This window comes from Drosophila miranda, chromosome XR (assembly GCF_003369915.1).
Source record: "Drosophila miranda strain MSH22 chromosome XR, D.miranda_PacBio2.1, whole genome shotgun sequence".
Classification (NCBI taxonomy): Eukaryota; Metazoa; Arthropoda; class Insecta; order Diptera; family Drosophilidae; genus Drosophila; species Drosophila miranda.
In genome coordinates this window covers 26,405,481-26,464,474 of record NC_046674.1, presented here as the reverse complement: position 1 = coordinate 26,464,474, position 58,994 = coordinate 26,405,481, and the positions used below count along the sequence as shown (strand labels likewise).

The following is a 58,994-nucleotide window of genomic DNA, read 5'->3' as shown; positions in this document are numbered from 1 at the left end:
AGCATCAAGAATTCTTGCTACTAAGAAAAGTTGAGCTTTTGTTGCCCTTCGTTTGCGGCTGCGCGCAGGGCGAGGGCAAAAGCTTGCCCGCTGTACGACAGCTTACTTCGCTTACTGTTCTTTGTTGTTCTCGTGTTACCGACACCGCTACGCAGTGTCTAAAAATAGATTCTCGTGCGAGATAAGCACACAGAATGCTCTTTGCGATTATTTAGAAACTTCAATGCGCGACACGTCCGTCTTCGACGAATGTATGGAAAGAACTCCGATTAAATTATCAATGGTCAAAATATATACGTTTGTGTGTGTATGTGTGTGCGAGTGTCAGTGTGGTGTGTGTGTGTCTGTGTGTATATCTGTATGTGTGAGCGGGTTGGTTTCATAAATTATTAACATTAATCGCATATAAAATATCTGGTATGTATATTTATGTGAAAATAAATTATGTGTGTCTAATAAATCAGCATTTCCGTTCGTCTCACAAAAATTGATCAATAAGATATCATGAGCAAGAACCGAACCGAATCGAATCGAATCAAATCGAATCGAGTCGAATATCGAGTAGTGCTCGTTCGATATCGATAGTCTTTTGATGAACAATTGACAAAAATCTGTTTTGTTCTTCTTTGTCTTTTGTTTGAATTGTGATTGGGTCTTTTTCTTTTCTTTTTGTTTCGTTTTTGTTTTGTTGCATTGCAGAGGACTGCAAGAGGTATATCATCGTTAATAGCGTTCGCCAGTGGATTGGCATTGGCGCTACTGTTACTGTTATCGTTATCGTTATCGTTATCATTATCATTATCGTAGTCTCGTAATCATAAGTATGTATAATTTATATAAAAGTTTATCAAAAAATATCAATTCATATCGCAATATGTACACAACGTTGCTACTACATAATTTAGCAGGATAATAAATTAAAGAACCTACTCGGCTCTCGGCGATCCGTTTTGGATTGGATTGGAAGACAACGTTACGGTCCAACGTTATATATAAAATATATATGTATACATATATATATGTATTCATGTACATATATTTTGTATATATATGTATATGTTTTGGATTGGATTTTGATACATTGATCGGATCGATTGATAATCGATTCTCAATACGACCGATCGCATGTAATAACTAGTAAAATTTTTGCATAGATATTAAACAAGAGCAAAAGTGCCTGGGTTCTAATGGGTGTGCGGGTCCGCGAATAGGTCCTATAAATGCAAGACCGAAGATCTGTATACAGTCGCGTGCGTGTATACAAGTATTATTTGTTTTGTTTTCAAGATCAGATTTCGTTTCAATTGTTTTTGTGTGTTCGAGCAACACTCTGTTCCTCATTCAGTTGCGTTACGGTGCTGTTCCGTTTCCGTTGTGGAAGAAGAGTGCTGTTTGTTGGTCAAGATCATCGTTGTTGTTTGCTGGTTTGTGTTTGGGTTTGGATTTGGATAAGGATTTGTATAAGGATAAGGGAATTGCGGACCCCGGTGGATAAGTGAATACGAAGTTATCCCGGGGAAGCAGGGAGCAGCCAGGGGATCAAGTCTACAATGGTTCGGAGTAGTCGTTGTTGAGATTTTGTCAATGTTGCTGTTGCTGTGGCTGATTGCATGACTGAATGACTGAATGACTGAATGATTGGAGGATGCTGGGTGAATGGGCGAGGGCGAGGGCGAAGGCGAAGGCGAAGGCGAAGGTGAGGTGTGGCTTGACTGTGTTGATGTTCGTGTTGATGCTGATGCTGGAGCTGCTTAGGGCAGTAGGCTGGACTGAAGCTTCTGCTGGTAGTCCTCCACGGCAGAGCTCAGGCGGTTGAAGACGGGCAAGCGCGGCATCTCCTCCTGCTGCATCGGCGTGCTCATGCTGTTCTGCAGCATCTGCTTGGCCTGTCCTCCCAATCCGCTTCCGCCTGGGCTGCGGCCTGCTGCTGAGCGCGGGCCTCGTCCGCGTTGTGCACAAAGTGGCAGCGCAGCCCGTAGGGGCAGAAGCCGACGCTGTGGAAGGTGCGGCAGTACTCTGTCTTGTACTTGGGATTGCGCTGCAGGTTGCGCAGCTCGTGGAAGCCGTGCGCGAACTGGCACTTCTTTCCGTACTTGCACTCGCCGGCCTCCTCGAACGGGCGGCACAGCTCCGTCTTGTAGCTGCAACACACAAACGGAGGGAAAGAGTAAGTCACATGTAAGGCACGTCTGGCGCATAATGAAAGATCTCACAGATCTGGGGGGGGGGGTTTGGGGCACTCACCGAGATATGTTCATGGGCTGTTGGAGCAGCGGCTCCAACTGTGTGCGCCCGAGCTTACGGTGCAGATTCATGTTCCCCAGATTCTCAATGATGGTCACCAAGGAGGCAACACCCTGCTGCTGCTGTTGCTGCTGTTGTTGGATCTGCTGCTGGTGCAGAGGGTGGCGCTGTTGAGCCGGCTGTGAGATGGTGCGTGTGAGGGCGCCATGGAGGCGGTGCTGCTGCGACTGTGACTGCTCCATGCTGATATCCAGGATGAGTTGATCCGCTGTCTGCTGCTGATGGTGCTGGTGCTGCTGTTGCTGCTGCGGCTGGTGATGATCGCTGGCCACCTGCGAATGGGAGAGATACGTTGAAATCAATTTCCATTGCTGCTTGGGGATACGTAACGCGAATGTTTCGCAAAAACTCAAAAGACTCAAAAGGGATCGGATGATAAAGAGAGAGAGGGCGAACGAACAAGGGCGAAAGAGGGCGACGAGTAGCAAAGACACGGCTCAAATGGTGTTGGATACTTTTACTTTTAACTTGACCTATAAGCAAAAAAAAACCCCCACACACACACACACAGAGACACAGATGGGAAGGGGGGGTGAACCCTTGTTTTTGGCGCCTTCCACTTCCACTTTCCACATTGTTGGTGGAGGGAAAAAAGGAATTTTCACTCAACTTTTCTTCTTTCTTCTTCTTCTCGTCCGGAGCTTCACACACAGCAGCTGATCGCGCCGCCAGACAGGTGATCGCGTAGAGTTGCCACACGGACGGTGTTGCCAGACAGCCCCGATCGACCGAGGGCTGCCAGAGTGTTGGAGAGAGCTGGAGTTGCAGCAGCAGCGATTGGGCCACGGACCTTACTGGCAAAGCGGCCCTGTGGCTCTGTGGCGTCGACGCGCCACAATTGTGCGACACCAAGTCGGCAGACGGGTTCGTCCGAGGGTATGTAGGCGGCATATGGCTCTACAGCTGCTACCTGGCACCCAGCCTCTCACTGGAGACTTTCAGCCGCATTATGGATGAGCTGAGCTGCGATCTGCGAGGACGGAACAACGTCGTAGTCGGAGGCGACTTCAACGCCTGGGCCCTGGAATGGGGGTCCTCCCGTACAAACGCCAGAGGCCGCACGGTGTTGGAGGCTTTTGCCTCTCTGGACGTCGTCCTTCTGAACGAAGGGTCCCAACAAACTTTCAGCAGGGCAGGTGTAGGGTCGATCATCGATCTCACCTATGCCAGCAGCACGCTGGCCCGGCACGCCCGATGGAGGATCAGCGACGTATATACTGCCAGCGACCACGAGGCCATACTATGCACCCTGGGCACCCTTGCCCGATCGAGAGGTACCCCGTTCCGGCATGGGAAGGCGTACCGCCAGGACACGCTGAGGGCCCAAGCCTTCGCAAGCGCCCTTGAGAGCTACTCTGCAAACGATGCAGACGGAGCCAACGATATGGCGACCAAATTGGCGGACGCACTTGAAGGCGCCTAAGACCAGAGCATGCTACCGAGAGGGACGTTCCGGAAGCACAAGGATCCAGTTTTCTGGTGGAGCGAAGCGATTGCGGTTCTCCGTAGAACCTGCCACCGGGCCAGAAGGCTGCTCCAGCGAGCCAGAGGCACACCGCGCTTGGCCCGATGCAGCGAGACCTACAAAGCGGCGAGGAAGGATCTGAAGACCGCCATAAGGAACAGCAAGAGGGAATGCTTCCTTAAGCTGTGTGATGCCGCCGAAGAGGACCCCTGGGGAGGCGCGTACAGGATGGTGGTGAAGAGGCTGAACGCGGGCAGTAAAGCTCCAACAGATCCAGAGGCACTGGAGGGTATAGTCAGGGCACTGTTTCCTCGAGGACGGCAGATCCCTAGCTCCCTGCGGTTCGAGCATAGCCCGAGCGACATTTGCGAGGTTACGGAAGCCGAGGTGTTGCAGGCAGGCAGAAACCTGATACCTAGGAAGGCTCCGGGTCCGGATGCGATCCCCAACAGCGCGTTGAAGCTGGCACTTCTTCTACTCCCGAGGGAAGTTGCGGGCCTTTTCAACAAATGCCTCCAGGAGGGGACGTTCCCCGACAGGTGGAAAAGGCAACGGCTGCTACTATTAACCAAGCCGGGCAAGCCGCCAGGGGTGGCCTCTTCCTACAGGCCCATCTGCCTTCTGGACTCCATGGGAAAAGTCTTCGAAAGGGTGATCGGTGCGAGGCTGAGCGCAGCCATCGAAGCAGCAGGCGGTCTCTCCCAGAACCAATACGGGTTCAGGAAAGGGAGGTCGACGCTGGACGCCATCTTGAGGGTCGTACAAACGGCGGAGGGAGCCATTGCTGGGACTAGGTGGAGAGGCGGAACCAAGTCCTATTGTCTGGTGGTGACACTGGACATAAGGAACGCCTTCAACTCGGCCGACTGGACCCGGACGCTGGAGGCACTGAGGTCCTTCAACATCCCGGGCTACCTACTGAATATAGCGCGCAGCTATTTCAGCAATAGGGTGCTGACAATGGACACATGTCAGGGCTCTAGGGCATACGAAGTCTCAGCCGGAGTCCCGCAGGGCTCCGTTTTGGGACCTCTGCTCTGGAACGCCATGTACGACGGGGTCCTACGGCTCCCGTTGCCAGCCAACACTAACCTGGTGGGTTTCGCTGACGACGTCGCAATAGTGGCGGTAGCGAAGGAACTTGCCGCAGTGGAGGAGCTTGCCAACGTCGCTGTTCGGAGCAGAACCCAGCCGATTAGCTGCTTGCCAAATAGCACCTAATTCTTGGCCCTCAGCCGCTTATTTTGTTTGTTACTTATGTCTATGTCACTCATTTGTTTGTTAAAGCTTTGCGCTTGCTTGCCCTGCTAAACGCTCTCTGCCAGCTCGCTCTTCGCTATCTCCGCTTTGCGTCTGCCTACCGACGTCGGCCGAGCGAAGCTGCGCTTAGCGATCGGAGCGGCAATGTAAAGGGCAGGCAAGCCACACTTGCAATTTGGATGTCACGCATTAAAGAACATATCGTAATTTTATTTCTGCGCCGAGTTTTATTTAATTCGAAATAATTAGTCGGCCGATTGGGGATAAAAAACATTATCTCCACATAAAATTTGGTGACCCCGACGTGATTTCGGATGGGTTGCTGATCTTCATCATAGGCACGAAACTGGACCACAAAACAAAGGAGAAATGGGAAGAGAACTTGCCGACGTCAGGATTGCCTCGGTGGTCAAGCATGGCCTCATTTTTGGAAGCGAGATGTCGGATGCTGGAGAATTTGGGATCAGCCATGGCAACAAGTCCTAGTCAACAGGTGGGAGAAGACAATCCTGTCACCCTTATCACCTCCAGTAACGACCATCCTAACCCCATATGTAACCATTGCAATTCCTCCGAGCATTACATATCTAGATGTCAGGCATTCCTGAATCTCTCTGCGTTTGAACGATACAAAGAAGCAAAGAAGAGCCGCTTGTGTTTGAACTGCCTCAACAAAGGCCATGAATTGCAGAGGTGCAGGTCAGGACTTTGCAGGCATTGCCAGGCCAAACATCACACGCTACTCCACATTCCATCGGGAACTGGTGCTTCATCTTCCTCTTCACCGGCCGAGGAATCGATCCAGCAAGAGGCCGCGACTGTGCTTCTAGCAAGCGGGTGTTCTAGCCCTCCCCCCTCGATCCAGAAATCTCAGCCTAGCCAGAACGTGTTGCTACCTACTGCCCTCGTCCATGTAACAGATCGTTATGGAGCACTTATCCCATGTCGTGCCATTTTGGATTCTGCATCACAGGCAAACTTTGTAACATCTAGACTTGCTGATCAGTTGCAGTTGGATCATTGCTCGTCTTATGTTCACATCTCTGGAATCGGAGATTCCATTCTACCTTCGAGCAAGTCTGTACATATAGTTGTACAATCCCAAGACGCAAGCTATCGAGCTTCCTTCGCTGCAATTGTCACCAACTCAATTACGGAAATGCAGCCTAACTTCGGCGTAGACGCAAAGGATTGGCCAATGCCGAATAATCTAAAACTAGCTGATCCTAATTTCTCCAAGCCCCAACGTATCGATCTGTTGATAGGTTCTGGTTTGTTCTTCGATTTAATGTGCGTCGGACAGATTCGACTATCAGCCCAATTGCCAACATTGCAGGAGACAAAACTTGGTTGGATAGTATCAGGAAGCATTGATAGCTCGGAGAATAAGCGTGCAGCTTTAACCGCTTTTGAAAATTCCTCGTGCATCTCTATTGACGATTTTCGACCCACAACGCTGGAGTACCAAAACTTAGAGCAGCAATGCAGGAAGCAGCTGCTCGAGTGCCAGGTGCAAGTGGAAAAACTGCGATCGGAGAATCAGGAACTGCAGCGCGAACTTTTCCATATATTAAAAACCTACATATCCACGCCAAATGAAATTCAACTTTCAACAGTTTCTACATTGCCAAATTTCCTGCCATTCTATGCAATTACAGAGGTTCCCGATGATCAAGACGTAGTCACGACAAGCCGCCTTCGTAAAGAAGCGCCGATTGCTGCGTTCGACGATCATCCCAGCGTAGCCGCCAGCTGCGCCCAAGCAAGCATCTTCAAGAGGGCCGTTGGAAAAATAGCGGTTCTGCCCCTTCAGGATGGATCTGTTGAAAGCCTTTGCCTTCCAACGGGGGGTGAATGTTCGGAGCAGAACCCAGCCGATTAGCTGCTTGCCAAATAGCACCTAATTCTTGGCCCTCAGCCGCTTATTTTGTTTGTTACTTATGTCTATGTCACTCATTTGTTTGTTAAAGCTTTGCGCTTGCTTGCCCTGCTAAACGCTCTCTGCCAGCTCGCTCTTCGCTATTTCCGCTTTGCGTCTGCCTACCGACGTCGGCCGAGCGAAGCTGCGCTTAGCGATCGGAGCGGCAATGTAAAGGGCAGGCAAGCCACACTTGCAATTTGGATGTCACGCATTAAAGAACATATCGTAATTTTATTTCTGCGCCGAGTTTTATTTAATTCGAAATAATTAGTCGGCCGATTGGGGATAAAAAACATTATCTCCACATAAAATTTGGTGACCCCGACGTGATTACAATGGTTACATATGGGGTTAGGATGGTCGTTACTGGAGGTGATAAGGGTGACAGGATTGTCTTCTCCCACCTGTTGACTAGGACTTGTTGCCATGGCTGATCCCAAATTCTCCAGCATCCGACATCTCGCTTCCAAAAATGAGGCCATGCTTGACCACCGAGGCAATCCTGACGTCGGCAAGTTCTCTTCCCATTTCTCCTTTGTTTTGTGGTCCAGTTTCGTGCCTATGATGAAAATCAGCAACCCATCCGAAATTTCCTGCGGGGTCGCCAAGGTCTGAAGCGCACGCAAGTGCGAATTGATTTTGTCGCTGTGCGCGCGCAAGCCGATAGCTGAGCCCTTCTCCACCCCTTGCAGCCCGAAAATAGCCTTGACGTGTGCCTGAAAATGTAACAGTTTATTATCGAATCGCAACATTAGCAAAGTCAACGCCTTGTCGTAATTCTCCTCAGAAAGTTCCAAGGAATGAATCGTATCCAGCGCAGCACCATCTAGACATCCACGAAGATATTGGAATTTTTCGATGATTGGTATACGATGGTCTTTGTGCACCATTGTCGAGAACATCGAGTGGAATTCTGGCCAATCCATGTAGTTCCCCCCGAATCGCGGAAGCTGCAACTCGGGCATTCGAGAACGGCCTATACTATTATAGGCGAACAACGACGAATTCCCCTCGAGAGTATGCCGAGCCGTTGAATTGGCAACATTTACCGTGCGAGCAGCCATCAACTCCCGCGACAGCCTGGACCTAACCTTGACATAAACATTCGAAAAGTCCAGCCGGGCATCATGGGCTAACTGCAGGAAATCCAGCCTTTCAAGGCTCGTTTGAGCGGCATCGAAATCCGCATTCATTCGCTCGATTTGCTCTAAGCGAGCTTGAAGTTCTGCCTCATCTAACTCGGCAAGCTCTTCCTTGGTGAGAAAGCGATCCATGGCCCTTAGTTGGCGCGCGATGGACTCGGCCTTGTGCTTGTAGAAATCTACATCACTCGGCATTGCTGCGTTCGCGACATTGGTAGGCTCAGGTGCTGCCATGTTGAGGTTTTAAAAGAGTCACTCAGCACGACCGAAAAAGACACCCTGTATACGTATAAACGTGGGAACCGAAAGCAAAGGGATTACAGCTAATGCCTTTAGCTGTGCGGCTGTGCGAGCTGTCCGATTCCGCTTTGTACTCCGCTTGTGTGTATTAGTGAGTTCGCTGCACTGCCTACCGCACTGCACTGACCGAATTGTCGCGACAGAGAAATTAATAGCCAGCAATGCGTGTATGTAGGTGTATGTAAGTGTGTTTTAGCACCGAATTGTGCTTAACCGCCGAAAATTTGCTAGGGCTAACGATTGTCGATCGCGAATGATTTTTAATTGACACTGCAACTCAGAGATCACGTCGGGGTCACCAAATTTTATGTGGAGATAATGTTTTTTATCCCCAATCGGCCGACTAATTATTTCGAATTAAATAAAACTCGGCGCAGAAATAAAATTACGATATGTTCTTTAATGCGTGACATCCAAATTGCAAGTGTGGCTTGCCTGCCCTTTACATTGCCGCTCCGATCGCTAAGCGCAGCTTCGCTCGGCCGACGTCGGTAGGCAGACGCAAAGCGGAGATAGCGAAGAGCGAGCTGGCAGAGAGCGTTAAGCAGGGCAAGCAAGCGCAAAGCTTTAACAAACAAATGAGTGACATAGACATAAGTAACAAACAAAATAAGCGGCTGAGGGCCAAGAATTAGGTGCTATTTGGCAAGCAGCTAATCGGCTGGGTTCTGCTCCGAACAGTCGCCATACAAGCCGTCGAGGCGTGGCTAGCCGCCGCGGGGCTGGAGCTGACGGCCCAAAAAACGGAGGCGGTCCTGATATCCAGCCGTAAAGTGGTCGAGACCGCCAGATTCCAGATTCCAGTGCAGGTTGGTGGGACCGCGATCGAATCGCAAAGGTCCATCAAGTACCTTGGAGTCCTCATCGACACGCGCCTGTCCTTCAAAGAGCATCTGGAATACGTCCACACGAAGGCCGGTGGGACCGCGGGAGCGCTATCCAGGATGCTGCTAAACACCAGAGGGCCAAAGCAGGCAACGAGGAAACTGCTGACGAGCGTCGTGACGTCGCAGATGCTCTACGCCGCACCGGTGTGGGCAGAAGCCGCGAAGGTGAGGAGCTACATGCGAGGAGTGGAGGCAACGTACAGACTGTGCGCCATGGCTGCGGACATGGCTGCTTCCGCGGCTACCTCAAGCGCTTCGGCCACGAGACAGAGGACTGGTGCCCCGAGTGTGGCACAGGCATAGAGGAGGACGCTCGCCACGTCCTCTTCGACTGCCACAGGTTTGACCTCGAGCGTCAGACATTGGAGACAGCAGCAGGGTCTAGGGTCAGCACCGAGACTCTGGTGCCGCTGATGCTGGCAGACCCGAAGGTGTGGGAAGCGGCCGCGGAGTTCGCCTCTAGCGTGATGCGAACGCTTAGGTCCTTGGAGAGAAGGCGGAAGGAGCAGACGGAGTAGGTGTCCACGCCACTGCGAAGCAATGCTTTGCGGCAGTACCGCAGTCCGCGGGGCCCCTAGTCCCAACATACTCTTGTCCGTTAAATTAAGTTAAATATAAATTGTATAGTATATAAAAAAAAAAAAAAAAAAAAAAAAAAACGAGGGGGAACGTTGTGAGTTGCTGCGGACACCGCAACTCAACGGTTATACCCGATACTAAGTCAGTATGGCTCTCCTCCGGCAGACGCCGCTAATATTAAACGACACGACAAAGAGTGCGTGCGAGAGAGACAGAAAATCAGTCAATATGGTCATTATCTATGATTCTGCGTTTTTAGTTTTCTCGAATGTGCAATATTGTGGATGAAACAGATTTTCGTCCTTTGTGTGGGCGGAAGGGGGTGGGGCGAAATTTTGAGATACACGTTTTATAGTGAGATCTAACAGGAGTGCGGATACCAAATTTGGTTACTCTAGCCTTAATAGTCTTTGAGATTTTTGAATATCCCCAGATTTTCGTCCTTTGCGGGGGCGGAAGGGGGTGTGGCGAAATTTTGAAACAAACTCGTCTCGGTCCGATATATAAGGAGTGTGGATACCAAATTTGGTTGCTCTAGCTTTTGTAGTCTCTGAGATCTAGGCGCTAATGTTTTACTCTAAGCAAAGCCGCCTATGCTACGTGTGTGTTAGAGAAAGACAGGGCGAGAAAAAATGAAATTGTTTTCTTGATGCTGGCTATAATAATAATACGATCCAATTCATTCCAATTCAATACGCAGTCTTAAAGATATGGTCATTCTCTACAACTCTACGTTTTTGGTTTTCTCATATCTTTAAAATTGTGGATGCCACAGATTTTCGTCTTTTGTGGGGGCGGAAGTGGGCGGGGCGAAGTTTTGAAATATTTTTGTAGCAGTGACATATCACAGAAGTCTGGATCCAAAACATCGTTGCTCTAGCTCTTATAGTCTTTGAGCACTAGGCGCTGAAGGGGACGGACAGACGGACGGACGGACGGACGGACAGACAGACAGGGCTTAATCGACTCGGCTATTGATGCTGATCAAGAATATATATACTTTATGGGGTCGGAAACGATTCCTTCTGGACGTTACACACATCCACTTTTACCACAAATCTAATATACCCCAATACTCATTTTGAGTATCGGGTATAAAAACATTGGTCAAGCGGCAGCGACTGCAGCAACAGCGCTATTTCGGTAAGCAGCGACTGAGGCAGAGGCAGCGACAGCGCACCACTTGCAGCGTGGGGATATTGCAAGAGTCACCAATGCTTATAATTTTCCACACATTAACCAACGACACACGGACACAGGAACACACGAATACACTCCCATACCGCTGCTGGACAAAGGGCTGTGGGGGGCCACCATTGGCCACCAATGGGAGGGTGGGGGGTACCTACTTGTTCCTTTGTTGTTCCGTTTTGCTTATCCTTTATCCTGAACTATTTTCTGTTGGACTTGACTTTATTTTTGTTATCGGAATCGAATTTGAATGTGGAATATCTACATATTTTAGAGTTGTGATCACTGAATGTCACAGGTCACTGTGATAGATAAATATAGATACAATATAGTATGTGAATTTGTACGTGGAGCAGGACCCTTTGATTCCGACATCAAATCGAATATTTTAGACTGGTGTTTTCCAGTGCAGACCCGATCCTAATGTTCTGCATGTTCCTAATGTGGGTGCTGTTATACATCTACACGCATCCAATTGTCTACAACGCCTGGTCAGACTTCACTCTGAAACACTAGTCATATTCTGGTCGGCAAACAATGAAACTACTAAAAAAGAATAGACGCAATCAAAGAACAATGATATTTACTGTTTTATAATCAGGACGAACCAAGTTACCAACTAGACAGGTCCAGAATTTTTTGGTAAGCTCGACGGAAGAATGCTAAAACCGTAAACATAACAAATATTTAAGGTTATCTTCAAAATTATTATGTCAAAGAAAAACCTTTAAAAAAAAACACAACATTTTTCATTTATGTAACTCTGAAAAATCTGGTCTGATGAGCTCGTGAGGTGGCTCAAAGGGGGCCTAGCTGAGGCCACCGGACGGGTCGCAGGTTGCGGATAGCGAACGACCTACCTATATACAGGTCATATAGGTAGGTCAGCTGCGAATAATCGGACATCCCTAGGGAGAGTACCGAAAATAAGCAGCCCCGGACAGCCAGCGGGTGTTCGCGAAGTAGCAACACTGACGATGCGCTTGTGGTGCCGCCTCGTATAAGTAGCTCACACACTCCCCTATCCCTACACACTACCTACCCACATCCCAACCCCCCACATTCAGCTCACACCGGGCCGGACTAAGAGTGTTATTCGACCCGTGCCGAGAGTCAGCCTGGCTGGGGGCCCGGTATATAAAACTAGCCCAGTCGTTAACGGAGAGCTCAGGGACTTGGCAGCCCCCTGTTCTAAGTATGCCTTATCCGGGCAACGTGGATCTCTGCCCGGACGGACCGTACCCCTTCTCTGCAGCTCGTGGGAAAAGAATGGAAGAATTTAAAAACAAAAAAAATGAGTCTGGCACTCCCCAAATGCCAACAGGGAGCAATCCCAAACAGGGGAAGGCAGCGGCCCAAAGGCCTGGCCCGACCCGCAAATCAGCAGGGAAAACCTGCGCGGCGGAAGATGCTAGGGAGAGCCCAAAGGGGTCCCATCCCGGTGTCGGGGTGGGTGGTGAATTGGCTCCCAAAACCGATACCTTGGCAGAGTGGCTATGCAATCCTGCGACTGCTCTGCCTGCTGGTAAAGTGGCGGGTGATGAGTCACCATCTACTAGTGTCCAAGCCAAATCTTTTACATATGCCGATAGAAGGAGTGCTGGCAATATACTCCGTCGGCAGAACGCAAGCCAGATGTCCAGCCCGACGGACAAATGGATAAAGAAGGTTGAGTGGGCCTCGAAGGTGCTGCCGAACTTTGGCAAGGAAGCACCGAAGAAGGAAGCCCCTCAGTCAAAAAGGCAGCGCTCACAAGAGACTCCGGGGCCGACACCGAAGCGCTCCAGAGTGCTGCCTAACACATCATTCGCGCAGATTGCCAGAGAAAGGACGCTGATTGGCGTCCTGGACAAAGGCAGCGCGGACTCCCGGATACCTAGAAACCAGTGGAAGTGGGTGGAAGCGGCACTGGCCGACCGCTGCTTCGAGCTGCTGGAAAAGCAGCCTCCATGAAGGAGCCGGAGCGCATCCTAAAAATGTTGCAAATATGCAACCCCCACCTCCCAACAGCGGATTGGAAGGTGGTCAAAGTTGAGACGACACAGGGCCCCAAAAACCAGGCGGTGGTCGTCCTCAACAAAGAGTCGCTGGCCCCGATTGAGGCTGCCAAAGGCGAGCTCAATTTTGGGTTCAGCTCTGTGACCGTAAAGGTCTACAAGTCGGATGCGGCGGCCGAGGCACGTCCTGTCGACAAGCCAGTCGAGCAGGACGCTGCCTCGGAGATCGAAGCACCCGACGATCACACAGAGATAGACCCAGAGGGCTACTCCACCGATGGCACGCTGTGATGCGACTTCGATGCGATGTGTTGCCACGAGGAAGTCGAGGACGATCCGGATGCCGACATTACAGTGGTGGAGAGCACTAAGGATGTCCTTGAGGCTCCTTCAGATCAATCTCCACCACTGTAAAGCAGCATCCGCTGCTCTTATACTCCGCCTCGAAGAGAGCGGAGCAGACGTAGCCCTGATCCAGGAACCTTGGATAGTGGGAGACAAGGTTTGTGGACTAGGGAAGGAGTACAAGATAATTGTAGCTCAACATGAAGGTAAAACCCGCACCTGCATTCTCGCCAGAAAGCACCTTAATATCTTTCTGCTCCATAATTATAGCGATAGCGACAACACGGCGGCAAGCCTAGAGCTGAAAGGGACACATCTAAGGCTGATGTCGTCCTACATGGCCCATGAGGGAAACGATCCTCCCAACGACCTTGTTCGCAAACTAGCCAGCGACAGCGAGAGGTCGGACATAGACCTATTAATAGGTTGCGATGCCAACGCTCACCACACTCAATGGGGGAGCTCGAACACAAATGTAAGGGATGAGTCACTTTTCAGCTTCATCCTTAACTCAAATCTATTTATTTGTAATCGGGGCAACGACCCCACTTTTATAATTAAAAATCGACAGGAGGTTATTGACATCACCCTAGTGTCTTCCAACCTGTTAGACATAGTCAAGAGTTGGCAAGTCCTTGATGACCACTCTTTCTCTGACCACAGATACATCGAGACCACACTATCCCTCGAGTGTCCGAAACCTAAGGACTATATTAATCCCAGGAAAGCCAACTGGGAAAAATATAGCTCAGCCCTGGAGGACTTACTCCCCGCCAAAGCACCATCATGCCCTGACACAAAAGACGACCTAGATCGCCTAGTGAACAGGTTCACAGAGGGGGAAAAAGAAACCCCCCTGGTGGTCAAAACAAATAGACATCCTACGTAAAAGCTGCAGGACCCTCTTCAACAGGGCCAAAATCGCGAACGAGGAGAGCCACTGGGCAGACTACAAAATCAGTCTGTCACTATATAAAAAGGAAACAAGGAAAGCAAAAAGGGCCTCTTGGCAAAAATTTTGCTCGGAAATTGAGGAAACGTCAGAGGCCGCAAGGCTTCGCAAGATTCTCTCAAAAACTAACCCCTCGGTAGGGTATCTTAAAAGGAATGACGGCACGTGGACTAACTCCAGTGAGGAGTCCCTGCACATTCTACTAGACACACATTTTCCAGGGAGCACAACCATCGAGACGGCACATCTTCCAGGAGAGGGACCGGTAACCTCGATGGATCACATCCTCACAAAACGTAACATAAGCTGGGCAATAAACAGCTTCAACCCGTTTAAATCGCCAGGCCCAGACCAGGTAATCCCGGCCCAACTTTAGAAGGCCGGGGATACGGCCATCAACTGGCTACAAGGTATCTTCAGGAAGATACTGGCTGTGGGTACGAACATGGCTTAAAGCAAAGATAGTCTTCATTCCCAAAGCTGGGAAAGCCTCGCACTCAGCTGCAATAGACTTTAGACCAATCAGCCTATCGTCCTTCCTCCTCAAAACCTTTGAGAGACTCGTCGGGCTGCAACTGAGGACAACTATACACCCTCAGTTGCTGTCAGGCGCACAGCATGCCTACCGGAAAGGAAAATCCACGGAAACGGCTCTTCATGAAGTGATCTCAGCGGTAGAGAAATCTCTGCATCACAAAGAGTACTCACTCATAGCCTTTCTCGATATTGAGGGAGCTTTCAACAACGTTGTACCGGGCGCCATTACAGAAGCCCTGACTGACCTGGGGGTGGACCGTCACTTGGTGATGCTCATTGATCAATTGCTCACATGCAGGACGGTGACATCATCGATGGGATCGTCCGCCCAGTCAAGGTATGTCAACAGAGGCACCCCGCAAGGTGGTGTCCTGTCTCCTCTTCTGTGGAACATAGCAGTCAACAAGATTCTATGTGACCTAGAAGGGGGGGCTGCAAAGTCGTGGCCTATGCGGACGACGTTGCGATTATCTTCTCGGGGAAATACCCCCAAACACTGTGCGACTTAATGTCCACAAAGCTAGCGCAACTGTCGGATTGGACAGAATCGCGCGGTCTGGGAGTAAATCCCTCAAAAACGGAGCTCGTACTATTCACAAATAAATACAAGGTCCCGCCCCTCAACCCTCCAATACTACAAGGATGCAGGCTCTCCTTTAGCGACAGTGCCAGTTACTTAGGGTTGGTAATTGACAAGAAGCTTAGCTGGAACCTGAATGTCAAAGACAGAGTGAAGAAGGCAATGACTGCACTCTACACATGCAAAAAAGCTATTGGGCTAAGATGGGGTATGAGCAAGCATAGTCCAATGGATATATCAAGCTATAGTTAGACCAATACTACTCTACGGAGTTACGGTGTGGTGGCCGGCCCTATCAAAAAGGGCGATCACCAAGCAACTGGGCAAAGTCCAGCGGACTGCCGCCCTATGCATCAGCGGAGCTCTTCGCACCACCTCAAATGATGCGCTAAATGCCATCCTATGCCTACAGAGCCTTGACCTCGCAGGAAAGGAACGGGCAGAAGCAGCAGCAATACGTCTAAGAGACTCAGATCAATGGGTGACACAGTGCATAGGTCACTCAGCCATACTAAATAATAGCAGTACCGTCCCCTCAAAAACAGACTACCAAGTTCCAAGAGAGTACACAGACACTCCCTTCGACACAATCATTCCTCACAGAGACGAATGGCTCGAGGGACTCCCAGGCCCAGATGGGGCCATAAACATCTTCACAGATGGATCAAAGCTGGACGACAGAGTCGGAGGGGGAATCTACTCTGAACAGCTAAGCATAAGGCATTCCTTCAGACTCCCAGATCATTGCAGTGTCTTTCAAGCGGAAGTCATAGCAATCAGGGAGGCTCTAGACTGCCTACAAGCGGCTGCCGTCACGGCAACCAAGCTAAACATTTATAGCGACAGCCAGGCTGCGATCAAATCGCTAAGCGCGATTTCCTCGAACTCGGCCACCGTGGCAGACTGCCGCAAATCTCTGCACGAGATGGCTCAGCAATTGTAGCGTGCAGGTGTGGGATAGCTGTCGTTTACCCATACTAGTATGAAGAGATTTCGTGTGCACCTCTAGCTATGCTCTGACTAAGCTCGCCGGATTGTCGGGGTTCGTTCTACTCTCTCCTTTCACATACTGACACACACTCGCATAATGTTTTAGGTGCACATTTAAAAATTAAAAATAAAAGAAGAACCAAACATAAAACTAACAACAGAATCCAGGTTTAACCGGAGCAAGGAATTGGTTATGGGACTAACAAGTTGGTTGTGGAAAGTGTGGACATACTTATCAATTACTCTACTCAAATGATGAGAAACTCCGGTGTTAGTGAGAATCTCTATCTTCTCTACCCTCCCAACCTATGCTATACAGGTAACCTGACCGTATAGACTTTTGAATAACGTTAAACAGTTATCATCCCACCACCTTGATCATGCCTTTCTGAGGACGGACTCCTGAATTTAGAACATATTATGATTGTACTTCAAAATCAATATCATTATATATATATTTCAATAAATCCCTAATCATATAATTAAATTCTTGAAGGGGGGTTTTCTTAACTTATAATTAAATTCATTTTTTTGCTGTGTCTCGATAGCTTAATATATATGTAAAGAATTGAGAAGAAATATTAGGAAAAATAAAGATTTAAAAATGACCATCATATATGGGTAACAGATTCTAAAGGGGTGAGAGGTACCAATACATTATGGTTACGGATATATAAAGGATATATCAATAGAAAAATATATGTAACACGCAGGTTACTTCCCAGCTCAGTGCATATATGTACTTGTTCTTATTTACAAACTCACAGCGCTTTTGGTAGGCTAGTACCGTTTATTCCATCCGTGATCGTTGAGCTCAATGATGACGTTGGTGTATACTTCTAAGGAAAAGAAAAGATATTTAATACGAGTATATATGCACGTGAGCGTACTAGAGTGTACTGCTGTAATCTCAAGAAAAATTAATGTTGCTCTCATACCCATTAGTTTCCAAAAACCATTATGTTGGCTGGTTTACATAACTAACTATAAAACTGTATACATCGTGTGACGAAAGAGAATGGTTTTAGCCTGGCACATGAAATCTAGAGGAAAAAGGGGCGTGTGTTACATCAACGAGTAACTACGATCCTCTATTGACGTGGTCAAGAGACATGTCAGCCAGGCTGAGTAGGACTGCGCCTCCGGAAGAATCCAACAATAATGCAATCAATTCGAGTTCATTATTGGGTGTCGCTGGCGCAGCTAAATCAGCTGACGATGGGGTACATTAGCTCCTTAGCTTGACTTCAGGTTGCCGATCCGATTCGACGTCGGTCTGCGGACTACACTTTCATTGGAGGCTCGATAACGGGTGGCATCAATAACGCCAAAAATAAAGTTCCAGAGGCGCCTCTTGGTTTTCGCCGTGCATCCACACGGTTGTTGAGGCTTTCGACAGACAACGCCAAGCTGCAGGTCTCGCTGCTCGGTGTTTTCCCGCGGGTTCACTACTTGTCTTTTCGATCCGCCCCACCACTCTCGTAGACCACACCGTATATGCCCTCTTATGCAACGGATGATCGCACGAGCAGTACCGTGGCTAAGGGCCGCCGTCCTATAACACAAATTCTTATATATATGACATATCCATAATTCCCCACATCCCATACACATTATGTTTATGTACAATTCATCCACCCCATCCACACAAGTAACAGGACCCCACTCAAGAATCAATAACTGTTTCTTCCCATACTCCAAGCTAGGGCCCCCCATAATATAAACAATGGACCACATTGTTTCATCAACATTAGAATCACGCCACTCTCGAGAAATCGATTCTTTAGAATCACGCCACTCATGAGGACCAATCAAAGCTAGATTGCAACACCGATCGCCAGCAGTGGATGCCTTTCATCAAAGCCGACGCATCCCCAAATATCGATCCAGGCACGTACGCCACCGACACGAAGATGCAGCCGAGGAAAGCAACGCCCGAAGCCAGAGTCGGGAGTTCCAAGAGAAGGGCTCATGGAAACTAGCCAGCAGCAGAGAGATCAGTTCCGTTTGAGACAAGCAGACGTAAAGTTAAGTCGGGGAATTCAACCAATCTTGTGACATAAAGCTATCAAGTACTAACGAGGGGGAACGTTGTGAGTTGCTGCGTACACCGCAACTCTACAGTTATACCCGATACTAAGTCAGTATGGCTCTCCTGCGGCAGACGCCGCTAATATTGAACCACACGACAAAGAGTGCGTGCGAGAGAGACAGAAAATCAGTCTGAGCGTGACGTCGGGCGCTGCGTGGCCACTGCAAATTGATTTCTTGCTTTTGGCTACAAAAATGATCCGATCTGATCCAGATTCAGCAATCTGATAGATATAGTCATTATCTATGATTCTGCGTTTTTAGTTTTCTCGAATCTGCAATATTGTGGATGCAACAGATTTTCGTCCTTTGTGGGGGCGGAAGGGGGTGGGGCGAAATTCTGAGATATACGTTTTATAGTGAGATCTAACAGAAGTGCGGATACCAAATTTGGTTACTCTAGCCTTAATAGCCTCTGAGATTTGTGGATGCCCCAGATTTTCGTCCTTTGCGGGGGCGGAAGGGGGTGTGGCGAAATTTGGACACGAAACGGTCAAGGTCCGATATCACAGGAGTGTGGATACCAAATTTGGTTGCTCTGGATCTTATAGGTTCTGAGATCCTTGAACTCATATTTTGCAATTGGCAAAGCCGACCATGAAACCTGTGTGTTAGAGAGAGACAGAGCGAGAAAGAATGAAATTGTTTTCTTGATTCTGGCTATAATAATTATACGATCTGGTTGAGATTTTACACTCTAGAACATATACGATACGATCATCCTCTACGATTCTGCGTTTTTGGTTTTATCGTATCTTTAAAAATGTGGATGCCACAGATTTTCGTCCTTTGTGGGGGCGGAAGTGGGCGGGGCAAAGTTTTGAAATATTTTTGTAGCAGTGACATATCACAGATGTCTGGATCCAAAACATCGTTGCTCTAGCGCTTATAGTCTTTGAGCACTAGGCGCTGAAGGGGACGGACGGACGGACGGACGGACGGACGGACGGACGGACAGACGGACAGACAGACAGAGCTCAATCGACTCGGCTATTGATGCTGATCAAGAATATATATACTTTATGGGGTCGGAAACGATTCCTTCTGGACGTTACACACATCCACTTTTACCACAAATCTAATATACCCCAATACTCATTTTGAGTATCGGGTATAAAAATAAAATCTTTTTTAAAAACTAAATTTCGAGTTGCGGATATTTAACTGGCGCAGTCGGTAGGATTTCGTTTAAAATTAACTCCTATATTTCGGTAATGGTCAGCTTGTGTAATTTCTAATTACTGTGATCACGTAATCCCGGAATCGTTAATAAAATTGTGAAATCCGCCAAAGAACCTATGTGTTACGAGCACATACGATTTGCAAAACTAAAATTAAGTGAACTGAAGTAAGCGGAGATAGTGATCCACCAAGAACAGTGAAACACTAAATACAAAATCAAAAAACTTACAAGTGAACCAAAATAAAGTTAAAAACTACTGAAAACAAAACAAAACCCAATCAACACCAACAACATGGCGTTACCACCACTATCATTGAGCGAAATCCACTTGAACCAGGCACTGCTGTCGATCAGACAAATACCTGCCTATGACGGTTCATCTGGACAGCTAAGCTCATTTATCAAACGAATCGAATATGTATGCGGATTATATCCAACTGAAGATCTTCGCCAACAAAGAATCCTATTTGGAGCGACCGAGATCCAACTGTCAGGAGAGGCACAACGCATATCGCAAGTGATACAACCCAACACGTGGCTCGAACTGAAGACGGCGCTGATCAACGAGTTCAAAAATCACACACCATATGAAGAACTCTTACGACAACTATACACCACCAGATTCAAAGGCAGTCTTCGTAAGTTTATAGAAGAATTAGAGATAAAAGCATTATTAATAAACAATAAGCTAAACTTAGAAAACATACCAGAAAATAATTTCATTTATAAAAACGCTTTGAACAACACAATTAAAGATGTCATTACTCGAAAACTTCCTGACAGAATGTTCATGACCTTAGCAAGAAAAGATATTACCACATTGTCTAATCTTAAGAAGGCAGCACAAGAAGAAGGATTGTACGAAGCTAGTACAACAGATTCAGGTACAAATAAAGATCAATCGAAATCGTCTCAATCAAATCGAAAGAATGTTGGAAACTATTATCCAAATTATAATACTACTAACTATCACAATCAAACTCAGAGTTCATCTGGAACAGGTTAGACTAATCGAACAAATCAAAATCAAAATTCCCAAAATCCTGGATTATACAATGAGTTCAAAAATTCCTTGAATCAAGGTAGGGCTCAGAATCCATTCAATCAGCAAATATCTCAAAACCAAGCTAGTGGGAGTGGACCCAACCAACCTACTAAAAGAGGGAGGGAGAGCCAGAGTGGCCAAACGAAGATGGACGTAAATTTTCATCAAGCCGCCTCGGAAGAAACCGAGGAGGACCCTATATAAACATTACCAATAATAAAAGAATATTAAGGTGTATCGCTGACTCGGGATCATCGATCAACATCATGAAAGAAAATTATACAGATTCCGAGATAAAAGACGATAAGCACAGAAGTGCACTGATCCCTCTACAAAAGAAGAGAAGATCGCACCTAAGTGCCTTGACCCATCTCCAGAGGGAGATCAATACTTCGCTTCCGCTCTAGACAGTGAATTAAGGGAATGTAATCAATTAAGATTGGAACACTTAAACGACGAAGAGAGGGAAGAGTTAAAGAAGGTCTTATATGAGTTTAAGGATGTGCAGTACAAAGAAGGTGACAATTTGACTTTCACAAGTACAATTAAGCACGAGATCAAAACTCAACATGAAGACCCGGTCTACAGACGACCATACAAATATGCCCAGATACATGATCAGGAGGTAAACCAGCAAATCAAAGATATGATCAGGCAGGGAATAATTCGAAAGTCGAATTCTCCTTACTGCTCGCCCATATCTATGATTCCGAAGAAGATAGATGCTTCAGGAAAGCAAAAATATCGAATGGTAGTAGACTATAGAAGTCTAAATGAAATAACAGTTAAGGACAAATTCCCAACTCCACGAATGGATGAAATCCTAGACAAACTAGGTAAATGTCAGTATTTTACGACAATCGATTTAGCAAAAGGTTTCCATCAAATACCCATGGAACCTAGCTCAATCCCCAAAACTGCGTTCTCCACTAAGCATGGACATTACGAGTTCACTCGTATGCCCTTTGGGCTAACCACTGCCCCAGCTACCTTCCAAAGATGTATGAACAATCTGCTAGAAGAGTTAATCTTCAAAGATTGCTTTGTATACTTAGATGACATCATTATATTTTCCACTTCATTGGAAGAACACTTGTTGTCACTAAGGAGAGTATTTGGAAAGTTGAGAGACGCCAACTTGAAGCTACAAATGGATAAATGTGAATTCATGAAAAAGGAAACTGAATTCCTAGGTCATGTAGTCACTACTGAAGGAATAGTACCAAATCCAGGCAAAATCTCTGCCATTGTCAAATTTCCAATACCAGAAACGACTAAACAAATAAAGTCATTCTTAGGTCTGTGCGGGTTCTACAGGAAATTCATTCCTAATTTTGCAAACATAGCAAAACCCATGACACTCAAACTAAAGAAAGGAGCTGTCATAGACCCCAAGGAAGAAAAGTACGTCGAGGCATTTGAGAGACTAAAAGTACTCATCACCTCAGACCCTATCCTTGCGTTCCCAGACTTTGACAAAATGTTCACGGTAACAACCGACGCTAGTAACATAGCATTGGGAGTGGTTTTGTCACAAGAACACAAACCGATCTGCTACGCTAGCAGAACCCTAAATGAACATGAAATAAACTATTCAGCCATCGAAAAGGAATTATTAGCGATCGTATGGGCAACCAAGTATTTCCGTTCATACCTGTTCGGTAGAACATTCGAGATACAAAGCGATCATAAACCCTTGATTTGGTTGAACAACCTCAAGGAGCCAAATATGAAATTACAAAGGTGGAAAATAAAACTGAATGAGTTTGATTTTAAAATGAAATATCTACCAGGCAAAGAAAATCATGTAGCTGATGCCTTATCAAGGGTAAAGATTAATGAAAATCTCCTTGGAGAAGCTTCCAATAGCGTTGGTGCAACTGTACATAGCGCACAGGAAGACAATCTAAATCACATTGCTATCACGGAAAGACCAATTAACTATTACAATCGGCAAATTGAGCTAATAAAAGGCAATGAAGATAAGGTAGAAACAATTCGTTATTTTCACAAGCTAATCATCAAGATCACGTATAAGGAAATGACTAACACCTTAGCGAAGGATATAATAAAGGAATATCTATGCACCAAAAAGAGCGCATTTCCATAACGAAATAGATTTTCCTCCATTCCAAAAAGCCTATTTAGAAATCATTAATTCTAACAATATAACCAAAGCTATTAAATCAAGCACGAAACTCCTAGATATTCAGAATTACGCTGAATTTAAAGAAACCATATTAAAGAATCATAAAGGCTTACTCCATCCAGGGATAGAGAAAACCGTCAATTGGTTTAGGGGAAAATACTATTACCCGGATTATCAAAAACTAATCCAAAACATCATAAACGAATGTCCTACTTGTAATATTGCCAAAACAGAGCATAGAAATATGAAGTTGGCATTCGAAACTACACCGGAAATACTGAACATCAGAGAGAAATACGTCATAGATTTCTATATGGTTGGTAACCAAAAGTTCCTATCATGTATTGACGTATACTCGAAGTTTGCCACTCTTGTAGAAGTAAAAAGTCGTGACTGGTTAGAAGCAAAAAGAGCCATCATGAAAGTTTTTAACGAGATGGGCAAACCAATTGAAATCAAAGCCGATAAAGATTCAGCTTTTATGTGCACAGCATTGCAAGCATGGCTGAATGCGGAAAACGTCAAAATAGAGATCACTTCCAGCAAAAATGGAATATCTGACGTAGAAAGATTTCAGTAAATGAAAAATTAAGAATAATATCTAGCGAGGATAACCCAGAAGATAGATTCACGAAGTTTGAATTAATTCTTTATACTTATAATCATAAAACCAAACATAATACCACAAATAGGACACCAGCTGATATATTCATTTATGCAGGCTCACCTGATTATGACACCTAACTAAATAAAGTGAATAAAATCGCTCAATTAAATAAAAACCGCATAGAGTATGAAGTAGATACCCGCTATAAACTATCACCTCTAGTTAAGTCTAAGGTAACAAATCCTTTCAAAAGGACGGGCGAAATTAGACAGGTAGACGAAAAACATTATGAAGAAAAGAATAGGGGTAGGAAAATAACTCATTATAAATCAAAATTCAAGAAAAAGAAGAAATCTAATAGAAGCAAATATAATAATTCCAGAGAAACCGAGGAAGTTAATGGAATCGGCGAACTTCAACACAATTAAAATCCTCATCTTCCTCATAATTACCATCGTAATGGCACAGGGCCAAAACATAGAAATAAATCCTATAAAATCCCAAAACGGATATATGATATTCAAAACTGGATCGATTAACATACCTATCAATTACGAATACCATTATCTAACTGTTAATGTAACTAAAACCGAAGAACTATACCAAAATTTATTAATGCAAGCCACTAAATTCCAGGACATAATCCAAATAAAATATCTAGTAGACAAATTGCAAAGAGAAATGAACGGGCTAAAAATAACCAAAAGAAATAAAAGAGGTCTAATCAATATAGTAGGAACAGCCTACAAATATCTCTTTGGAACACTAGATCAGGAAGATAAAGTCGATTTGGAACAAAAAATAGAAAATTTAGCCAGCCATAGCATTCAAATGAATGAACTAAATTTGGTAATAGATGCAGTTAATAGCGGAATAAACGTTATAAACAAACTAAATGAAGAAAAAGACAGGAATCAACAAATAGAAATTTTGATATTCAATCTACAACATTTCACAGAGTATATCGAAGATATAGAACTAGGTATGCAATTAACTAGGCTCGGTATATTTAATCCAAAATTATTAAAACAAGACCACCTGGAACAAATAAATTCTGAGAAAATACTAAATATAAAAACCTCCACATGGCTAAAATCCGATACCAACGAAATTCTAATAATTTCCAACACTCCCAAAGACATTACAAATGTACCAATCTATAAAAGTACTACATAAAAAATGAAGAAGTATTTGTTAAAGAAACTAGATTGAAAACCAATGACAATTGTATAAAAGGAATTTTAATGCAAATTCCCACTAAATGTCCATATTCCAAAACTTTTCAAAACTTTCAAATAAACTTTATTGAACCCAATATACTAATCACATGGAATCTTCCAAAAACAACGCTAAACCAGAATTGTGTAAACCAAGAAATCATAGCGGAAGGAAATACCATTATAAAAATCTACAACTGTTCAATCCAATTAAATGAATTTACAATATCAAACACAATGTTAGATTTTGCCCAGAATGTTTATGTCAACAACAACATAACTAAAATAAAACCACTGTCGTATGTCCAAACTAATGAAATAATTATGCAATACACCAAATATAGTAACCTATTACAAATAAGTCTACTAATTTCATTTGTCATAATTATATTAGTACTACTAAGTTATATAGCTGTTAAATTTAAGAAAACTTCTAAAAGAGTCACGGTTAAATGTATTAACCCTATAATAGAAGCAGAAGAGGAACCAACCTCAGCCACCGCACTTGACACCCCGTCACTATACCCGAGGGTAATCGCCTAGGGACAGGCTAATAACAAACGCTGGGGGAGTGACATATCCATAATTCCCCACATCCCATACACATTATGTTTATGTACAATTCATCCACCCCATCCACACAAGTAACAGGACCCCACTCAAGAATCAATAACTGTTTCTTCCCATACTCCAAGCTAGGGCCCCCCATAATATAAACAATGGACCACATTGTTTCATCAACATTAGAATCACGCCACTCTCGAGAAATCGATTCTTTAGAATCACGCCACTCATGAGGACCAATCAAAGCTAGATTGCAACACCGATCGCCAGCAGTGGATGCCTTTCATCAAAGCCGACGCATCCCCAAATATCGATCCAGGCACGTACGCCACCGACACGAAGATGCAGCCGAGGAAAGCAACGCCCGAAGCCAGAGTCGGGAGTTCCAAGAGAAGGGCTCATGGAAACTAGCCAGCAGCAGAGAGATCAGTTCCGTTTGAGACAAGCAGACGTAAAGTTAAGTCGGGGAATTCAACCAATCTTGTGACATAAAGAAATTAAGTACTAATAATAAAATCTTTTTTAGAAACTTAATTTCGAGTTGCGGATATTTAACTATATATATTACCACGAACACTTTCCAAACTAATCACGGACATACCAGCTAGGTTTTTCTTTACACTGCTTTCCTGGGTAAATCTCCTGATTCTCGGTCTTAATTGAAACTCAACTCAAGAGGTATGGCGTAGATGCCAGAACTGTTCGTTGGCTAAATATATATATATATATATATATATATTTATTTATTCCCGAGTAAACACGTCCGCTTTAATCAATCGATTCTCAGTCAATAACTCCAGCCCAACTTCTGCAAGTTCAGCTAAGCGGTTCCGAACCCAAAAGCTCGAAGATCGGATGATATTTGGAAACTTTAACTGCATAATCGGATGATCTTAGGAACTTTAACTGCATAATCGGATGATCTTTCGCCCAATTGAGCGAAATTTTGGTCAAGCTTTTAATATATGCTCTCCCTACGCTACGCTACTCTCTTGGGTCAAGGTAAACGTGACGTCTTTCGCTTAGATGCGTGCGCTGCGCGCCGACTCTCTTTAGAAAGCTTTTCGGAAAGCTTGCAGCTTACGATCCACTTTCGAAGTTACTAAGTATCTGCACTTTTAAGCATTACCAAAAGAAAACTGTGCTTACCCGTGATGTTCCATACTCTGTCCCTAAATTCGGCCCCTACACAATTTGCTATTAGCCTGATTTGGGTCCCAGGCCACCGGGACATCGAGGGCAACTGTATAGCGGACGAGCTGGCCAGATCTGGCACTACAATCCCCCTTCTCCAAGACAACGAGGATATCTGTATGCCAATGGCCACCTGTAAGCTCATTATAAGGGAGCAATACAAGCGACTAAAAAACGATATGTGGCAAACAGTGCCACGATGTCGCACAACTCGGCAAACATGGCCGACCATGGACATGAAGCGCACCTCCGAGCTCCTCAAGTTAAGCAGGAAAAGGTGCAGCGTCGGGCTACTCCACCGATGGCACGCTGAGATGCGACTTCGAGGCGATGTGTTGCCACGAGGAAGTCGAGGACGATCCGGATGCCGACATTACAGTGGTGGAGAACACTAAGGATGTCCTTGAGGCTCCTTCAGATCAATCTCCACCACCGTAAAGCAGCATCCGCTGCTCTTATACTCCGCCTCGAAGAGAGCGGAGCAGACGTAGCCCTGATCCAGGAACCTTGGATAGTGGGAGACAAGGTTTGTGGACTAGGGTCGAAGGAGTACAAGATAATTGTAGCTCAACATGAAGGTAAAACCCGCACCTGCATTCTCGCCAGAAAGCACCTCAATATCTTTCTGCTCCATAATTATATCGATAGCGACAACACGGCGGCAAGCCTAGAGCTGAAAGGGACACATCTAAGGCTGATGTCGTCCTACATGGCCCATGAGGGAAACGATCCTCCCAACGACCTTGTTCGCAAACTAGCCAGCGACAGCGAGAGGTCGGACATAGACCTATTAATAGGTTGCGATGCCAACGCTCACCACACTCAATGGGGGAGCTCGAACACAAATGTAAGGGATGAGTCACTTTTCAGCTTCATCCTTAACTCAAATCTATTTATTTGTAATCGGGGCAACGACCCCACTTTTATAATTAAAAATCGACAGGAGGTTATTGACATCACCCTAGTGTCTTCCAACCTGTTAGACATAGTCAAGAGTTGGCAAGTCCTTGATGACCACTCTTTCTCTGACCACAGATACATCGAGACCACACTATCCCTCGAGTGTCCGAAACCTAAGGACTATATTAATCCCAGGAAAGCCAACTGGGAAAAATATAGCTCAGCCCTGGAAGACTTACTCCCCGCCAAAGCACCATCATGCCCTGACACAAAAGACGACCTAGATCGCCTAGTGAACAGGTTCACAGAGGCATGCAAGAAAGCCTTCGCGGCAGCGTGCCCCTCTAGCAAACCTAAGGGGAAAAAGAAACCCCCCTGGTGGTCAAAACAAATAGACATCCTACGTAAAAACTGCAGGACCCTCTTCAACAGGGCCAAAGGCGCGAACGAGGAGAGCCACTGGGCAGACTACAAAATCAGTCTGTCACTATATAAAAAGGAAACAAGGAAAGCAAAAAGGGCCTCTTGGCAAAAATTTTGCTCGGAAATTGAGGAAACGTCAGAGGCCGCAAGGCTTCGCAAGATTCTCTCAAAAACTAACCCCTCGGTAGGGTATCTTAAAAGGAATGACGGCACGTGGACTAACTCCAGTGAGGAGTCCCTGCACATTCTACTAGACACACATTTTCCAGGGAGCACAACCATCGAGACGGCACATCTTCCAGGAGAGGGACCGGTAACCTCGATGGATCACATCCTCACAAAACGTAACATAAGCTGGGCAATAAACAGCTTCAACCCGTTTAAATCGCCAGGCCCAGACCAGGTAATCCCGGCCCAACTTTAGAAGGCCGGGGATACGGCCATCAACTGGCTACAAGGTATCTTCAGGAAGATACTGGCTGTGGGTACGAACATGGCTTAAAGCAAAGATAGTCTTCATTCCCAAAGCTGGGAAAGCCTCGCACTCAGCTGCAATAGACTTTAGACCAATCAGCCTATCGTCCTTCCTCCTCAAAACCTTTGAGAGACTCGTCGGGCTGCAACTGAGGACAACTATACACCCTCAGTTGCTGTCAGGCGCACAGCATGCCTACCGGAAAGGAAAATCCACGGAAACGGCTCTTCATGAAGTGATCTCAGCGGTAGAGAAATCTCTGCATCACAAAGAATACTCACTCATAGCCTTTCTCGATATTGAGGGAGCTTTCAACAACGTTGTACCGGGCGCCATTACAGAAGCCCTGACTGACCTGGGGGTGGACCGTCACTTGGTGATGCTCATTGATCAATTGCTCACATGCAGGACGGTGACATCATCGATGGGATCGTCCGCCCAGTCAAGGTATGTCAACAGAGGCACCCCGCAAGGTGGTGTCCTGTCTCCTCTTCTGTGGAACATAGCAGTCAACAAGATTCTATGTGACCTAGAAGGGGGGGGCTGCAAAGTCGTGGCCTATGCGGACGACGTTGCGATTATCTTCTCGGGGAAATACCCCCAAACACTGTGCGACTTAATGTCCACAAAGCTAGCGCAACTGTCGGATTGGACAGAATCGCGCGGTCTGGGAGTAAATCCCTCAAAAACGGAACTCGTACTATTCACAAATAAATACAAGGTCCCGCCCCTCAACCCTCCAATACTACAAGGATGCAGGCTCTCCTTTAGCGACAGTGCCAGTTACTTAGGGTTGGTAATTGACAAGAAGCTTAGCTGGAACCTGAATGTCAAAGACAGAGTGAAGAAGGCAATGACTGCACTCTACACATGCAAAAAAGCTATTGGGCTAAGATGGGGTATGAGCAAGCATAGTCCAATGGATATATCAAGCTATAGTTAGACCAATACTACTCTACGGAGTTACGGTGTGGTGGCCGGCCCTATCAAAAAGGGCGATCACCAAGCAACTGGGCAAAGTCCAGCGGACTGCCGCCCTATGCATCAGCGGAGCTCTTCGCACCACCCCAAATGATGCGCTAAATGCCATCCTATGCCTACAGAGCCTTGACCTCGCAGGAAAGGAACGGGCAGAAGCAGCAGCAATACGTCTAAGAGACTCAGATCAATGGGTGACACAGTGCATAGGTCACTCAGCCATACTAAATAATAGCAGTACCGTCCCCTCAAAAACAGACTACCAAGTTCCAAGAGAGTACACAGACACTCCCTTCGACACAATCATTCCTCACAGAGACGAATGGCTCGAGGGACTCCCAGGCCCAGATGGGGCCATAAACATCTTCACAGATGGATCAAAGCTGGACGACAGAGTCGGAGGGGGAATCTACTCTGAACAGCTAAGCATAAGGCATTCCTTCAGACTCCCAGATCATTGCAGTGTCTTTCAAGCGGAAGTCATAGCAATCAGGGAGGCTCTAGACTGCCTACAAGCGGCTGCCGTCACGGCAACCAAGCTAAACATTTATAGCGACAGCCAGGCTGCGATCAAATCGCTAAGCGCGATTTCCTCGAACTCGGCCACCGTGGCAGACTGCCGCAAATCTCTGCACGAGATGGCTCAGCAATTTGCTATTAGCCTGATTTGGGTCCCGGGCCACCGGGACATCGAGGGCAACTGTATAGCCGACGAGCTGGCCAGATCTGGCAATACAATCCCCCTTCTCCAAGACAAGGAGGATATCTGTATGCCAATGGCCACCTGTAAGCTCATTATAAGGGAGCAATACAAGCGACTAAACAACGATATGTGGCAAACAGTGCCACGATGTCGCACAACTCGGCAAACATGGCCGACCATGGACATGAAGCGCACCTCCGAGCTCCTCAAGTTAAGCAGGAAAAGGTGCAGCGTAGTCACACGTTCCCTCACGGGACACTGGCTAATAGGCACCCACGCTAACAGGCTGGGGGCCCCACATAACGATTTTTGTCGCAGCTGTAGAGACGAGGAAGAGGAGGAGACAGTGGAACATCTGTTCTGCTCCTGCCCAGCTCTCAGCAGAAGAAGGCTACAGCACCTGGGCTCAGCCTTTCTACACGACATCTCAGAGATGTCCAAACTATGTCCCAGGAGGATAGCGAACTTTGTGAGAGCATCTGGATGGGATAATTGCTGACAGGAAGTCTCACAACGCGGGAAGGAAATGATCCTATGCGGTATCACAACGGGCCGAAACCGGCCTAAGTGTGACGGGTTCCGAGCGAGCCCGGCAGCCGCCTCAACCTAACCTAACCTAACTCTGAAAAAGCAATTAATTTCAACAGTTTCAATTTTTGTGTATAAATTAGACATTTTTTTTGCATCGGCTGCAAATTTGCACCAAAATTCGTTGATGCGCCAGCGAAAACTTTAATGTACTTTTTTCTATTAATATCGATGTCAAAAATATAGAAAAAGTATTGATAAGGTTCATGATGCATTATAATTCGAATAGATAAAAAAAATAGATTTTTTCGTATGTCGAAAATTGTGCTTTTGTAAGCTAGGTTAGCCGTTTGACTTTTTTTTTTAATTTTTATCGTTTTGTACCAATTTTAAGTCTGCTTCAACTTTTTGTTTTTCCTTGGCTATATCTTTCGTGATAGGGACAGTTGTGCCAACCGATTGGAACCAGAATTTTTATTTGCAAAACAGCCTGAAAGTATGCCATAATTTATAAATAAATCCACTCTTGAAGTAGCTGCTACGAAACCATGAAATTTGCCTGCTACGAAACTATTTAAGATGCTGGCTATGCAACTATGCTCTTTGGGTGCTATGAAACTCTGGAAGCCGGCGCCTATGAAACTATGAAAATGGCTGCAATGACGCAACTGAAGCTTCTTGAACCTGCTGCTACTTGGACCTTGGCTCTGATGCTATGCTATGCTACTTTCCCAGTCGGTCAATTGTGGCGTTTTGATACCTCAAGATCCTCTCTGATCGTTCAGGTGCAAATGCCTTGTGGCGGGAACCGAATGGTTTGGAAATAACATAAAAAAAAAGGTTTGCAGAGCTTGCAATCGGTGTGCCGGACGGTCTCTCCGCCGGACCGATAGCGTACCGTCGCCGTCACCGTCACCCCGTCGACAGACGCCCTGGAAGAGAGATTGGCGATAACCCCCGCCATAGGCAGCGGCCCCGTTGCTGTTGGGTAAATGGAATCGACTTTGGTTTTTTTTGTTTCATTTATTTTGTAACGCTTTCATTTAATGGCTAAATAACCTAAAATTCGCCGTAAACTAAATGGTTTTCACTTCATAAAAATGTAATTTACTATATAAAAATACACAGTTGTGTTGCAATGGAAGCATAAATAGGCATGTTTCAGCATGTAACAAAATTCATGTACAGTTGTGTTCGATCCTGATCGGTTGTTGTCTTTTCTCGTTGCTGTCTTTTGTGCGGAAGAAATCTATGAACTATCTTGGTATATAGATTGTATGATTACATAAATAACGAACAAGGCATTGTAGTATATAATAAGTATATTGTATAAATAATGAATAATTCAACTGGCATTCAAAAACTCTTTCATGTTCCTCTCTGATATTGATTATGTGGGTCATTCCAGAGTTCTCTCTCATTCCAGAGTTCTCTCTCTTTCTCGCTTCCGATTAGCATAGTATTCATTATTACTTTAAAGGGAAGACGATGTGGGGCGTAAGGCGTAGAGTAAAGGGTTCCATTTGATAAGGCCACATATTGACGGTCGTACGATTTTGTTTTGTGTTTCTGTGCTTGTTTGTTGTACAAAGGGAAGAGCATGTTTTTATAAAAAGAATTATCGTATAGTAATAACCAAAAGCTGAGGGTTTCAGTTACGTCTAAGTTTAAGTATAAATACAGCAAAAAAAAAAAAACAGTAATTTATATTGGTTTGTTTACATAGTATCATTATGTGGTAGACCTTTGCACTCTGCCGTAACAAGTGGGGATTGATTGGGTAGATAGTAATTAAATACAAATAAATAATTAATGCCTTTTTTTTGTTGTTTTGTTTTTTCACTCTTTCTCAAGACTATACATAATTTGTGTGTTTTCTGTATTTGTTTCATATTCATATATAATATATTAATGATAAGGCACTTTGAGAATTATATACCCCCCACATTTGATTGATCAACGAGCGCGCTCTCTCTTTCTCTATCTCTCCATCTCTCTCTATTCCTCTCTCTGTTTTGAATTTTTTTCGAATTATTCCGTTGCTATTGTTTCAAATTGTACATAACTATAATACCACTGCCACTGTGAAATCAATCGAATTAATATAAATAGTTAAATATTGGATTGTTGTGATTGGTTTTGAATGGGACAATGACAAAAAGTAAAAATAAGGATTCCAAAATTATCTATCCATTGAGGTGGAATTGTACATAAATATGTACATAAATGTATGTAGAGGGTGTCGTGTCTGTGTGTACATAAATAATTTAAATATTTCCATTAAGTTGTCGCTCGCTATTTTGTATTTGTTGCTCCGTCTCGCTTAATTATACATCGCTAACACTGTACTCAGTTTTGTATGTGTTGTGTGTTGACCGACAGACCGACCGACCGATCGACCGATCGACCGATCGACCGATCGACCGCCTCCCACAAACACCAAAGATCAACCAAAGATCCCCCCGAATGCATGCCTATATGTACTATACGTATATTTAGAATAGTTTGTTGTTTTCTGGGGGGGGGGGGGGGGGCTTTCCCTCGCAGGAGCGTAAGGTTTTGTGGTTTTTGGGCTGGCTGGGGCTTGCGGTCTCGTATAAATAATATAGGGGCTGCTCTTCTCTTCTCGCGTAACACTTACAATTATAATTATATAACTGCACCCAAAATAAGAAATCAAGAAAAATATATAAAATAAATTAATTTAAATAAAAATATATAATAAACAAAATGATTCTTTCTGAATATACCATATAAAAAAAACATAAAATTATCAATGGTCAAAATATATACGTTTGTGTGTGTATGTGTGTGCTTGTGTGTGAGTGTCAGTGTGGTGTGTGTGTGTCTGTGTGTATATCTGTATGTGTGAGCGGGTTGGTTTCATAAATTATTAACATTAATCGCATATAAAATATCTGGTATGTATATTTATGTGAAAATAAATTATGTGTGTCTAATAAATCAGCATTTCCGTTCGTCTCACAAAAATTGATCAATAAGATATCATGAGCAAGAACCGAACCGAATCGAATCGAATCAAATCGAATGGAGTCGAATATCGAGTAGTGCTCGTTCGATATCGATAGTCTTTTGATGAACAATTGACAAAAATCTGTTTTGTTCTTCTTTGTCTTTTGTTTGAATTGTGATTGGGTCTTTTTCTTTTCTTTTTGTTTCGTTTTTGTTTTGTTTTGTTGCATTGCAGAGGACTGCAAGAGGTATATCATCGTTAATAGCGTTCGCCAGTGGATTGGCATTGGCGCTACTGTTACTGTTATCGTTATCGTTATCATTATCATTATCGTAGTCTCGTAATCATAAGTATGTATAATTTATATAAAAGTTTATCAAAAAATATCAATTCATATCGCAATATGTACACAACGTTGCTACTACATAATTTAGCAGGATAATAAATTAAAGAACCTACTCGGCTCTCGGCGATCCGTTTTGGATTGGATTGGAAGACAACGTTACGGTCCAACGTTATATATAAAATATATATGTATACATATATATATGTATTCATGTACATATATTTTGTATATATATGTATATGTTTTGGATTGGATTTTGATACATTGATCAGATCGATTGATAATCGATTCTCAATACGACCGATCGCATGTAATAACTAGTAAAATTTTTGCATAGATATTAAACAAGAGCAAATGTGCCTGGGTTCTAATGGGTGTGCGGGTCCGCGAATAGGTCCTATAAATGCAAGACCGAAGATCTGTATACAGTCGCGTGCGTGTATACAAGTATTTGTTTTGTTTTCAAGATCAGATTTCGTTTCAATTGTTTTTGTGTGTTCGAGCAACACTCTGTTCCTCATTCAGTTGCGTTACGGTGCTGTTCCGTTTCCGTTGTGGAAGAAGAGTGCTGTTCGTTGGTCAAGATCATCGTTGTTGTTTGCTGGTTTGTGTTTGGGTTTGGATTTGGATAAGGATTTGTATAAGGATAAGGGAATTGCGGACCCCCGGTGGATAAGTGAATACGAAGTTATCCCGGGGAAGCAGGGAGCAGCCAGGGGATCAAGTCTACAATGGTTCGGAGTAGTCGTTGTTGAGATTTTGTCAATGTTGCTGTTGCTGTGGCTGATTGAATGACTGAATGACTGAATGATTGGAGGATGCTGGGTGAATGGGCGAGGGCGAGGGCGAAGGCGAAGGTGAGGTGTGGCTTGACTGTGTTGATGTTCGTGTTGATGCTGATGCTGGAGCTGCTTAGGGCAGTAGGCTGGACTGAAGCTTCTGCTGGTAGTCCTCCACGGCAGAGCTCAGGCGGTTGAAGACGGGCAAGCGCGGCATCTCCTCCTGCTGCATCGGCGTGCTCATGCTCTTCTTCAGCATCTGCTTGGCCTGTCCTCCCAATCCGCTTCCGCTTGCACCGCTCATGCTGCTGCTGCAGCTGCTGCTGCTGCAGCTGCTGCTGCTGCTCGGGGTGCTGGGCTCGTACGGTGGTGGGGTGTGAACCGGCGAGATGGGGACATTGGGGCTCTCTGGCGGCGTGGCCGGTCCCATGGCCATGGCCATGCCCAGGCCCAGTCCCAGGCCCGAGGCAGAGGATGTGGATGAGGCGGAGCTGCCGCCGCCGTTGCCGTGCTTGCCGCCAGAGGAGCCCACGGCCATGCAGAGGTAGCCGCCGTGCTGCAGCGGCATGGCATCGTGGAACGGAAAGCTAGTCAGCGAGTTGGTGGGACTGAGCGACAGCGATCCGGTGGGCGACTCCCGGTCCGAGCCGGTGCTCATGCTCAGCGGCGGGCTCAGCGGCATAAAGAAGGGGCTCTGGCTGATGCTGATGCTCTGGCTGATGCTTGTCTGGCTTCCGAGCTGGGATGGCTTCTGGAAGCCCTGCTGCTGTCCCTGCTGTTGCTGCTGTTGTCCTTGCTGCTGCTGCTGTTGTCCCGACGACTGCTGTTGCTGCTGCTGTTGTCCCGACTTGGCCGCCTGGGCTGCGGCCTGCTGCTGAGCGCGGGCCTCGTCCGCGTTGTGCACAAAGTGGCAGCGCGGCCCGTAGGGGCAGAAGCCGACGCTGTGGAAGGTGCGGCAGTACTCTGTCTTGTACTTGGGATGGCGCTGCAGGTTGCGCAGCTCGTGGAAGCCGTGCGCGAACTGGCACTTCTCTCCGTACTTGCACTCGCCGGCCTCCTCGAACGGGCGGCACAGCTCCGTCTTGTAGCTGCAACACACAAACGAAGGGAAAGAGTAAGTCACATGTAAGGCACGTCTGGCGCATAATGAAAGATCTCACAGATCTGGGGGGGGGGGGGGCACTCACCGAGATATGTTCATGGGCTGTTGGGGCAGCGGTTCCGACTGTGTGCGCTCGAGCTTACGGTGCAGATTCATGTTCCCCAGATTCTCAATGATGGTCACCAAGGAGGCAACACCCTGCTGCTGCTGTTGCTGCTGCTGCTGCTGCTGCTGTTGTTGGATCTGCTGCTGGTGCAGAGGGTGGCGCTGTTGAGCCGGCTGTGAGATGGTGCGTGTGAGGGCGCCATGGAGGCGGTGCTGCTGCGACTGTGACTGCTCCATGCTGATATCCAGGACGAGTTGATCCGCTGTCTGCTGCTGATGGTGCTGGTGCTGCTGTTGCTGCTGCGGCTGGTGATGATCGCTGGCCACCTGCGAATGGGAGAGATACGTTGAAATCAATTTCCATTGCTGCTTGGGGATACGTAACGCGAATGTTTCGCAAAAACTCAAAAGACTCAAAAGGGATCGGATGATAAAGAGAGAGAGGGCGAACGAACAAGGGCGAAAGAGGGCGACGAGTAGCAAAGACACGGCTCAAATGGTGTTGGATACTTTTACTTTTAACTTGACCTATAAGCAAAAAAAAACCCCACACACACACACACACACAGAGACATCAGCGACTGCAGCAGCAGCGCTATTTCGGTAAGCAGCGACTGAGGCAGAGGCAGCGACAGCGCACCACTTGCAGCGTGGGGATATTGCAAGAGTCACCAATGCTTATAATTTTCCACACATTAACCAACGACACACGGACACAGGAACACACGAATACACTCCCATACCGCTGCTGGACAAAGGGCTGTGGGGGGCCACCATTGGCCACCAATGGGAGGGTGGGGGGTACCTACTTGTTCCTTTGTTGTTCCGTTTTGTTTATCCTTTATCCTGAACTATTTTCTGTTGGACTTGACTTTATTTTTGTTATCGGAATCGAATTTGAATGTGGAATATGTACATATTTTAGAGTTGTGATCACTGAATTTCACAGGTCACTGTGATAGATAAATATAGATACAATATAGTATGTGAATTTGTACGTGGAGCAGGACCCTTTGATTCCGACATCAAATCGAATATTTTAGACTGGTGTTTTCCAGTGCAGACCCGATCCGAGCTCGGATTCTCATCAGCAAAGATCCATCTGGTCGGGAGTACCCGGACTGCAAGGGTATCTGCTCGTATAACTAATCACTGAGCGCTGTCCCTCTCTCCAGCACTCCAGCACTCCATAACCCCTTCTCCCCGACCCCCACTCTCCGGCAATGCTAGCCGCCGCGCTCCCTTTTTCTCGACACTCCTCATCACCCCACACCCCACACCCTCCTTCTGGTCGTGTCGTCATCAGTTTCGGTTTTATTTCTTTTTGGGGAACGCCGTCTTTCCGTCTGTCTGGACGTCGCTTGGTTCGTTTTCGTTTCGTGCGATGCTGTAACATGTTATGCAACCAGTTAACACACACACTACCACACTCTCTGCCCGAACGGCAGCCCACTCCGTGCCATGCCACTCCAAGCGTGGCCAAAACTACTCTCGCAGCAGCGGCAACAGCTGCCAGCCAAGAGCCAATTACATATGTATGGAGCTCAAGTTCAAGCCAACAACACGAGAAGCCAACTCCCCTACGCGTCCCCTCCCTCTCACTCTCCCTTTCCCGCCCATCGAGCAGTCAACAGTTGAAGCCGGAGCTAAAAGCCGCAGCAGCCTCATACGCAGACGCGCAGCCGCACAGCCGCCAACAACGTTTTGGGGCCCAGCAGCGCCCACCTCTCTCGCTCTCTGAGCAGCGAAAACCGGTTGACGGTGGTTGCTCAACAAGTGCGAGAGAAGAGAGATGAGAGACGAACGACGAACGGCGAACGCATGCGCAACGACGGCGACAGGGTTGCCAGACTGTCCGCCGCAGTACCAGTGCATCCATGTTGTGGAAGCAGGAAAAGGAGGTTACAAAATACAAACAAAAAATATAATTTTCCACCAGAGAGAGAGAGAGAGAGAGAGAGAGAGAGAGAGATTACAGATTACCCCACTTACAGAGCGGAGCCAGCCCGTTATCTCTGCACGAAATAAGTTTAGTCATTCATTGCAACAAATAATAATAATAATAATGCGACGGGTGAATGGGAACGGGAGTGGGAATAATACATACGACACATAAAAACAACAAATAAAATTCCATGGAAAATTCAACGATAGTTTTTATCAGACGAATCTCGGATGATTTAGCCAACAAATTAGACGGTTTTAAATCCATAATCAGCATATAAAAAAAACATGTACACACACATAAATTGAGATACGAGTTTAGGTTATCAATGGAAAAACAAAAACATTTCCATTTTTAATGAATTCATTTGCCTGCGCGGTTAATGGGTTCAACACTCAATCGTAACACAACAGAAGAACAGAATAGAAATTTGGTTGTTTTTTATTTTTGTTTTTCTTTTGCTTTGTTTGCCTCACTGACTGCCCCTGGGTCTGCCCCTGGCTCTATCTTATCTCTGCGGAGCATTTGAATCGGGTCTAAAATTGTATTTCAATTTCCATTGTTATTATTTCAAATTCGATGCCAATTTAATTTCGTTTCAATTTCCTGCATTACATATTGTGACCTTGAAAGGAGCGGATGGATGGATGGATGGATGGATGGATGGCTTTCCAATAAAGGATAAGGCATCTCGAAATAGAGATCCTCAAGCCAGCCGATAATCGAGTCACAGCTGATGTCGCGTCTCAACCACCTGGCAACCCTGTACGGCTGTGCGGCGGCTGTGTAACTCTGCACAGAGCGCAAATCGGTAGCGGCAGCAGAGGCACAGGCAGAGGGCAGAGGGGAAACAGCAACAAGTTTTAGCAAACCTTTTACGACTGCTTTGACCAACTTTAACGCTTACGGCATCGCAACGACTGCGACTGCGACTGCGACTGCGGCTGCGGCTGCGACTGCGGATACGCTGGCTCCTGCTGCTGCTGCTTAAGCTTTAGCATGCATAAAGTACCCCCCAGAGTGGCAGAGGGTAGGGGAGGGGAGACCAGGGAAGGGGCTGCTCTGTTCGTTGTGGTACGATGTGTCTCTCGAAACGTTTAAACGTGTTCGAAAACAACTTTAAGTTGGCGAACGCCACAATCTCGCTCGCTCGTTCGCTTATTGCCACCCCCTCCGCTCCGCTCCTCTCCGCTCTGCTCTGCTCTGCTTCGCTCCGCCCTTCTGTGACTGGATTTCGGTTTCCGTACATGTGTGTGAAAACAAGATTAAGACAGGAGTGTAGCAAAGAGCACGGAGCGGGTACTACCACCACTCCAGGCGAAAGAGGCGAGAGGAGAGCGGAGAGAGTAAAAGGTAAAGCGGGAGAGGGAGAGGGAATAGCTAGAGGTAGATCGCAGTAGAGTCTGGTGTTTTGGATACCCTTTATTTTTCCCTTTTCCAGGGTGTATACAGACTTCGAACCTTACAATTTCTGTATTTCTGTAGAATCGTTTTTTTATTCGAGCAAATCGGTAGAAAAGGGTATCGAATGCTTTGGGGATATACATTCTTTTTATACCCGATACTCAAAATGAGTATTGGGGTATATTAGATTTGTGGTAAAAGTGGATGTGTGTAACGTCCAGAAGGAATCGTTTCCGACCCCATAAAGTATATATATTCTTGATCAGCATCAATAGCCGAGTCGATTGAGCCATGTCTGTCTGTCCGTCCGTCCGTCTGTCCGTCTGTCCGTCTGTCCGTCCCCTTCAGCGCCTAGTGCTCAAAGACTATAAGAGCTAGAGCAACGATGTTTTGGATCCAGATTTCTGTGATATGTCACTGCTACAAAAATATTTCAAAACTTCGCCCCGCCCACTTCCGCCCCCACAAAGGACGAAAATCTGTGGCATCCACACTTTTAAAGATATGAGAAAACCAAAAACGTAGAATTGTAGAGAATGACCATATCTTTAAGACTGCGGAATCTGAATTGGATCGTACTATTATTATAGCCAGCATCAAGAAAACAATTTCATTTTTTCTCGCCCTGTCTCTCTCTAACACACACGTAGCATAGGCGGCTTTGCTTAGAGTAAAACATTAGCGCCTAGATCTCAGAGACTACAAAAGCTAGAGCAACCAAATTTGGTATCCACACTCCTAATATATCGGACCGAGACGAGTTTGTTTCAAAATTTCGCCACACCCCCTTCCGCCCCCGCAAAGGACGAAAATCTGGGGATATTCAAAAATCTCAGAGACTATTAAGGCTAGAGTAACCAAATTTGGTATCCGTACTTCTGTTAGATCTTACTATAAAACGTGTATCTCAAAATTTCGCCCCACCCCCTTCCGCCCACACAAAGGACGAAAATCTGTTGCATCCACAATATTGCACATTCGAGAAAACTAAAAACGCAGAATCATAGATAATGACCATATCTATCAGATTGCTGAATCTGAATCAGATCAGATCATTTTTATAAGCAAATAGGAACAAATCAATTTGCAGTGGCTACGCAGCGCCCGACGTCACGCTCAGACTGATTTTCTGTCTCTCTCGCACGCACTCTTTGTCGTGTCGTTTAATATTAGCGGCGTCTGCCGAAGGAGAGCCATACTGACTTAGAATCGGGTATAACCGTAGAGTTGCGGTGTCCGCAGCAACTCACAACGTTCCCCCTCGTTTTTTCTTTGTTTTTGTTTTTGTTTTTCTCGTTTTGCGCTGCTCTCATTCGCTCTCTCGCCCCATCTCTGTCTCTGTCTCTGTCTTAAGCTCTGTTTAGTCTCTGCTTTGTGTGTTTTGTCTGTATGCTTCTTCTCGCTCTCTTTCTCTCCTTCATCTAGGTGAGAATTTCCCTTTCATTTGAAAATGAAAATAAGTTTACTTTTCCTTCCAGTCATGCTCTTGCTCTTTGCCGTTTTCTTCGGCTCTGGTTGTTGTTGTTGTTGTTTCTGCCTCCTACTTATCTCCTTCTTCCATGCTTTTTCTCCTACTATTCCTTCCATGCTCTTCTTCTCTTTTGGCCGTTGCTTGTTTCCTCTCCTTTTCATATGGGTTTCCTTCCCTTTTGCCCTTACGTATTCCTGTAGATGGACCAGGGGATACGATACCCGCCTAGAACCCCTTCCAAAGAAGCCAGAGATCTAGAAGAAAGTGAGACCCAGAGATCTTCTCTCCTTCCTTTCTGGTCCCGCTCTCAAGGAGGGGGAGAGAGTGCGCTAGACCTTGGGGGGGTAGGCTTGGGGCCTTTTTGTTGTTTGGCTTTTGGTTTTTTGTATTTATTTTGTTGGTTCAAGTTGAAGTTCCGGTTCGAAGACCATTGAATCCATATCCAAAAGGCAGGCGGCGTATCCAATATCTTGGGGGGGGGGTGCTCGCATCAGTGTGCGTGTGTTTCTTCTATGGATTTATTAAGTTATTTAACATACAAATTGGATCTCATATACATACATATGTATGTATCTTATGTACAATATACATTGTCTGTTTTTCTGTACAACGTTTTTGATTGGGGGACCTGGGGCCTGGCTTTTGGCTGAGACGGAGACGGAGTCGGAGACTGGGGCTCCGGCTGTTAGGTAAGATTTTGTGGTGATTGTTGTTGTTGTTGTTGTTGGTGGTGTGTTTTTTTCCGCTTACTTGTTTGTGTCTCATAAACACGTTAACACAGACACACACACACACAGGCTGCTCTCTGTTGCCGGTGTGTGCGTGAGATGCTGAAGACCTGCTGCCTGCTACTCTGACTAACTGGTTTTTATTTTTTAAAAGCTACACCAACACCAACAACAACACCAACAACAACAACGGCAACAGCATAAGTCCCCAACAAAAACAAAAACTACACCAACAGCTACACGATGACGATAACAAACGACGACGGCGACGACGGCGACGACGCAATATCCATAACCTCGATGAGCTAACTCCAATACAAAGACACTCTATAAGCACAGGCGGGCAGATCTCTGCCTCAGCCGCTGCCTCGGCCTCTGTTCTGCCGTTGTCGACGTCAATATGCGAATTGAAAATGAATACAAAAATTATTATTGAGTGTTATTTTTAATGCCTTGCGACAACAACAACAGCAGCAACAACCTGCAGAAAACAGGTAACAGAGGAACGGGACAGCAGCGGCGGCAGCGGGACAGGGAGTAGAATTGGGCGGGGGAAGGGAAGGGAGGGAAGGTGAGGTGAGGGAGTACAAGGTGGGGGCGTGTGCCGCCTAGATCTTTCAGTCAACGAAGAAGCACTTGCAGCATTCAACGCTAGTGACAGGTTCCAAAAAGAACTTTCCCATGTACATGTATTATAAAGCATATTTTGAGATGATATATAACATTTTTGATAGAAAACAAACATGAAAATCATTTGAAATCATCATTTACACAGCTATCACATCGATATAGCACTTCATATCTGATATATCCGATATATCTCATCATTTCATCGCTAGAACGGGCGGTTTTTGAGGATCAAACTAAACTAAAGCCATACATCGTTTCATTTTTAACGTATCAAATGGAAAATAGTAAATAAATCTCTGGAGAATGGAATGGAACTGAATTGAACCTGGAAACCATCGAATATCTAACGATTTATTCTACAAGCACGTGTACCAAAAAATAAATATTAGCAGGTGGGGGGTTGGGGGAATAACATTAGCGATTATACAAGCCATTCTCCTATCCATATTCATAAGGGGGATGGGAATCAAGATGCTAATCCCCAGGTTCCAGGCTGCCAGGCGTCCAGGTCTCCAGATTGTCAAAGAAGATCGATCGATGGATAATTAGTGACGTTCGGAAAGCAACGCTATAATGGTCTGCTGTCTGGCAACCACTATTTGGGGTTCCAGATTCGTGTAGTATAATATGGCCGCCAGATTTCAGTTCAATCAAAGTTCAAGGTAAGCCTCAAATTTTCTATGCAAAGTGTGAGATTTCAGTGTTTTGTTGTTTCGATTCGTTTTCGTTTCATTCGGATTCGATTCGATTTGATTCGTTGTTTTGTTTTGTTTCGTTTTTCTTTTTCTTTTTTTTTTTGTTGGGTAACAATTTGATTAGCAAGCAGAGATCGAGATCGAGATCGAATCAAAGCTCCCTCCACGCCACCCCTCGCCACAGCACAGTCCTGTCTCGCAGCCGGACAGACAGCACAAAGAAAAGGAGGGTAAAGAAGGGTTTGAATGACGAAAAAAAGAGAGCAAATAGAAACAAGGCCTCGGAATCGATTTTAATTGTCGCAAGGCAAGGCAAAGCAGAGGAATATTTGACTTGGAAATTAGCAGCGGGGGCCCCTCCTCCCTCACCGCAAGCCACTGCATTTCATTTCGATGTATACGGAGAGGGAGAGTACTGGCAGTACGAGCGCACATTCCTATTTGTTCCCCTTCCCATTCCACAATTCCATTCCATTTCAGCTGCAGCTCAAGATCCAATGCAAGCGACATCGCGCTGTCCCGCTCTCACTCTGCTGATTGATCGATACCTCTGCTCTCACCTCGGCTGGCAGCTCTCTCTCTCTCTCTCGGGCGCACACCCCCTACACTGGGGGATAGCGGAATGGAGGAGGACCAACTATTGTTTCGCAACGCAGGAGAGAATTTCCTTACATTGTGGGAAAGATCTAAGCACACAAAATACTCTCTTGGCTAAAGAGAAAACTACATTAAAGCCTTGCAAATAAAACCTACATTTAAATATATGAATCTGCAGGCACAACTCAACCCCAGTTTTATTATGATATCATATGCAACTCCCAAACAAACACCAGATACGTTACGGCCCCCTCGAATCACCCTTTCTTTATATTTTTAAATTAGTTTTTAGTTTTATTTCTTTGCTTTCAAATGAAAGAAAAGGAAAACCCAAAAGCAGCATTTACATAATTTTGCCAAAGGCTGAATTTGGGACTGGGGACAGGGGCCTGGTCTCTGGCCCAAACCCAAAAACTGAAAACTCAAAACCCAAATACACAAATACAATGCCCAATCATCATCGTCGTCGCCGTCGTCGTGATCATCATTACGACCGACGAACGCGACTTGGCAATACTTGGGCATGGGCATGGGCATGGGCTTGGGCTTGGGCCATCCATCGATTGGGGTCTAGGTCGAATGGAGCATTTCACATTTTCGTGTCGTTTTCATTGTTCATCCGTTGTTGTTGGTAATAATATTTGGTAAGCGGCGAAGAAACACTGAACCATAGACAGCGAGAGTGTTGCCCGCGTCACTTGGACGGAGAGGGGGTACAAGTACGGGCGGGGGATACGTCCGACGACGCATGCGCAACACGCTACGCTGCTGCTGCTGCTGCTGGCGTGCCAGTTTCGTTTCGTTTCATTGCCAATCGTCCGTTGTCTCTCTCTGTCTCTGTCTCTCTCCGTCTATGTCTTTCTGTCCAGTCTTGTCTCTCGTCTTGCCTTGTCTTGTGGCTTCCTCTTTCGATTAAGCGCTGGCTTCGAAACCGGCTCGGGGCCCGGGGCTCGGGGCTATGCCGCGCACTCACATAACCAACTCGCAGACCAAATCACATAATAATAAAACACAATAAAAGAAAACTTCACAACATTAAGCATTAACCAAGCACAAATAGCAACAAAAGTGGCAGCAACTCTTGGCCTTGCTAAATTCGGAGCAAAAGAGCCATAAAACACAAACAAAAATCAAGAAAGGAAAAGGCGGGTGGGGGGGTGGCGACAGTGATACCCTCTACGAGTATGGCTATAGTGTAAATTAATATTACCTCTGAAGGGAAGGGTATCCGAGAGCGAACACACACAAAATCCCCCGCAGACAAAGTCCCAATTCGAAGTCGAATATCCGAAGGGTTTCATCGATGTGTGTGCTGCGTGTGTGTATGGCTACACATAAATAAAATATAATAACAATAATTCGTTTCGTTTCTTCTGTTGGTGATGCTTCTCATCTCCCTCTGCCTTTCCCTCTCCCACTCACACAAGCACACGACACACGCTATCTGTCGCAATGCCCGATGCCGCTGCCTCTGCCGCTGCCACTGCCTCTGCTTCTGCCACTCTTATTGTTGCTTTTGCTTTAACGTTGCGTTTGCGCAGTTTTCGCATTTTGCCCTCGAAAGCACACAAAAGCAACAACAATAAAATAAAACAAAAGGCAATAGCAACAGCAAAAGCAAAGGAAAAGGCAGAGGCAAACCAAATAAAATGTTGCAATTGCCGTTTTTGTTTTGCTTAAAAGTAAACCAGCCAAACAAAGGGTGGGGGTTTACGGAGAGGAAGAGAGGGACGGAAAGGGCATACGAGATGGATGTCCACAAAATTACACGGCAGTTATGCAATCGAAATTGAGAGTTGGCAAATGGGATCTGCTCCCAGAGGAGCAGCAGAGCAGCAGCAGAGAAGCAAATAAAAATGAATTGAAATGAGGACACGCCGAAAGAGAAACAATCAGAGGGTCAAGGAAAAAGGCAATTATACAAATTTATAGAGATAAATACATACATATGTACATAAGAGAGGTGCACATACATACATATGTACATATCTATATATAGGAAATAAAGACCAGCATTTAATGCCCTTGTAAATCCATCGAACGACTGGACTCTTCTCCTAATCGAAATACTACTACTAGTCGCAAGAAGGGGCGACGAGAGACCTACCTATCTGCTTTAACCCTTTGCCCTTGTCCCAACCTCTGTCCTAGTCTCCCACTCCCACTCTCAATCTCCCCCCATACCACCCCACTCGGCTATCAGCGCGGGCAGTCGCTCGGTAGCGAGGGCTGTCAAAACACATTAATCCTTATCGGAAGAATGTGTGTTCTGGTGGATCGGATCGGATCGGTCTCTAGTCCCGTGTACTTGGCAGTTGACTTTTGAGGGGGGAGGACCTGCCGCCTCAAAATGCAGTTCCCCATTCCATTCACATTTCCAGAGCCCAGCTTGTTCCAGAGTGGAATATCTGAGAGACTTCCTTCGGTCACATACTCTCGCATCGCACTCGCACTCTTTCTCTCTCACTCACTTTCTTTATCAGTCAGAACCGTTCTTGGCGCTTATCACTGCGCAGACGTCACCGCTGACCGCGCTGCCCGCTACCCGCTGCCAGCGAGCGAGCACATGGCAGTGCGCTCCGATCATCCCCTCTCTATCATGGACTCTCCCATCAACAAAGCGCACACATGTACACATGTATGTGCCTTTTCTCCTTCTCTCTCGCTGTTCAAGCAGAGCACGTCGAAAAAAAAAAATAAAAAACAGAAAAACGGGGCAATCGGCAGTGCATGCTCTTTCTCTCCCACCTCTCTATCGCTTGCGATGCGACCCCTTGTTGACATACACGCGCGCGCACAAGACAGACGTGACTGTGTGTGTGTGTGTGAGTGTGCCTGTTGCTGTGTTTGTGTGTGATTTAATGTGATAAGAATACTTATTATTGGGTTAGTTAGTTCATATAAAAATAATAATCTTTTGCTGCTGTTCCAGCGCTTTTTGTTGCTGCTGCTGCTGCAGCGATAAGCAGAGGCCGAGGCAGCGGCAGAGCTGATAGAAATTAGCGAACGAAGGGAATGGGAATGCACACACAAATACGAGCATAGACCAATCACACGCACACACGCAGAGGGTGAGCTGGTGATAGGAGTCCAGGCAAACAGAGAGAGGGAGAGCTGACAACGGCGGGGGAGGGAAGATCATTGACAAAAGGAGAGGGGGGCAAGACCGTAGTTAAAGACAGAGTCCGCCGTCCCCGTTACCCCTCTCTAAAGCAAACAACTCACGGAGATGGCTTCACAGGTTGTAGCGCTACCCTTTCTAGCTTCCTCCCTCTCCCTCTCTCGCTCTCTCCTTCTATCTACCTGTTTTCCAACGCCAATAAATACATCGGCAACCATTTGATTACCAGCAGAAACAAAATAAAGCAACGACCAAGAAACAACAACAACAAAGGTGGATGATCGGTGTCTAAATCTTCTTATACCCTTTATTCACATATACATACATACATATGTACATATGTGATAAAGTTATCCGGGTCCGAAAACAGTTTTATCGCCTTTGGCTAAGATACAGCTACAGTTGATTGCTATTGATCCTGATCAATACATATTGTATATTATCGGTAGTTCTTCGTCCCCCTCTGAGGCGCAAACATTTGCTTAAAACCATCATATCCTCTGCAAGGGTATCAAAGAACAAGATTACAAAGTGGTGTGGCCGTAGAGCGCCAGAGAGGGACAAGCATAGCCCGACGGCCAGACCAGGCCGGCTAGAAAAGGAGGGAGGGGAGAATACAATGCCCAAGAAGGAGAGACATCCAGAGAGCAATATGTTGGGAATGTGTTGAACACGTGGTCTGGCTCGAGTCGGCTAGGCTTGGATCGGATCGGATCGGATCGCATCGGCTGGGATCGGATCAGATCGAGTTCGGCTCTTTGTCGAAATCGTGAGCAGCAAACCAAATCAACATCAAATGTGGTGCGGGAAGAAGACGGCGTGGGGGGGAGGGGGAGAAGTGAAGCGATTGTAATATATCGGATCGAGGGTTGCTTTTGCTTAGAAGCACTTTTTCCCTGTCTCACATGTGTTGCTGCCGCGCTGCTGTTATCTTTGTTGTCCTGTAAAACCAGTTGGCGAGAGAGCCGAGGACGGGTGGACGGTCGGACGGACGGGGACTGGGCAAAACCCGCACAGAAAAGTAAAACCAAAAGCAAAAGCAACTATCAAAAAGCGACAGTGAATGTGAATGGAAATCTACTACTGCTCGCTGCTGCTGTTGCTGCTGCTGCTGCTCTGCCAGCGTCTGCGTCAAACCGATTGCCGACTGCCGATTATATAATAGATTCGATTGGATTTTTGTGGGATTTGGGGGGATTGGCGGCGTAGGATTGGGATTGGCAGCACCAGCCCTCAGCTCAGGCATTGATGCCAGGAATAGGGCGGGCCCGCATGAATAAACAATTGTTTGCGTTCGTTCGCCAGCATAACATTATTGACAACAAAAATTAATAAGCGACGAAACACCCAGCGAACACACAAGAGGAGAACAGTTACAGTTTCAATTTGAAAGCAGTGCAGCGAAAAGGGAAAGAGCAAAAGGAGGAAACGAGCGAGCCAGCGGCAGAGAGCAAGCGGCAGTGCCAGTGCCAGTGACGGAGACAAAAAGTTAAGAGGGTAATGTAGGGCTGGAGAATGCCAAGTTTTAACTTTCTGGGAACTCAATACAAAGTAGTTGCAGGTTTTGCGTTCCTAGAATTCTATTCTTAATACGACTTGAGGTAAATATCGATTCTAATTTTATCCCCTCTCCCATCCACCGCAAGACAACACCCCTGGCTAAACACAACAAGACGAGACCCCACCGCAACAAAATGCACACACACACACACACACACACACAGAACAGCATTTACACTTAGTACTTAGGGGAAGGGCAGTTGAGAAGGGGAGGGGAGGGGATGGCTTGTACTTTGGCACTCAATTGAGCGGCCATTAGCAAATGGCAAAGGCAGCAACAAAAACTCACATGGAAGACAATTTCAAGATTACAACAGCAACAACAACAAAAACAAGCAAGCAAGCAAGCAGTGACAATAGAATATGAAGTGCCAGCAGGCAATCGCCTTCGCCTCCGTCCCCGTCTCCACGCTCACATCTTTCTCGTTGATCACTCGCTCAGTTACTCTCTCACTCACTCCCACTCAGTCTCAGGCGCAAGCCGAACAGCTAAACAAGAGTACGATGGTGCTCAGGGGGCTAGCGAGCGGCAGGGGGGAAGGGGAGTGGGAGGGGGAGGCAGGCATTCGTTTGCTTTGGGATGTGGTGTGAGGGAGCGCGAGGGAGGTACGGTACCCATTTGACTGCTGTCTGGTGTGGAGCACAAAGGGGGAGAGGGAGGGAGCCATTCCATTCGGCTCTGGTGTGGGAGATAGCGAGCCCAACGACGACGACGACAACAACTATGTATGCATGTATGTATGTACATCACACACAAAGGCGAGAGCGAGTGCGAGTGCGAGTGCGAGTGCACACTCCAGTCGAAAGAGGAAAAGAGACCGAGAGGGACACGGTACAACAATCTCATACATATGTATGTATGTATGTATGTATGTACATTATTTTTTAACAAACGAACGATAACAGACATTAATAATAATATTAATAATAATAATACTAAGCGCAGCGGCTGCATTGCACGAAAATAATTTATTTTTAATTCCATTTTTTGTTAAATTTGCAAAAACAAAAAAAAAACACTGTAGTGAAGAAATAAAATGCGAAAACCAACCAATAATTGAGGAACAATTAAGTTCGAGCTGTCTGTCGAGCTTGGGTTTCCAATGCAATTTATTATAGGAAATACATATGTACATAAATACATACATATTGGGCATTTTCAAACAAAATTTCAATCAAACGTTTCCAGGGTTGGATCATAAACCTCTCCATCTCTTCCTTCTACTCTCAATCCTCTTGCTAGGGTCAGCCTGGCGGCTCAATCAATCTGTTTTTGATACCCTTTGCAGGCAGGATATTATGAGCTAGGCCAGACGTCTGGCCATGTACACACGTACACTTTTATGTGCTATGCGTTCTTGATTCTTGAAATACCGTCGGGTCAAAGTTCTTAAACAAAAGGTTTCATTAGATGTATGTAGACTCAACATCTTTAACTGATTTCAAGGGAACGAGGGGTTCGAAAGGGTATCAAGTCCTCGACTCTAGAAGCTACCCATCCTCTTTTGTCCTCATGGTTGTGTCTTTGCCTCTGCCAGCGCCAGCGCCCGCCTGTGTCTGTGCCTGTCGCTGTGTGTGCGCATGTGTGGGTGAGTGCGCAGCGCGGCCTGCGCTGCATATTAATCGAGTCGAGTCGAATCGAATCGAAATGAAATGACGTTCGCCTCTTGAGGGAGCGATGCAGAGCGGTAGTGGCGGGGAGGGGGAGGGGGGAGGGAGGATCGCTGCAGCAGGCGTGGAGAGCGGAGATTGAAGAGTTGTTGTGTGTTTGCTGTTGTTGTTTTTTGCCTGGACGGGTCGCAGCAAGACCCAGGCAGCGGCAGGCCATTTGTAGGTAGGTAGCGGCCTCGCTGACTCTCCCCCGCTACTCCGCTCGCCTCCTCCTCCACCTCTTAGTCCACCTCCACCACCGATGCAGAGGCAGCAGCTCAAGCAATGGCGGCATCGTCGGGACATGTACACACACACACACACACACGAACCGAAGCGGCGGCAGCGTTATCGCCTTGGCAGGAAATGGAATTATATTCGGAAAAAATGTAGTCGCTCGCTCGTTGCCGTTTGTAAGTGAGCCTCTCCTTTCTCCACTCTCCGCTCTCCAGCGGCTCAGCGAGGAGGAGGAGGAGGAGGAGGGAAGAGTAGTGCATACGCTGCATGTGAGGCATGTGAGGCGAGGCTGAAACGTAATACGATGATTACGCGGCACCACATCAGGATTTTTTTTGGTTAAAACCAAAACTAAGCGTTTTTTTTTTACTTTTCGGAAAAGGCAAGAGCGAAGAGTACAAAAAACAGGCCCCAAGATCCCCAACACCATTCGACACTCACACACACACACACACACACACACACACACACATATCTATGTATTTCATAGCGATGTAAATAAAAGTTATGCGAGAAAATATAATTCCAACTATCCTCCTCCATGCAGCTCCGGGAATCATGGAAATCGAGACAGTAGACAAATACTGGAGAGAATTACTCAGGCAAAGAATTCTTCGTTCGAAAGTTTTATTAATGCACCCGATATTTATGGGAATTGAAATATTCCCACCCTCTCAATATGAGCCGTATATTGTTGCCACATTTACGACATCAATCGGTTGAAAAACAAGTCAATAAGAGGAACAATTGTTTAGCTCTAAAGTTATTCCCACCGAATGGATACTTTTAATGACAGAAGTGTTTCCACAGGTCGAATTTTACGGAAATACTGTGTCGATTTCGACCATGAAATTATCATGAAAATGGCAAGAGTTCGTTTCTGACAATTTAGTCGCCTGTGAGCGCGCGCTGCACCATGCAGAAGAAAACGACAAAGCAGCAGCGATCGCTGCAGCAACAGTTCCTATTGTGTATGTAGTGCGCCCTTTCGCTTTCGGCAGCAAATTTTCTGTTGTTGCTTTTGCTGCTATTGCGGTCTGCCAAAAAGAAAAACAATAAAAAACAAAGAGAAACAACAACAGAAGCCAACAAGAAGGAAAGGGAGAGCAAAAATGCTGCGTAATGACGGGGCGATTACAAAAAAGCCAAACCAAAAGCAACAAATTCATTTTCCATGGCAATCGCAATCGCGATTGCAATCGCTGTTACTGCTGCTGTCGCTACGTCCGATAATCGATAACACAACAGGCAGGCAGGCAAAGTTCGTTAAAAAATCACAGAAAATACAGAAAAGTTTTCGCAACATTATCGGACATCAACCCGCCCCGCACGACAAATGGGTCTTGGCCTTATTCGCTGTGTTTCTTGTTGTTGTTTTTGCTGGAGTACTCGTAGATGGGTTCTACTTGACCCCCGATGGCCCTGCATTTAGTTTACGCAAATTCCCCCCCAACACCAACCAAAACAAACTGGAAAACAAAACGATGAAGGGAAAGGGGAAGAGGAAAGGCTTTCGAAGTGCTTTTGAAGTCGCAGATTGGAACGCCCTTTCCCAATACGATCTGGGATCAGGAAGCTACTAAATTATACTTTGTAAACTTTTCGGATGACGGATACGACTCCAACGGCACAGATATTGGTCGATGAGCTGTGCTCAACGATTACCCCTTTTAAGAGCATACCGTTTGGTGGCAGTCCCCACCAAACCAACTCCATTCACTCCACTTTTCAATTTTAATCCATTCCCTCGTTCCTACCACTACCACTGCTGTTCCTTCGTTCCGCTGCCATGAATCTCGTGTCAATGACAAACTTTGCACGTAACCGTAGCGTCCAAGAGTGGGAGAGAGAGAGAGACCACAGCAGCAGTCTCTCCTCCGCTTGAAAGCAAAAGCCAAAAGCAACAAAAAAAACACACAAAAATCACTAAAACACGAAAATCCAAACCCGGAACTGACTTAATCGAATTTGTTGTCGATCACAAGCTGCTGCTTCGACTGCTGCTTACGTCTCCGTCGCAGCAAGCAGCAGCCACTAACTTTCCGCACGCACACACTCACATTATACATTATCATTATCATTTGTTAATGATGCTCTGCCTGTCTCTGCCTGATGACGACAATTGCTGCCATCTCCTTAAAGTTACAGTTACAGCGCGGATCAGGCGATCGATTTTCATGAGGCTAGGGCCCGTTCCCATCACTTCTGCAATCCTTCTTTTTTAGATCAGTCAAGGATTGAGCAAAGAGAGCGTGAAACGAAACGGAATCGAATCGAATCGAATCCAATGAAAGCCTGTCTGTCTGTCCATGCCACCTGTTGTGGACGCCACATCTCACCCTTTTCAGCAACTGGCACTGGCAAGTGTGCCCCAAAGAACTTATCATATTCGCAGGTCCCGCCGTCCCGGCCAGCCCCCAAACCCGCCAAGCGCTCCACCTTATCAGACAATTTATTTAGTTCGTTTTCCAGTTAACGTTGTTGTCGGTGTGTCTGTCGGTTGTGCATTTTGATGTCGCCATCAAAATTGTGAGTGTTTGCCAACCAAAATAATTATGAATCAGCTGAATATTTCGAATAATAACTCTCATACACCGACACAAGCGCGCGCACACATACACACACACACACACCACACACACACTCGTAAAACGTGTAACGAAACGGAAACGTATGAAATGCGCAAAAAGAATAATCGCCGGTGTTCGCAAATGCCATGCCCCTACCCGCTCCAGCCTCTACCTAACAAAACCCCACCACAAAATTTACCGAAATCTGTTTGGTTGCAATTTTGTATCGTAATCAAATATTTGTACAGTAAAAATACATTTAGTACATACATATATTTACAGTAAAAACTTGACTGGCGTTTTTACTTAGGAATTGCATTAGGATTAGTGGAAATCTCTCTCTCTCTCTCTCTCTGTCTCTATCTTATTTGCTCTTGTGTGGTACACGAGCACCTGCACCTACTTCGTATTGTTGCAATGATCTATGAGCAGTAGTAGAATTATGTACTCCAATTTGAATCATTCGAAAAACACTTGGACTTGACTCACAGAAAATGTAAGAACAAAAACAAAAATACACATTCATCGATTCAAACTGCAATTGTTTTTCAATGGAAATGGGCTTCGAAACAGAAGGAAAACTTCACGAGTTTTAGAATCGATTGGCATTACGTTCAAAAATCTTTCTTCATTTAAAGCGATCCAAAATGGTGAGCAAACACATGATTTCGATTCTTTTTGGCCTGCAATAGTACTCTGATGAGGTACTCGGTAAGGGGGAATTTCTAAATAGAGCAGGGGGGAGGAATCGGAGGACTTACCGTCTGGAATATGTCGCCGCATTCAAAGTAATGCGATTTCTGCACTATTGTGGCAGACATTTTGTTGTTGTCTGCGCTGCTGCGTCTCCTGATATTTCTCCTTTTTGCTTTTTTCTATAGTTTTTATTTTTGTAGTTGTTGTTTTTCTCCCTGCCTTTTGATTGAACTTGATTTGTTGTTTTCGGGCTTGATGATTCGTTTCCACTGGACAAGACGACAGATATATGACAGAATTATCTTTTCTTTTCTTTTGATTGTTACTGTTGTCTTGGGGAGGGGTAGAAAATTTGGTTTGTTTTTTTTTTTCGTTTATTTTTTGCACTTGAACTATTTTTTGATTGTTGCGCTATCTATTTATCGCGTATTGCATTTTACACACAAAAAAAAAGGCAGCTGAAAAGAGGGAGAAGGTGAAGATACGATGGTTAGGAGAGGAATGAAAAGGGATTCGATGATGGAACGCCGTTACACGTGCGAACGGAACGGTTTGGTTCACAAAGTGATCATGCGCCTGTGTGTTGTGTCTGTCTCGCTCGCCCGCTCGCGCGGCAATTGGGACTCTATGTGTGTTCGTGTGCGTGTGTGTGTGTCCTTACGCACATGTGCAAGTCACTTAACGAAGAAGAGGTAGATGTAGAAGCAGAAGAACAGAATCATCAGAGAAGGAGAACAGAACCACAGGCAGATCAGAACGAGGAGCCATAAGGAAGAGAGCCACACAGCAGAGCCAGTGCAAACTGACGTTTCTTGCCTTCGCCTTTGCTTTGTTCCTTTTATTCTTTTCCCAAAAACAGCAACAGCCGATTGGGTCCCTGTCCATCCAGCCGTCCGTCCGTCCGTCTGTTCTGTGTTGTCCACGTGTGTGTGTGTGTTGTTTGCTTTGCTTTTATCGTCTTCGTTCTCAAAGCAAGCAAGAGATAAGCTCCCTTCGTCCGACCGACCCCTCCTATTTACTGCTCTTCTACACAGCACCGTACCGTACGTAGTGTCAGAGCGCAAGTGTGACTCGGAGCTCAGTGTGTGTGTCTGAGTGTGTTGGTGTTGTGAATGCGAGAGATCTCCACTGGTGGTTGTTTTAGGTCGTATCACATGTCTGTGTCTCCGTGTCCTCAGCATGTGTATGTTGGTAAATTTTTATTTTATTGCTGCGCAAGCAGGCAAGGCAACGCCAACTGCGGCGTCGACTGCGAATGCGACAGCGTTACCGACTGCCTGTGGGAGACTTTGTTTTGGGAGTCTCTTTCTCTCTCTTTGATCCTCTTCGAATCTTGTCTGTGTCCGATTAGGCATTTTTACAGTACTAATACTACACTACTTTGCTTGCATCCTTATTCTGTGCTTCCAATTCTTCCCGTCTGAACTTTGATTTCATCCTGTTTTTGTTCGCTTCCAGGCATCCTGCTCTTGCATCTTTCACTCCCACACACTGATTCAGCACCTACCGTTGCAGTCACACCATGCACACCACACAATGCAAAAAAATCGAACAAAAAACAATAGTATTTGCACTGCTTTTTTTAACAACCAAATGGCCCGCGCTCACTTTTGAACGAGTAACAAAAAAAACGTGGAAATGCAACAAAATGCACACTCTACAGGCTGACTCACACACACACACATGCACACATAGGCACTTGCACTTTGCTTGGATTTGCCAAAAAATTACTTTGATTGCGGAGCCGAGAAAGATCCTGGCGGTGGCACACTACTTTGCACTTTGTGTTTCCGGCAAAACAACAGGAGATACAAGCACAAGCACGTCCGTTGGCAACGACAGTTTTTTAAATTTTGAATGTACCCCGCTGTTCAAAGCAGCAACCGCACGGTTCATGATAACATTGTGAGTGTGACCGCGCACCCATTGATAAAATATACCGCCTGACACTCAGAAATATACGAAAATATACCGTCTCATTTTCAAAATATACAGTAAATATACTGACGAATTCAAGTTCCATCATACATATTCCTCGTTTTTTATATTCCGTCGAATAGTACTAGCTAGATTGAATCCTCAGCCCTGCCCATATAATTTAATCTGATTAATGAATCGATTTTCTACTTGACTGACTAGTTTTAAATATCTGACTTGTATTCCTGCTATGGTGATTGCTTTGATTGTTTTTGCCCCAATTTTGGTGCGTCAACAACAATAAAGCGTCTCGTATGATGAAAAAAGGAACTAAGCCCACTTAAGCCCCCTCTTATTAAATAGTTCAACTACTTGAGGTAAATGGGGGAATATATTAACGATTGTTCATTCTTCTTGTAGATTCATTCTACCTTTCCTCTGAACATAAAAAAAACACGATATCTTTCACCTTAACTGCGCTAAAATTATTAAATTTTCATTATTTTCGGTGGAATATTATACCCCCTTGGCTTACAATGGGCTAATCGTTCTCCGCCAAAGATTGCAAATAACTAGATAGATCTTTTAGCTTTGCCCACATAATTTAATCCAATTAATAAACCTATTTTCTACTTGACTGGCTATTATATAAATACTTGCTTTTATTGGACTTTGACTAAAAAAAGGTTTTAGCGAAAACGGTAAAAAAAAAAAAGGATAGTTGTTCCTATTGTTAAATTTTGATATTCCGTCGAATATTACTAGCTAGATAGAAAATTTTGCCATGGCCACATAATTTTATACGAATGAAAAATAAATTTTTTACTTGACTGGCTCATTTTTGTCTAATTTGAGAAAAATGTGACGTAGCGAATCACGTATGTGAGTAATCGTTCCAATTTCTCAATTTAAAGATTCCGTTGAAGAATTCTGGCTAACTAAGACCCTTAGCTCTGCCCACATAGTTTTGGGCCATTGACGAATAAATTTACTACGAGGTTAATTACGTTTAAGTACTCCCATTTATTGTATTTTGACTAAAACAAGGTTTAAACAAAAAAGTTCAGCAAAAAAAAAAATGTTGTCACGTCAATGTTGCTGGTATTTGAAGACTGTTGCTTGTCAACCGGTATTGCTATTGGTATACCCTGTTTCGTTAATTTAATATATAAAAATACTATTTTCCAAACTGCTTTAAAACGTAATTAATTGATTAGTTTCTTGTATATGTATATCCTGATCCCGATACCAATTCATGGTCTCGTTAAGAAGACGTTTACCTTCAAAATATCGTTGAAATACCTTTTAAACACAGACTGACTAGTTTTTGCATTCATTAAGCCTGGGATGACAAACATTTCTGCAATTCTATACAAAAGGATAGTATGCCCCCCCTGTATGCCGAATGTTGCGCATCCCGCTTCAGCAACTTTTTTGCATGATGATGTAGCAAAATTTCTTTTAACCAATGAAAATCGTAAAAAATGCATTTTTGACGATTTCATTGGCCGAAAGCAAAATCACGCCGTTCACCTTTTTAACCGTTTCGTAGTGTGGCGGTATTTTCAAACCCAACACATGAGAAACTAAGTTTATATGGATACATTATATGTGGTGTACATATATCAAATACTTATTAAAACTAACTTATCAATAACAATTTTAATACTAGACCCTGGGCTCCGTTAAAGTGACCAACATGGCTGCTGTTGGCCTGCTGAATGATGGACTGCATGATGGCAGGAAACGGCCGCGATAGAATGTCCGGATGTGTCGTGTTAATATTCTCCAATAATTGCAGCAGCTTTCACCAGCTTTCGGCTATTAAAGTGGCTCAGCCTTATACCATTCAGGGCCAATTTTCCCCGAATATCACCGAATCGCTCCACCTCCTAAACAAGATCTGTATATTTCCCTGTTCACCTTTTCAATAAATTTCCCATATGGATCCAAGTACAGTTATTAAAGTACATCATTTAAAAGTACGGAACTCATTGTTTCCTACCGGTTCAAAGAGAGCCCTTAACCGATTAAGAGAGAGCGAAAAAGAGCCGAGTGGTGAGCAGTGTTGGTAAGCGCCGCACAGAAACTATAAGCACTGTAATTTTTACAAATTGTATTTATTAATCCATTTAATTAATTAATTCAGAAAATAAATCATAAATATTCCTTGAGGGGGGCAATCGAAATCGACCGACTATTGATAACGATTAAGGCACTGACTGCGACATGGCGCGGGCTTTTTCAAAAAATGTATGTTTATGTTTGAGCTTATTATACCCGATACTCAAAATGAGTATTGGGGTATATTAGATTTGTGGTAAAAGTGGATGTGTGTAACGTCCAGAAGGAATCGTTTCCGACCCCATAAAGTATATATATTCTTGATCAGCATCAACAGCCGAGTCGATTGAGCCCTGTCTGTCTGTCCGTCCGTCCGTCCGTCCCCTTCAGCGCCTAGTGCTCAAAGACTATAAGAGCTAGAGCAACGATGTTTTGTATCCAGACTTCTGTGATATGTCACTGCTACAAAAATATTTCAAAACTTCGCCCCGCCCACTTCCGCCCCCACAAAGGACGAAAATCTGTGGCATCCACATTTTTAAAGATACGATAAAGCCAAAAACGCAGAATCGTAGAGGATGACTATATGTTCTAGAGTGTAAAATCTCAACCAGATCGTATAATTATTATAGCCAGAATCAAGGAAACAATTTCATTCTTTCTCGCTCTGTCTCTCTCTAACACACAGGTTTCAGGGTCGGCTTTGCCAATTGCAAAATATGAGTTCAAGGATCTCAGAACCTATAAGAGCCAGAGCAACCAAATTTGGTATCCACACTCCTGTGATATCGGACCTTGACCGTTTCGTGTCCAAATTTCGCCACACCCCTTTCCGCCCCCGCAAAGGACGAAAATCTGGGGCATCCACAAATCTCAGAGACTATTAAAGCTAGAGTAACCAAATTTGGTATCCGCACTTCTGTTAGATCTCACTATAAAACGTATAACTCAGAATTTCGCCCCACCCCCTTCCGCCCCCACAAAGGACGAAAATCTGTAGCATCCACAATATTACACATTCGAGAAAACTAAAAACGCAAAATCATAGATAATGACTATATCTATCAGATTGCTGAATCTGGATCAGATCGGATCATTTTTGTAGCCAAAAGCAAGAAATCAATTTGCAGTGGCCACGCAGCGCCCGACGTCTCGCTCAGACTGATTTTCTGTCTCTCTCGCACGCACTCTTTGTCGTGTGGTTCAATATTAGCGGCGTCTGCCGCAGGAGAGCCATACTGACTTAGTATCGGGTATAACTGTAGAGTTGCGGTGTACGCAGCAACTCACAACGTTCCCCCTCGTATTTTATTTGCAGTTGCAATTGCTTTTGCCTTAATGGTATGCGCATGATGTATTCCATTCTCAATTTAGTTCTCAGTTTTGTACGAATTAGTTTGTATTTCTTTCGTAAATATAAAAATAAAATATATATATAAAAAGAAAGGAAATAAAAATGTTCATATTTGTATGTATGCAGATTCACAAATTAAGAACAAAGAAACAGAAAAGTGGCCAAAATAACAGTTAATAAATAATAAATCCAAAAACGTTAGTGTCCGAGTAGAAGTAGTAAATGGCAAGCAAAACGAACTGTCATTCGAGGATGTCCCAAGTAATCCGCGAGTATTAGAATGCAGTGGCATTGAGAACCAAAAAGGAATGACTTCTTTTCTCTATATACATTCTATAGGGGCTGTCTACGTATGCATTATCCTTCCATGCTTCCATCTGTAAATGTAATCGTTAATTAATAGTCGAAAAAGTTTTCATTTTACCTGTGTGAATTGTATGCAATCTTTATCTGTAATCTTTATTTGTGAATAGGTCCGAAAATTTCAGTGGTACCGAATCCTTGTACTATGATAGTATCCAAAATAGATGGAAACCCAGGCA

General features: G+C 45.3%; 2 protein-coding genes and 1 long non-coding RNA gene across 4 annotated transcripts; 1 reads left to right on the top strand and 2 right to left on the bottom strand.

Moving 5' to 3' along the window:
* Positions 1 to 678: 678 nt before the first annotated feature.
* On the bottom strand, positions 679 to 11,401 carry LOC117186539 (protein TIS11-like). The gene is made up of 3 exons (XM_033387466.1): positions 11,208 to 11,401; positions 2,245 to 2,576; positions 679 to 2,141 (listed from the first exon to the last, which is right to left on the bottom strand). Exons 2-3 carry the CDS (start codon positions 2,484 to 2,486, stop codon positions 1,859 to 1,861), a joined length of 525 nt encoding a protein of 174 aa, XP_033243357.1. The 5' UTR covers positions 2,487 to 2,576; positions 11,208 to 11,401; the 3' UTR covers positions 679 to 1,858.
* A 183-nt stretch (positions 11,402 to 11,584) lies between these two features.
* LOC117186544 lies at positions 11,585 to 32,204 on the top strand. Its single transcript, XR_004471561.1, has 2 exons — positions 11,585 to 11,691; positions 30,948 to 32,204. It is a non-coding gene; the product is annotated as an uncharacterized LOC117186544 (long non-coding RNA).
* A 1,073-nt stretch (positions 32,205 to 33,277) lies between these two features.
* On the bottom strand, positions 33,278 to 55,031 carry LOC108153145 (protein TIS11). 2 transcript variants are annotated; one of them, XM_033387395.1, is made up of 4 exons: positions 54,849 to 55,031; positions 53,183 to 53,575; positions 35,794 to 36,140; positions 33,278 to 35,694 (listed from the first exon to the last, which is right to left on the bottom strand). In XM_033387395.1, the coding sequence occupies exons 2-4, from the start codon at positions 53,240 to 53,242 to the stop codon at positions 34,740 to 34,742; spliced, it is 1,362 nt and encodes a 453-aa protein (XP_033243286.1). In that variant the 5' UTR covers positions 53,243 to 53,575; positions 54,849 to 55,031; the 3' UTR covers positions 33,278 to 34,739. The 2 variants fall into 2 exon arrangements, with proteins under 2 accessions (XP_033243286.1, XP_033243287.1); XM_033387396.1 differs by lacking the exons at positions 53,183 to 53,575; positions 54,849 to 55,031 and adding an exon at positions 36,623 to 36,715.
* Between the last annotated feature and the right edge of the window lie 3,963 nt (positions 55,032 to 58,994).

Coding starts and splice junctions, on each gene's coding strand:
- LOC108153145 (XM_033387395.1), bottom strand. CDS start 53,242: ATGTCTGCCACAATAGTGCAGAAATCGCATTACTTTGAATGCGGCGAC. Junction 36,141..53,182: donor GCGGCGACATATTCCAGACG/GTAAGTCCTCCG, acceptor TCCCATTCGCAG/GTGGCCAGCGATCATCACCA. Junction 35,695..35,793: donor CAGCCCATGAACATATCTCG/GTGAGTGCCCCC, acceptor TGTGTGTTGCAG/CTACAAGACGGAGCTGTGCC.
- LOC117186539 (XM_033387466.1), bottom strand. CDS start 2,486: ATGGAGCAGTCACAGTCGCAGCAGCACCGCCTCCATGGCGCCCTCACA. Junction 2,142..2,244: donor CAGCCCATGAACATATCTCG/GTGAGTGCCCCA, acceptor TGTGTGTTGCAG/CTACAAGACGGAGCTGTGCC.